We start from the raw sequence: 72,089 nt of genomic DNA, 5'->3' as shown, positions 1-72,089 counted from the left end.
TGGTGACTCGGACGGTGCCTGCTCCGCCGCGATCCTCGTTCGGTGCAGCTGCACCGAACGCAGACTAGCAGTCTGCACGGTTTGCCCGCCGCGCCAGGGTTGCGGTGCCGTCGTGCATGAACCAGTGCCATATCATCGCGTTCGCAGAGGGCGGGGGGTATGGGAACTCGGAATTACATATTATCGACTTTCTTCTATAGACATTCAATACACCAGGAGTAGAGAAAAAAATAGAAACCTTGTCGACTATTGTCCATAATATAGAGAGTCAACAGACAAAGTATGGACAAAAATAAATAGAAACTGTATCGGCTTTCGTCTACAGGTAGCCCATATAGAGGGGAAGTAGGCAAAGAAGAAACAAACTCCCTATCGAATTTTTTCTATAGACCGTCTATAGACTGCGAGTAGACAAAAAGAAATAGAAATCTTATCGACTTTCGTCTACAGAAAGTCTATATACAAAGTATATGGACAAAAATAAATAAACACTGTATCGACGTTCGTCTAAAAGTAGTCCATAGAGGGGAAATAGACAAAAAGAAACAAACACCTTATCGACTTTTTCTATAGACCGTCTATAGACAGCGAGTAGACAAAAAGAAATAGAAACCTTATCGACTTTCGTCTATAGAAAGTCTATAGACAAAGTATGGACAAAAATAGATAGAGACTGTATCCACTTTCGTCTATAGGTAGTCCATAAAGGGGAAGTAGGCAAAAAAGACACAAACACCTTATCGACTTTTTTCTATAGACCGTCTATAGACTGAGAGTAGACAAAAAGAAATAGAAACCCTATCGACTTTCGTCTATAGAAAGTCTATAGACAAAGTATGGACAAAAATAGATAGAGACTGTATCCACTTTCGTCTGTAGGTATTCTATAGAGGGGAAGCAGATAAAAAGTAAACAAACACCTTATCGACTTTTTTCTACAGACCGTCTATAGACTGCGAATAGACAAAAATAAATAGAAACCCTATCGACTTTCGTCTATAGAAAGTCTATAGACAAAGTATGGACAAAGATAGATAGAGACTGTGTCTACTTTCGTCTGTAGGTATTCTATAGAGGGGAAGCAGACAAAAAGGAAACAAACACCTTATCGACTTTTTTCTATAGACCGTCTATAGACTGCGAATAGACAAAAAGAAATAGACACCCTATCGACTTTCGTCTATAGAAAGTCTAAAGACAAAGTATGGACAAAAATAGATAGAGACTGTGTCGACTTTCGTCTGTAGGTATTCTATAGAGGGGAAGCAGACAAAAAGGAAACAAACACCTTATCGACTTTTTTCTATAGACCGTCTATAGACTGCGAATAGACAAAAAGAAATAGAAACCCTATCGACTTTCGTCTATAGAAAGTCTAAAGACAAAGTATGGACAAAAATAGATAGAGACTGTGTCGACTTCCGTCTGTAGGCATTCTATAGAGGGGAAGCAGACAAAAAGGAAACAAACACCTTATCGACTTTTTTCTATAGACCGTCTATAGACTGCGAATAGACAAAAAGAAATAGAAACTTTATCGACTTTCATCTATAGACAGTCTATAGACTTTATATCAACAAAAGTCCAAATCTATAGAAAGGAAAGGTCGTCTATGAAAAGTCTATAGACTTTCTATAGACAGTCTAAAGTCATTTTTGTAAGGGAAGCACGACGTCGCGGGATGAAATCGCGGCCGCGGTGGCTGGATTTCGAAGGGGGCCAAAAACGAACGCGTGTCCCCTATATATGGGGCACGTTAAAGGTCCCCTGTGGTCGAAATCAATCCGGAGTCCCTCACTATGACGTGTCTCAGGATGAAATCATGGCAGCGGCACGTAAAACCATTGAACTCAATTTTTGCAGAGAGTCGAGAGCGCCACTTCCGACACAAACGCAACATAAGGCGCTGAATCCAGGCCCAGAGGCGATCTCCACTGAAGCAGAGATCGGAGGTCAGTCTACTGACCGCAGCAAATCGAGCTCTGTCCACTAGCCAGCTCAGGGAAGGATCTCAGCTCGAGTTCCTTCGCAGCAACTCAAGCGCCATAGCGTGCGTCAGTCCAAATATCCATGAGACCGTCTTTGCCTGTACTCAACTTTGACTTTTCGACTATATCTCAGTGAGCAGAACACTGCTCACCTTCCAGTACTTCGAAAGAAATTATCGATAAACATGGACTTCCCTAAGATCGTTTTTTCAGGTGTCCCAACGCCTTCCTTACATGTTCAGTATGTTCAACGTAACCACGCCTGATGTTTTAGTTAGACAGCGTTAGGTTTACAAATGTACGTGTGGCAAACACTAATACAGTCTTCCGCGCAACATACGTGAGCGGTAATTGCATCTGTGCGTATATCTTTTACTGCGCTGTTCACGCATTTGTACTGCCAACAAAAGTGCTACGCGAAATGCGTGCGGTATTGTGCATGTCCGAAGCGTACACTAGGTCGAGTTTTCGTGTTTCTTTAGCGTTGTGCGGCAGCTTGTTAAAGCACGGTATAGGAAATGCACGAACGAGGATTTTTTTCAGCCTGCCTTGACCAAATTATTCAACGAACCTTTTCACCGATGCAAAGGCCCTGGGAGCCCGGCCTGAGTGTTCATCCGCCCAGAAAGCCACTCGAGCGCTTCTACAATACTTCCAGGCAACAGACTTGAGTGCCCCACTCTATAAATGCTCGACGTCGTCCCATACACGAACATAATTTTATCTCCAACCTTCTTTCACTTTCACTTCCGATTCCCTCATCACATGCAAGCTAGAAACTCCCTCTTTTTTCATCTTTCTTTCTCTCTTGCGAAGGAAAAAAGGCAATGATAGGTGTATGCAGAGAAACGTACGACACACATACAGCTGCGTTTTAGGATTAGGTACTGTTTCTGCAACAATGGCGCATGCGCTATCTGGAGGATTGACCATGTATGAGCAGACACCAAATTGGCACTGACCGTATTGCTAAATTAAAAGAAATCAAGTGCATCGAATGCTCCGTTCATTACAGTGCGATGTTCCATTTAGAGGTATGTGTACTTTAAGGATGCTTAGGTGCCAAAAGTGTGTTGAGGTCTCACGTAGAACTTTTTTGTTTCCCAGAAGAGAGGCGCGCTTACTGTTCACAATGTTTTACAATGTTTATAGCATAGGCTGTTTCTGATACTAGTATTTAGCTCACGTATAATTTTCGAATGCGCGTACGCATATATATCCACCTACGAAACCGACTTATCCTGTAACAGGCAGCAGCAAACACCAGCAGCCGCAGGTTAGCCAAAAACGGGAGGGCATATAGGCAAAGCAAATCTTGCCTCAAAACGGCAGAAGGGAAGAAAGGAGGATACCACCACCCAGCGGGATATGAAAAAAAAAATCAGTGGCCAGTTTCGGCAGAAGGGCGAAGCGTTGAAATCGATAGGAAGATTTAGCCTTGGTGTTCTAACAATACACAGGGGAGACATGTTGGCGCGACGCAACACGTGAACCAAACGCTGTTTCACAGCAGTAAGAGAAGCCCATGCAGCTGCACTGTAACTTTGCGTCTCAGAACGCTGGCTTTATGAGGAGCGCCGCCCGCGGCGTTGGCGTAGTTACGTCTCTCTCCTCGAAACTCCCCTCTCGGGTTCCTAGAAACACACGGCGCCATCTAGCGGCGCCGCCGGGAAGCCTGCATGTGGCCTCGCAATTGCATGGACTGCCTTTGCGTGCGAACGTTGAGAAACACGTCACGCGGAGCCAGCCGCCGCCTGCGCGCTTCCTCTGGACACGCTGCGCCATCTAGTGGTGCTGCCCAGAACCGTGGTGCACCAGTGCGTGCGTGAAGGTGCATGGAGACGAGAAGCGTGGTGCGTTGTGGTGTCCGACCGCTGATAACCGTTCCTTCATTTGCTGCACACTCAGTGGCACATAATCAATGTGCCCAAGTTGGCGAGAGGTTCGTTGAAGAGCGCGATATACCCAGTGCATTCATGGCGAAGCGCGCTGAAGTGCTGACATGAAAGACGTTCATTAGAAAAGGGATCGTATTCGGCGCATTTGTGGCGCAGCCCGGTAAAGCGTTTTGCTCCTGTCTTTCAGAAACCCGTGCGAGGTGAATTCGAATCTGCAAAACTAAATAGGAGATCTCATAGCGTTTATAATGGTTCATACGGCTTGTCGAAATCGCCCATCGTGAAATCGGCTCGTCGAAATGCAACACGATCTTTCTCCCATTGCACAGGTGCTACAGTACACTGCTCCCCACTGCACACGCAGTGTCGTCTATCCGCGCCGCTGTAACAGCCGCGGTCGACGCGGGTAGGATTCCGCCAATCATTTGAAAATTAAAAAGCATTTTTTTGTCTTTATAAAGTGGCCCATTCCAAGTGGAAATTACACAATTACCGAAGTCGACGTCAAATACATTAACTGAACAGCGGCCTACACCTGCTGGCACATACCCAGTGACTCGAGTTAGTATCAAAGAGGCTCAGTGAAAGAGCAATACAGATCGAATGGTTCAAGTCAGCGTGAAAGAGATTTATTAAAGACGGATACATCCCCATAGCACGTACCCAGTCCCGCATGTCGGCGAATGTCCCGCATGTCACGTACCGAACTTGGCCCGTGGTTTTTTCGAACCCCGTTTCTGGAGAACAGGAGCCCGACGAGCTATTCATTCAACTGTGGACTACGCAGAGACACAGGCCTGAGGGAAAACGGTTAGAGTCATAGATGTATAAAAGAAAAAACAAAAATTCTCTCTCTCTCTCTCTCTCTCTCTATATATATATATATATATATATATATATATATATATATTAGCCCCCGAAAAGACCGCTATATTCCCAACGAATGCTTATCGCTAAACAATCAGAGCCACAAGTGGACAGAGCAGGATTATCATAGGAGTAGAGGAAGGATTTCGCAGAATTGATCGGAGGCAGAAGCCAGCGGTTACTGACACCCGCTGAGCTGATAATAATGTTACGGTGACTGCGTGCTTAATCGGTCCCACAAATCTCAACGTTTCCATTGCAGGTGCTGGTCATTCTGGGAATCTCTGCCTGGTGTGCACGCAGACACTTGCGATAGTCGGAGCCGTATACATAGTAGGCTTATTGAAGTCAGTGTGACTATGTTGACCATGTTGATGTGATGTTGACGAAAAAAAAAAAGACCACGATTCTATTGTAGATTTCACCAAGGTTTACGTCGCAGCCACTGCCGTGTTTTTCTAAACGCGACGCAATCTTCTACAAGTGCAGCCACTTTTTCGCGGGTATAAGGCAGTGTAGCTCACCAATTAGACAGAGCGATCTCGGTGTATACTGAAAATCTAGAAGGTACAGCGCCTTAGAAACCGCGGTTGAACGCAATTGGCGGCAACGCCATCGGGGACGCCACGCCGTGAGGATCTTTTCTTTGCGTGGTGCCCATGATAGGTTACGTTAGATTACCATACGTTAACCTAGGTTAGCATAAAATGCGTTAGAGTGGTGCGGTCTACTCTCAAAGCGGTTGCAAGGGCGTCGAGTGTCGCCGAAGGCGTTTCAGCCAATCGTCTTCAACCGTGGTCGCTAAGGCGTTGTGCCTTCTAGATTTTCAATATATGCTTCCCGGTAAAGATTAGTGTTGCGCAAGCGGCCGCTGCAACAGCAGCTTGTGAAGTGCGAAGTAACGTCTCTAGCCTTTCGTATATATAAAAAAAAACTCAGCCTAGCAACTAATCTCATTGTTGTTGAAGCATCGCTATGGATACGCAAAGCATAGTTAGGACTCCCGATGAGCAGCGTGAATACAAGCAGCTGCAAAGCGAAAAGGAAACGACAATACGACCAGCGGCTGCGTGCTGCCGAAATTACCATTGCTCCTATTGCTAGCATTACTCTAAATTACCATTACTACTAATATTCTAAAGCAACGAACCATTGTATATCCCGCCGCCCCCCCCCCCCCCCCCCAGCAGTTGTCGAGGTAGTTTTGAACAGCTTCGCTTGACATCCACTTTCGCAGGGCGGGGATGCCGAGTCAATTTTGTTTTATTTCGCGACGGTAAAACTAGGACTATAAAGCGGTTTGACGAAGGCGCAAGAACGACAACTGCTGTCTTCGTCGCGTAATAGTTAGATGGGCTGACCTTTTATGCCAATCCAGCGCACGCGTTGGGATCTATGCGAAGCGAAACTTAAATGGAATGGTTATAAATGCTTTACAGCTAACCTCAATGCGTACAATTGTGTTTGCAGCGTGTAGCATGTAGCGTGTAAATGCAGCGTGCAATCTCACGCAAAGTTTGTTTTTCCCTACCGCATAGGTCACATCCTTATTATCCTGCTGGAGTCATGGGTCGTGTTTAGAAGCTATGCCCAAACGCAAACACCAAATCAGGCAAACGTGCACTGTGAAACATCAACGCAGGAATGTGACGAGGACGAAGACGATGTATGATGCGTGTCAAAGAGCTCTCCGCCATGCCTTGAGAAGACTTGATGATGGCGTATAGAACATTCACTCGTCTTTTTTATGACATACATATTCAGAGACCAGCGCTGGTGAGTAAAACAACTACAGTCACGTAAGACAAACTATTTCTGCAGATAACTAGCGCAATACTACTTCTAAAGAATATCACTTTCAATCTACCTGGTAAGTGCATGTCTCACTTCGCGCCAGTGCAGACGTTGTAATGTCCACTTGCGTACAAGTCCAGTATACTGTGCCGAGAGAGAGAGAGAGAGAGAGAGAGAGAGAGAGAGAGAGAGAGAGCGAGTAAGAAACGCAAATGAAACACAGGGAGGTTAACCAGAGATTATCTCCGGTGAGCTACCCTGTGCTGGGGGACGGGCAAAGGGATACGATAGGTGAGAGAGAGAAAATGATAAAACGTAGTGAAAAAATATAATGAAACATACACACACACAAACTGTTTCTGTGGGCACTGTCACAAAGCCTGCAAAGGTGCTCCTAGTGTTACGCAGTGTCACCACACAATGCTACGTCACATCAACATCCGCAGTACATATTAACAATAACAATAACAGCAACAATACAAATTAGGACTGCACCGTCCTAGTTTGTCAGAAAGTCCCGTGTCTTCTAAACACCGCCGCAGTGCCTTCATAGCGGATCGCGGTGATGTTCGCGTAGGCCAGTTTCCAAGGATGTTGTTTGGTGTCATTGGGCGCGTGTGCAGTTTGTCTAGGGTGGCTGAGAGGACTGCTCTTTGCGGGTTGCAACGAGAGCACTGACAAAAGTCACAAAGACACCCGCAGAAGTCACAAAGTGGGCTCTTAGCTATTCCGCTAAGAAACGAGTACGCATATGAAAATGCGACTCCAAGCCATAGATGGACTAGAAGGGTGCAGTTACGTCGTGGAAGGTCGAGCGGAATAGGCAGTTGTAAATTAGGGTCCAGGGTACGAAGGCATGCACTTGTGAACTCGGATGAATTCCATTGAGCTAATGTCATGTTACGCGAAAGTGCGGAAAGTATTTCGCTGCGTCGGCTCTCGAAGAAGGAATGGCAATGAAGTTGACGCCGTCATGGGCAGATCGGGCAGCTGCGTTTGCTCAATCATTGCCATGTATGCCACAGTGACTGGGCAACCAATGAGATATTATATCATGTCCTTCGTCAACTATGCGAGGGTGCACTTCTCTGATCTCTGCCATGAGCTGCTCACGTGATCAACGGCGCATTGCTGAGAGTACACTCTGTAAGGCTGCCTTGGAATCACAGATGATTGATCATGCATGGAGTGGTTCCTCCTGAATGAAATGAAGAGCTGCACGCAGGGCTACCAGTTCAGCAGCTGTCGTTGATGATACATGTGACGTTTTTAGCTGTATTTTTACTGATCTTGTTGGTATCACCACAGCAGCAGCTGAACTTGAAGATGTGACTGAGCCATCGATGTAAATGTGTACGCGGCCACTGTGCACCTCATCTAATACTCCTAATGTGGGCTGCTTCAGGGAAAATGACGCCATGTTAGCTTTCTTCGTGATTTCTGGGATGTTGAGGCGTGTTTCAGGTTTGCGCAGGCCCCATAAAGGTGAGGATTGTCTTGCTGCAGGCATGTAGTTCGATGGCAACGAGATACGATTGGAAACAATTAATGGGGGCGAGGAGTTACGGAGTCAACATGTGTCGGAAGCGCCTCCTTTGCGTAGTAAGAGGGATCACGCGGCGCGCTCCTCATAGGTTTCGCATTACGGCGCTCAATAAATGCAACACGCGGCAGCACTCCTGGATATTTATGTAGGTTCTCTCAAAACGAGGGAAGTTTTTGACTGTCCATATAATAATCTTTGGCAAACTGAAAACACAGAATCGTTTACAGACGCTATCTCTTTACAGAATACGTACAGTGAATGCCACTGGGCGCGGTCGCCGCGATGCAGTCTCCCGAACTGGCTTCTTGCGTGAAAGGCAGGCAAACGCTGAGAGTAAACTATGTGAAATGAAATATGTTCTTATAGTGGGCTGTCTGTACAATCAAATTGGGCATAACAGAATGAAGCCTCAATGCAGCGATCGCACGGGTTCGCCGCGACCGACTGTGCGTCCGCATGCATGTCCGCGCACAATGTTTTGCTCTCGTTGTGAGCGCGTTTTTGCCCCTTGCCGTCAGCTTTAGGCCACAGCACATCTGCATTTGACAGTACACTAGCAACCATTTTTGCGTAGAGGCTATCACAACTATTCAAAAATAATTTCGTTATAGAGACTTCAACGCCTACGGCGACTGTGATGTGCCATCACGACGATTCAATGTTTTTCTGTCTTCTAAATTCTTGGACATTTCAATATTATTTCTCAAGTTGCGTCGCACTATATGTTTATCGGTCTTGTCAGCGTGCGATTTCCCGGTGCTTCATTTTCGGGATCCAGTGCACTAATTCATAACACAAAAATGACCATATGCCAAGCTCTTTTTTTTAATCTGCTTCTTACCGCTCCCTTTCCACTCCAGTGAACTTGCCAGTATCTATAGCATCGACAAGTTCATAGACCAAACCGTCATGACATTAATCGAGCAGCGGACTCGGGCGAGCGTCTCAGTGCGCGTTTCCCGAACATCACAGACCCGGCGCCGTAGCAGGAATCTTCCTCGCGTCTGTGCTTGCTGCATACCCGAGTTGCAGCCGATGGCTCTCTGCCGGTTCTAAGTTTCGCCAGCTATGCTTCACGCAGCTACTTGTCTTGCGGCTGCGTGTGAATAAGGCTGACACCGGGCTCCGTTGCGTACGTCCAGCACTACGGCACCGAGCAGTAGCCTACCATGCTGCACGCCTCCAAAGGCAGCCACTACCTATTATAGTACTTTCAAATGTTGCTAAGCAGGCACCCAAGGTGGTAAAGCCTGACCACTTAATCACAACCGCGGCGCAGGTGGGAATTTAAACTTTCGTTTTCAGCTGGCTTCGGCGCTTCCGAGGCAGTCGGCGGGGCCGCTGTATACCCGTGACCCCTCATGTCACATCACGCCGACGGTGGCGCCAGCTTTTCCAGTGGTGGAGCTCGCCTCCAATAAGACTGAGAGATGTGTGTGGCCTTTATGCGGGTAATGCGGCAAGATGGTGAGAAGCTAGTCGGGCAACGCGCCGAATATGCGCACTGAGAGCGTCGGTTGCCAAGTATGTTGATATTGGGTGATCTCGAGCTATGACAATCGTTTCCGCTGTAGACGGAAACGATTGTTTCCGTCTACAGGAAGACCGAGACAGACCTCGGAAGACCGAGACACGTCCTTAGCGCTTGAGCTTGTCGTCCTTGGAGTACACGCAAGCTTGTTTTGCAGGTGTGTTACCAAGCACAGGGAGGCTGTATCTTGCGAAACTGAAGAACAAGGCGTTATAAAGCTGCAGCACTGACCGCACGGATGTGCCCCATGACTTTCCGCCAAGAAATTTGAGCAGATGTATTATTCTCACTAACCTCTTCTTTGGCAATGAAACGTACGGGCTCCATGATAGGTCGTGGTCGATAATTACCCGTAAAAATCGGCGTTTCTGTGCGTTTTCAATTGTTTGCCCATTGGCACTTACACAGGAACGCTTTATTGCCTTCCGAGTGAATGTAAGGAGGCAGCATTTCCCTGAAGACAGCTCTAAGTTCTGTTTTCGCAAGTACAGTTATGTTAACGTAGCTGCTTTTTGTAGCCTTGCTCGTAACTGCAGTCGTGTTACAGCAGACGCCCAAATGGAGATGTCATCGGCATAGATTGATACTTGTACTGTGTTGGGCAAGCATCTGATAAGGCTAACGAGCACTAGGTTGAATAGCATCGGGCTCCAACACTCCGCCTTGCGGCTCTTCACGCAATCTTTGGTGCTGAGTCGTGGCGCCATCTTTGTTCATCACGAAGAAATGCCTTTCGGTCAAATAACTGCACAGCCACTGAAAAGTGCGGCCACCGATTCCGGCTTTAGTCAGAGCCTCTATAATGGCATAATGTGCTATATTATCTTAGGCGCCTTTTATGTCAAAGAATAATGCCATAGTGAGTCGTTTCAGACGTCCTGATGTTGAACAAGCGCCGCCAAAATGATGACATTATCTATGGATGAGCGCCCATTCACTTGTCCTACGTTCGGGCTAAGTTCTCAATGAGATTCTTTTCGTTATATTCACGTACACCATGCGTAATGAATGTTGTTATCACCTATGAAGAACGGGAGGGCCATCCTCACTCTATCACGTCAGCACTGTGCGAGTGAAAGGCAGCAGTTCTGTGGTCTCAATTTGCTTTGAGTATTGTCCGCGTCGTGAACATATTGACTCTGGTATACGGAGTTCGTCCGTCCGGATATTCCCTGATTCCATCCGCAAATTGTTTTCTGTGCTTCGCGCAACGATTCCTCTACTAGCGGGCTTGAGGCTCCATCTTTGGGTTTCCGTCATCTACTGAGCAAACACCATAGGATAACAAGAGCCGTTTCCGTTCTCGTTTCCATCAGTTTCTTTCTCGTCGAGAGTGCACAAGGGACTCGGACGAAAAATAAAACATTATCTTCCCCCTTTTCTTCGCTCTGAGAGCGTTGATTTCACATCTCACGCAAAGGCATATTTGGTCTTCTGCACTTCAGCTGCGGAGCCCAAGAAAGGCTGGTCATCTAGTTCTTTGTCGTCCATCCTAAGAAGAAATCGACACTCTCAGCAATGCCTAATTCGGAGGCGTGTTCGTTTTCCCCGCGCTCATATACCTTACTTTCAAACGCAGATTGGTAAAATGACGAATTGCCTTTTCTTTATTCTTTATTCAAGAATTACCCCGCATTGGCCCGAAGGCGTTATAGCAGGGGGTTTACAGAAGGGAAAAGAAAACAATTTCTGAACTGATATCCATTTGTCGGCATGTCATCATCGCTATCCCACCTTCTTCGTTCTATCGACGTAATTGCTATTTAAAGCGACGCTTTCTTTGAATTTTACTTCAAGTTTACCGCCGCCGCCGCCGCCGCCGCTGCCACCGCTGCCGCCGGCGCTGCTGCTGCCTCTGCTGCTGCTGCTGCCGCTGCCGCCCCTGCCGCTGCCACTGCTGCTGCTGCGACCGCTGCAGCTGCCGCCGCCGCCACGTATGTATGTCGCGTCGCCACAAGGCGCTCTGCAGTGCCTAGGGCGTTGCCACGTTGCCTTTCCATATGCTGTTTTATCCATGGCACCATTGCAAAAACGTTGCAGAGCCTGCAGTGCTTAACTAACTCGCAACAGTCTATTGGGGAAGTAGGTATTACGGTGGAAAGGAGGAAGGGAGCGCAGGCACAGAATGGAAAGAACCGACGCAGTCATCAACCGAGTGAATGACAGCCTTGAACCTGTTCCCTCGCATACATGAAGGAAGCACGGTAGCAACAAAAAGTGACCTATGAAGGCTCTCAAATGTTAGTACTTGACACGGGAGCCATTGCGGACGAACTGGATAAACTTAAATTCAATATAAGCTAAGGTATGTTTCTACTACTTTGTAAAAGTAGATACCGTGAAAATTTGTCAAGCGGACAACTAACCTAGGGCAAACACAGGGAATAAACATAAATATGTGTTTGATTACGTTATTTCTGCGTATTAGCGCCCGTATTGCATACTAGCGCCCGTATAATTGCGGCTGCGTTCCTAATACAGCCCGCGCTATCCTTGTTGAAAAAAATATTCTAAGAAATGCGTATTTGCTCTGTTGACGGCATATTCAATGGCCTATATGCTTCATATTTGCCCAGTAGCTCTTCTGGAAATAAACGTTCCATCGTAAAATATGAATCGTATATTAGTGGCTTTAGCAACATATAGGAATATGTATTCAGGAGTCACTTCCGACAGTTCGAGAGTTCTGTAAAAGTTAAGCATGGGGGACAACGTGCAATAGAACATTTGTCCACAGACTATAGCAAGTGAGTAAACTGGGAAGAATACTTCGACTTGTTCGTACTTGTGCGAACTAACGCTAAGATGCTGCGGAAGTACGAAAGCTCTGAGCAGCTTTGTGATTGGAAAGTTGCATGCGCTGAAGCTACGCGTTCGCCATTGCAATCAGGGCCAATGCCGTCGAAAGTTGACGCTGGCGAGAACGGATAATTGAGACTACGGGCCATAGATCGTGAGCTAAGTCATTAGAAAAGCGACAGTGTATGACAAAACGAAGGCGATGACGCAGTGCCTGCTTATTGTTGTTCCCGTGCGTTCAGTGGCACTCTTGAGCATTGGCTCCTTCGGCTGTGCCACATTACGAAGTGAGCACATCAAGTGTAGCGTGTGACCTATGATTTACAGAACGTACGACTATTGGTGGTCTAGCAAATGCAAGTCATCCATCTATCTTCCTGCCTAGTATTCCTTTTTCTGTCCGTAATCCTGGGCTGCAATCTTCACTAATTATCCCATCAACTAGCTGTGGTCACACTATGATTAACGAGCGCAGCCATCTTCCCAAGTTCCATTAAGGAAACATTTACAGTCGGTGCCAAAAGTTTCCGGACCACTGAGTCAGACTTGGGCCGAGTGTATTGTCCTGAACTGTACAGACGTCGGGCTATGTACGAGGTGCCTTACTTACGATGAGTGAGTATAAAGCTCCGTAAAAACTCATAGGACTGGCAGAAATGAGCGCTATGCAGAAGTTCCAGCTAGCACCACGAGCCCTCCGCATGGGGTCTCAGCACCTCATCCAACATTTTTTTTCGCTTCTATGTTACATAAAATGCAATAGTTAAGGCTTTTCAATTGTTAAGACTTTCGCGCTGTTTATGACAATAATAGGACCATGAAACCTGCCGCGTTCAGCAGTCTTTTGTAATTCAGCTTATGTGGGCTGCCTCTCGAAAGTGGTGCTGTTTAAGGGCCTTCGCCAGAACTTGTTCCTAGTAAAGTTCCAGTTTTTTTCTTTTTCATAAATACTCCAGCGTCATGCGCGCGTGACGACTTTCGCAGCTTGTTAATAGTGTGCTAAATTTCTGCATTTGAGTAATTTTCTTTATGAACACACCAACAGAGCGCGAGAAAACATGATGCATTGACTATTTCCCTGAAAGATTCTATCCAAACGTCAGATAATGACGCTCCGGTTTTCACGGATCGACGCCCTCAAGAACAGTGCGCCGGCATTTAGGGAATTTGGGGCGGGAAGAGAGAGAGGATTTGTTAGAGGAAAGGAAAAGAGGTCCTGCTGAGCTGATATGCTCTCTTGCTACAGAGCATAGGGATAAGAGCATAAAAGATTAAATCGATACCAGGAGCTGTAGCCTTGAAACGAAACGAAAGGACAAAGAAAAAGAACCTCTTCCTGTCCGCGGCTGGACAAAAGGGACGAAACAAAAAGCCACCAGCTTGTCCACAAAGAGGACGCCTACGCTATCTCTCAATAAAAGGACTTCTAATTTCAGGAGTGAATGTGGCGCAAAAGAAAGGAACACGGCCGGATGAACATATACAGGCGCTGCCGGTAAATTGGGTCGTCATCTCTCTAGAATATTCAGCTAAGTTCAGTTTTATTTCACCATGGACCCCTGTGGGAATGGTAGTACGTAAGCGCTGGGATTACATGTTTTTCGTAATGGTAATGGAAAACTTTATTGGTTTTACTATAACATGAACGGGCAAGTGATGGTTGCAACTTGGTTGCGAAGGCCGTTACGGTCTGATGCTGGCAGGAAGAACAATTTTCGCACAGAAATAGGCAGAACTCAGCAGGTCCCTTTTGGACCTGCACGGCACGTTCTGTACGGTAAATCTTTTCACTGCCTTTCTGAAATTCCAGTTCACTGTAAGCGCCTAAAGTATGGCTATGTCTTCAAGCGATGTGGCGGCGGCCCGTCTGTCTCGATCTTCTTTCGGCGAAGCAAACAGAGCTGTGATGCGATATGGATGAGTCTGGTGGCTTGCTTGCTCTGAGCGACGTTCGTACTCACACAAGAGATGAGCACGATGTGATTCAACAGGGACGGCTGTCCTGCGTACCTGAAAAGTGCAGAAATTCACTTGACCATTCTGTCTTTCCGGTCAAATTTTGTGGCACCTGTGTGTAGTGATGTATGGCTGTCCAATTTTCCGAGAGGGCGTTGTCTCTTTCACAGTGCATTCGCCTTTTCAAATGGCCTTCAGCGTCATTGCACTTCTTTTGTGTACCATGTAGAGTCGAGCAGCTGTCGTACTGGCTGCTTCCGAATTTCGAATGGACAATCCAAATATACGACTGTTGTTTTTTTACCGTAAGCTAAATCACACAAAGCAGTTTTCGCAGATATACTCCAATCTGAACATCTGCTACGCCAAAGACAGTAAACGTGTACAAGTGAGTTCCAATTACTAAGTGTCCATTTACTGATGTTCTGAGTGAGGATTCATCACCCACGGCCCAGTCATACTGATACTGCACTCTTAGGCAAAGTTACACCCTTTGGCTTGCCCCTTCTGCCACACAACAATAATCGTTATCTGCCTTGATGCGTTTCCTTTCTTTAACGCTACGAGCCCGGGACTTTCCAGTAACGAACGGCAAGCGCGTTATCAGTGGGGTCACTCCAAAGGGTGTAAACTGTTCTATGCTGATAACGCGCGTGCCGTTCGTTACTGGAATGTACCGGGCTCGCAGCGTTAAAGAAAGGAAACGCATCAAGGCCGATAACGATTATTGTTGTGTGGCAGAAGGGGCAAGCCAAAGGGTGTAACTTTGCCTGAGAGTGTGGGCTTCCACACAGGGTTGCCGTCGTCATTTTCCGTCACCGTCAACCGTCGCCGTCATCGTCATTTTGCACCACCGCAATTGTACAAAGTAATAGATGACCTCCAACGTCGAGTTGCTAAAGCGCAATGCGAAAAACAAAACTCCGAGATTACTGGCTAAAAGAAAAGCCCCGTAAAGAAGTTGTACACTCCAGTAAGGTGTACTCAAGGTAACATTTATTTTAAATCATTGATCATGACGTTTACCTTCATGCAGGCTGGGTTGCTGGCTGCTACGAACCACGAATCCTCACGTGGCCTTTTATTACGCGAAAATGGTGGCCAAACTCCCCTTAACAGCTTAGTTGTTATATTAAATTGGTACTAATTTTTCATTCTGCTGGGGTGTCTGACTGTCCCATGCCCCCGAATTCCCAATAGGTGGGTGTCCTTCCAAGCGCATCGAATTCCCTTAATGGAAAGGCACCAATCCGGAAGCGCGCTTTTACCTGTTTTACCAATAGGTACCGGGCGGCAGTACTCGACCGCCTGCCACTGCAGTGGTGGATGCTCGACTATTTCACCAAACTTATGGTTTAGGAAGGAGCGCCCAGAGACCATCACAAATCTTTATAGGGCCCCCTTTCGAGATGACAACCCATATCAACAACCGAGCGTCGGATCGTGGTACGTATCTACCCATTAGAAAAACCGGCGAGTATCCAGCAGCACCAAAATTCGAACCCGACGTCTCCCGCGTTCGACGTGGACGCTCTACCATTTCACAACTTTGCGGAAGCAACAAAACTCAACCAGTCATGCCGAATTACAGACACCGTCGTATTCCCTGGACGCTCCAGTGGCAATCGTCCGATGGCCCGCCATAGTGCGCCTTCTTGTCGAGCCCGACACAAGTTCGTTGGTGATCTCGCACGGTTCACCTTGCCGGGTTCTCTGGACGGGTCACCTAGGTGTTAACTCGGGCCGTGCATGTGGTCTTTTGACGTGCGGAGTTTGCCTTTCTGGAGAGGACACGCGAGGAGAAAAAGCTGGCTTTCGAACCCCGATCATCAAGCACCGCAAGACACTCCGAGCTTCACTTTCACGAATGACGATTTATGACGCATGTGCCTGAGCTTTTCACCCCCGGGCGCCGCTTTCTCGCATTTACGCTCAGAGCTATAATCGTGATGCAGTTACATGGCGTTGTGATGCGTTAGCATTAGAAATGTGAAAGTGGAAAAAAAAGTATAGATGAAGTGTGGGAAACCAGTCACATGCTACAAGCATATATACAGTGCTACTTACGGTGGGTGGTCTGCTCCGGGCCACCGACAGTTACACTTGGATCCTCGGAGAGGAAGGACCAGTCTTCAGTGAGTACCTGAACCAACTAACCATTTGTTCACAACCAACTAGCCCCCCTGCCCACGCTTAGCGAATCAGCCATCCTTCTTTGAATTTGACGTAGTTGTGGAAACCTTCCTTCAACATTACACAAGCGGTTTACAACAATGGGCAACATGAACGGCGCATTAATAAGCTATAGACTTAACGCATTACCGCAGTTTACATGTACCTGAAGCGATGCAGTTTACCATCGTCGTATTCTTGGCAACGTGGCTACTAACGTTCACTCAACGCCGGCACGTGTTCAATATATATTTTGACATAAGCCAGTTTTCGCTTTAGTGTTTGGCGGAAATGAGGCATATGCGACATTTACGTATGCATAATATTAAAGATGTGATATTTGTTGACCACTCCTTCGCAAAATGGGGCAGCGTTCATTAGTTTTGTAAAACCTGCATTTATTATTATTCATGACGAAAGGAACAACTTCGGGGTGATACCCGAGAACGAGGGACCCTATATATAAGTAGTGTATACGTATCCAGAAGTACGCCCAACGACAGCATGACGGTTCGCGCCAAAACGCGTGGAAGTTGACAACCGCATTTTATTTACTATTTAAAGTCCTGTAACTGATCGACCACTTTAATATACATTGGGCCACCAAATAACGCACTGAAAACAACCAACCGTCGACGCCAACAGAGGATAACGCGATAAAAGCACTGGGGAAATTGTTGTATTCTCTAATTGAAGTGTAGAAATAGCGAGGGAACGAGAAATGAAAATGAAAAAATAAGAAAACTTCAGGCCGAATCTGCAATGCGCGTGCAATGCTGTACAAATTGATCTATGGTGGTGGTAGCCAGAATCTCCACTCTTTAAGGTTTTGTTTATGGGAGTGAAAGCAAGCGCTATATACTCAAAACCATAACGGTTGCATATGGAACACCTCTGCAACTGCAAGTGCAACAGTAGGTGGGCTTGGTTTCCACTGGCCGTAAGTTGTGTTTTCATTAACTACATTCATTTCTCTTCCTCCTAATTATTCTACAATTCGATTGAATAAATTAATCTTCCCTATGATTTTCTTGGTCTAATCGTATATAGTTTATCATGTGAAGGTTACTGAATAGAAACAAAAAATTCTGCACGTTAATTCCCCCCGTTGTTAATTCTCGTAAACTCTACCTGATATTATTCTCATATTTCTCGTACAGTTGATGAAGAAAAAAAAGAGTAGTTTTTAAGCTGCAAGATTCCCAGGATGCTTCCAAGACATACAAGCGCTTACGCAATATAAAGCCGCAAGCAACTCTTCCATGACCCCAATCACAGACGTTAGTGCTTTGATTACAGTACGTGGAGCACGTGGTTTCATCGTGAGCATTATAGTCATTTGAGCACTAAACCATTCTACCTTTCTGGCACACGCTTGAGGGGTCAAAATCTACAATTCGGCTATGAATGACATTTGCTTGTGGAGCTAATGAGCAACAATTGAAAAGAACGTTCCAGATTGTCACGACAGCTCCGTCATCAATCACTAAGCTTGTAGAAATGATTTTTACACATCATGTAGCCTTCAAGTTTCTCTTACACAGAGCGCACAAAATTGTTTCTTTATGAAAAATAGGGCCTTCGCAGGCATTTAATTTCAGAAAATTTCCCTGATTTCTCTGCAAGCATTATAAGTTCTGAGCACATTATCCAAAGTGGTACTGGTATTTCTGTAGTCCTTATTCACAAAAATCAAGGAGCTGCGTCAGAAGCAAGCTATATTGTTATCGAGATTGCCTTTCAATTGTTATATTATTTTCATTTCGGCGGGAAAATATTCGCCCACGATATATAAATGTCCCACTTTCTTTCCTGAAGGTACACGCAGTAAGAATACACATATCGAAACATTTTTGTTGAGATAGTGCCAAACCATGTTCCTTAAGAAGGAAAAACGAATGGAAGATGGCCGTCAATAAAAAAAAGAAGACTGAACTTCTCGCCTTATCGCTGCACCAGCCGTCGAGAAAGCAGTTCTGCACTCGGGCGGGGAGATATGGCCTAGTAATGTATTTTAGGCAAACATTCGGGCTGGCAAGATACATGTGGCTATTCACCCATTCCAGGCCTTTCTCAAGCTAGAGAAAGCATTCTTTTTTTTTTCTCGGTTGGAGTTGCCTGATCGATCGCACAGGGCGGGGGATGATTTATGTTTTCGCTACGCAGTCATATCTCAAACACGTACCCGAGCCATCGACTCTGCAACGTCAATATAGGACGGAAAAGATGCGCAAATATAGGTAGCGGGAAGAGTACTTACAGGTCGCGCCAGGAATCCTGGCACACTATGTGAATTTATCACGGGAGAGGTTCACTGACGCGCTAGGTTGAAACAAGGTAACTGCTTAGGGAATCTGAAACATGATGTAGCTATCGCTTGCGTAACGTAACCTGCAAGTTTGTATAGTTATATAGAGATTCCCGAAGATATGAACAGGAAATCTCGCGCATTTACATGCACGACTAAGGGGAGAAAATTGTAAAAATATACCCTCGCCTATAACTTATGGTATAATAGTGACAGTGTAAGAGAGATGCAATGGGACACTACATATTGAAACTGGAATAACGCAATCTGTACCACTGGTTACACTATAATGGAAAAATAGATCACTATGGGAGAAGACTCCGAACGAGAAGGTAGCGCAGCTTCTTGTGTCTCCACGTTCTTTGTCGTGTGTTTGGCGTTGTTAGACCCATCCTTTCGCCCTAATTCCTCCTCTCCACTCAAAAAAAAAAAACGTCGAGCTGAAGACAAGGTAATGTTCTTGTTGCTTTCTTCTTTTTCTTCTTATAAGCACCTTCCATTCATGCAACTTCATAGAAGAGGAAGATGAAGACAAATACTCTCTTAACAGCGTAATTTTTATCATATACACGTAAAGGAAAGCCCATAGATGTTTACTTAATATCTCATCGAGTACAGTGCCCTGTGAGCTGGGCACCCTTATCCCTGGTCACTTTTCGTTACGCCTCGACATGACATCTATAATGAGAGCGGTGCACTCACAAACACGAAAACACGAACCTCTGAGATCTCTGTTCAGCACTGATGAAGCGAGTGGAGCAGCGTGAAAAGCACCATTACAACGATGTAGGTAGTGGTACCACTGCTACAAAAATGGGATTATGTAGTGCATTAGGATATATGGAATTCGCTTAGAGCTGGAAAGCTATAGTCTCCTACTGAGTGGACCCACACTCATACAATTGCGCTGGATGGTCTCTTCAAATTCAAGGCAATGTAATTCGTGCCTACAATTTCGCCTGCAGGATTTCATCGCGCCATGAACACGCTTGTAGCACGCTTGCAATGGCAAACCTGTTTCGCCTATACTTAAACGTCACAGTGATTGCTGGAAACTTTGACGACCTTCTCAGGTGGCTTGGGCCAGTAATCCAGGCAATCAAGTCATCCGGCCTAACCCGCAAAGCTAGAAAATTGTCCTTTTGGAACGTGTCACGTCCCGACAAAGTTAGGCGGAAGTGTTTCAGCGTGAAATACTTGCTGTCTGGTTTATTGCACGATTCACTGTTTTGTTAGTGGTTATCTGGCGTTTTCGTGGTACATATATTCTGCGCGCGGTTTTTCACCATAAACACTGTGGCAAGTCAGCGCCATGTGTCTCCTTCTGTGCGTCGCGTCTACCTTAGTCTGTGCCTATAGTCATGCATAGCTAAATGTAGCAGTGACCACCGTGCTTTCTAAGAGGGTAAACAAATGCTGACGCATTACTGTCGCATCATCCCTTTGATCACCCTCTTGTCTTTTTATCTGCGTGGAAGTGCTTGTCAAGGGCACACATCGACTCTGTCAATGTATTTTCGTAGCTGATTGTCTTGTAGGTTGTTCAAGATGACGACACTCAACAAAATTCTCAAGCTGATAGTTAAGCGTTCAGGCACGCTTTTCGTGCGGTGCAGCAGAGCTACTCCCTTCCATGTCCGTAATGAATTCCGGGTGGAACTTATTTACCGTATTTATTATTTAAGTGAAATTGAGAGGTTTATTAAAACGTTTCCATTAATATTCGGGGCAAAGAAAAAATTATGCAGGGCGGATGGCAATGGCACTTCCTTGAAAATGTTGGTTTGTGAGCCTCTATAGTAAGTACTAACATACTGCCTCTATTAAGCAGTGCACAAAATCCTATTTATCGGTATATAGAGCGATCGGTGAGGTGGCGACACAAGAATTCCGCCATTTCAGGGCCACTCGGAGCCTCATTCAAATGGAGATAATGCAGCTGGTTGAAACGTCGATTCTAAAACGTGAACGCAGTTGGCTGACATCAAAATTGCCGACGCCTGACGTTGTTGGCGGATCAATTTCACCGCGTGGTAAATATTCCTGTAGGCTAGCAAATAGAATTCTTCGGCGATGCCAAAGAGCTGAAGTTTTGTATGGACAATTTCTCTTTCCTTACGACAAGGCGCTGAGTACGACAAAGCAGAAAGGTACCTCTGTATGACAAATCCAGAACATAGAACAAAGCGATATTTTCTAAATGTCTATCCCCAAAAAAGATTGCGCCAGGAAATATAACCCTTCAGTTCCTCTCCACACGGTATTTCGGAGAGATGCCACTGCGGTCTTTAGCACAAAGAGGCGCTTTTTGGTGGAAGTACTCAAAATGAAGTGTACTTGAACAAGTTTTTCATTCATTTTAATCTATAATATAACCCTAGAAAAACGGTGTGCTGCTGGCTTTCCCAAGAACGAGCAAAAACACCATTCTTGAACCATACATTAACCATAACTGGCAAGTCAGCAATCTTGTTGATCTACTGCATCTCGATTAGCTTTTGGAGAAACGTTTGTATATTTCATTCCTTATGTATTGTTCCATCATAGAGAAGAAATGAAGGAACAGAAGACCTTTAGCTCAAGTCTTTTGAATCTTGCCAGTTAAAAGGTTAATAAATAAACAACAAACAGTTCGAAAAATGTCTGGAAACACCGAGGGTGCATTGTATGTTTGTGGTGCATGCATGACAACAATGACTTGGTACGCAAATTGAAGTACAGCTCGTGATCTTCGTATTACAAATGCACGTGCGGTCTTGCCACCAAGAATAGCTGCATATGGTGTGGGCCAAGAGCTTGCTCGTGTTCCTTGTTGATGAGCCACGAAAGTGAGTTCTTTTTTTCTCTGTCTTATGGTCCACCTTTGTTGCTGTGAAACACATTGAGCGTCTAAAATGTTGTTTCCCATTGGAACTGACTTAAGTTTATTACTATGCAACTATGTCTTGGTCGCGTTATATCAGCATTTTGATTCAGACTTAGGAGTTAACTTCAGTTCAGAGGCTGAGCTAGCCTATGTCTGACTGACTTTGATTTTCGCACCAAATAATTTCGCTTGCAAGCGTTCTCTGGACGATTAGTTTATCGAATGGCTCTATAAAGGCCAAACTTAATCATTATGTGCAATACACAGTACGCAAAAATTAGAGCCAAAAATCTGTTTAATGAGGTAGCGTTAGCCTATTTTCGCTATTTAGAGAATTACACAAACCGTTCATTGAAAAGAACAAACGCGACATAACCCTATTCACCATGGGCCTTTTCTCGAACTGGTCAGATAAATAAAGCCAATATGCTTGCGCACGTAAACATCTGCGCCTTGTGCCCCTTGTTAGCGAGCTCAAAATGTTCACTGTGCAAGTGGTCATGCCGTTCGTAGATTGCGGGATTTCAATAATACCAAGAGGCCGTGATAAAGGGGTCACGCCGTTTAGTCAGCGCAATCCATGCCAGGAAGGAAGTTCAATTTATCTCTTCCCTGCTTGCACACGGTCCTTACGAATGCACGAAGTGCGCTTTTCCGGTCTAATTACGCTCCATTGTTTCAAAGCCAGATCTGCGCCATTCACTAAAGCAGCGCTGGTTTGAATCATGCATTAGGTAAGTTATGCAGTGTATTCCACGAAACGCTTGATGAGGAGCTTCGAAATCTCGCACCAAACTCATTCGGAGAACGAGGTGGCAGGTCTTTGGCGTTCGATCCAGGCAAAGCTTGAGCCAACGCAATTAATCAAACGAGCCCTGCGTGCCTCTTAACACTCGCCGTAGCAAATGTATCTCGTTAAATGCGTGACAAATGAGAATGGTGCCATCGTGCCGAGCGGGTGACGCTGTGAAAGGTCCAGAAGCCGACACGTGCAGATGTAAGCAAAGACCGTTATCAAGTACTTATGATACAGCATGCTCTTGCCCCAAGTGCCGCAGTTGCTATTTTCCTTCTTTCTTAAATTAAAGAGCCAGAAACGGCATGAACGCATTTTCTTTTAGAATTTTTGCTAGTTCTCGTGATTTCTTGACTTAAACGAAGCTAAATTGTCAAATAGGGCACTTATTGTTTACAGAAAGCCGGCTTTTACAGTGGAATGTGCAGCTGCGAGAAACGACGCTCTTTTTAACGGAGTGTCCAGCGAAGCTGAAGAAGGTATATGCGGTGCCGTTCTCCTTTTCAGTGAAAGCGTGTAAATGTCAAGAAAAAACTATGGGCACAACGACATTTCATCGCGCTACATGCCCAAGCATGTTTTTGTAAAACACTTATAATTTCCACATTGACGGCGCAAATGCTCTGTAACTAATTTTACGTCTTCTAACCCCGAAGGAAAGCACCTTTAGAGGAAAAGGAACGCTATTCCTTTTATAAAAAGATTCAGGCAATAAGAGGTCGAAACTCTCACCCTTTTTCGACGTATTGCCTTCTCATTCTTGTACTGTTGCATATTCCCTGAAAATTATGTGGCATAAGGATTTACTTTTTGTCGTTATAGCATGCAAAAAGAACACGAAATGAAAAGAATAAGCTGGAAAAACACAGAGGCTCAACTACCAAGCTGTTTTATTCCAGAAAAGGGGAAACAATGCACTGTCAAAAATATGAGATCTGCAAGTGCGTGGGCGGTTGAAACTCTCTGCCATAGTAACATCGCATGGTCACGGCCTTCAATTCATAAGAGGCCTTTGACTTGATAATAAGAGAAGATGATAAATAAGGGTTCATTTTAAATATTTATATATAGAGAGAGAGGATTTCGATGCTTCGTGCCTCAATACGATGATTCACGCGAACAAGCATCAACCACGGTACAAGATAGGGCCCGTGCGGAAGGTCATCATAAAGCGAAGCTTCCTTTGCGCACCATCCCAGACTTTCGTAACCCTGTCTGGGTGCCGCTGTCTTGCCGAAAAGCTCACACACTCGAAAAGAAAAGAAGCCAATTATGTGCCGCCCGACGGTGTGATTTAGCATCGGGACCCCAGCACAGTAGGCCGATTCTCTAACTACTATAGGTCATAATCGCACGTACAATTTTATGATGCCAACGAAAACTAGCGCTTTGACTTGTTCACCGCGCGTATCGCATCGCTTAGCACGGGTGTGCAGGAGCACAGGCATGCGCGCCAGCTTCCTTTGCGCCAAAGAAGCAGGAATGAAAGGGCCATACACAGCATTTAATTAGGTGCTACGGGAAAGCTTCAAGTAGATTCCGAGATGCGTGATGGATCCGCATAATTTCTTTTACTTTCTTTGAGCAGTCTTAAGTGTCCCTGCCGAAATTTTTTTTAACATACATACCTACCCAGTTTAACATCTACAGGGATCCATGTCGGCGTGAAAGAAGTTTGTTAAAGAACGGCGCATCCGCACATATTGCCACATACTTAGCGACGCCTACATACTTTTATTTTCAGCCAATGATCACTCTTACCGACATGTCGTAGTAGTCATGCTCCTGCCCACCCGCAAGAAAAGCTGACTGCGTTCGTGATCGTTATAGTCACTTCGATAACCAGATGAGTTGATAGGTTTTACAAGCACGCTGCACATTTGGAATCAGACATATGCTGGCGGGGTGCCTCGCGACTCTCCCCAACCTCGTTGACGAATGGACACAGTGGGAGAAAAGGATTCAAAGTCCATTGTTTCAGGACCAACTAAGGGCCGTCCAGAGGGCCCATGATGTCGCTGAGAGGCTTGGCCTGACAGTGCCAACGTGGGAGCGGCCCGCCTTGACTTAAGAAGTCGAGCCTCCGGACCTCATTCCAATAAATGTTTTCACACACACACACACGCTGCACATCTTAAACCCACGTGAGAACCACTCACCACCAAGTGCTTTTGACGGCACCACAGTGAATAATCCCTATAAATATTTGTGGCACGGTCTTGATCGGTACAATATCGTTTGATCACAGCTAGCGTGCCCTGCTTGTTGTCATCATTGTTATATGAGCATTATTTTGCTTTCTGGGAGCAGATTTAGCAAATGCAATTCTTTGATTCACTTTTTTACTTTCGAAATTTTATGCCTGTGGACTGTAACGAGCGTCTGACAATATTGACACTTAAATGAAGTGGCTTCCGTGCAATTTCCGATTTCTCACATTTAGAAGGTGCCTTTCCTTGATAAAGGCTATTATGTATTCATTGCTTACCTCGCAAGCTTAGCCTGGCCCCATGTCGGAAACCGCAGAAGTCTTCGTTACGCATGCAGAATCTAATGAACATATTTTTTTGCTGGAATTCATGTCTAGTTCGGTAGTGATCTCGCTAAAAATGCGAAAGACTGTGGTGACAGAGAAGACTCGTGATGTTACTCCCAGTTGCATAATTTCGCAAGTCATACTGCTCAGTTCCATCAAGCAGAACAATTTTTGCTTACATTAGCTCTGAAAGAAAGCATAAAATTATAGCGGCTTATTTATGCGCATAGAACCAGCGTGCAAAAGTTCACCAATGATAACGATACTCCCTAATGCGAAATATACGTGTTTTCGTTTCGCCATATTTTGGCTGGCGCGGACAATCTGTTTAGTAGGGCACTTTGCAAATGGAGCGAAGTGTGCCGAGAATGCCTCGCTATTCTGCATATGGCGAGAGGCTGCGCGTGGGTGACGCGTGGACGCGATTCACATCGGCCGCCGCAGACAGACCTGCACTCATGCAGTGCTCTGTTTCCATGCAGACGAGGTGCGCTACTCCGGCGCCATAGTCTCCGTACTACGCTTTTCTTCTCATGCTTTCGCCATACCCTCCTCTTCCGCTTTTCTCCTCGAGTCTTTCATCCCCCGCAGCGTTCCGCATTCACTCTTTCATCCTTCGCTGTGCTTGTTCGCTTGGCTACGCCGACGCAGACGCTCGCCGCAGGAACGGCTGCCTAAGAGCTGTGCTCTAAATGTACGCGCAGGTGCGAAAAAGTATAGCGCATAGAGCGCTTGCGCGATTTCTCGATTTTTTCCGGCAATGGATACAACGTGCAGCACATTTATGTAAGCGCCTAGCGAGCGCCAGCTTACACATAGAAAAAATGTTTCTCGCTCGCATCTATCGAGCAGCAACCGTTTCCAATGAAGAGCAGTTCATGGCGTTTTGTTGATTAGGTATACCACCGCTGAATAAATTTCCCAAATGCAAATTGCAAAATAACAATTTTTCGAAGATTCGGGAAGACATATTTTACTATTCATACTTTTTTTCCTAGTTCAGAGCTAGTATTATGGCCCTCTTTGCGATTGCAAGAAGAAACAGTTGTATTGTCTAGTTACCGGTACAAGGTCACGTTATTCACATGTAGTCTCTCTTCTTTAAATGTGTTTGTAGGGCAGCTTACCATCATGGGTGATACCCGCTACTCCTTCTCTTTTAGGGAAACAGTATGCAAAAAAAATAGGCATGCTCAAGGCATGCAAGCCTGCTTTTCAGGAAGATTGAGCTTGTGCACAGCACGACGGCAATTAAATCTCGCTAGCTGTAGGCACTGAAACGGTACCCTCGCATACGAAACTTTGAAAGTACGCACTGTCATTAGCGGAAATCGCTTGTCCGAATGAACAGTTATGTGAATTAAATTTGCAATAACTGTGCATAAAAGGAACACTAAAGGCAAATAGTAATAATAATAATAATAATATTTGGGGTTTTACGTGCCAAAACCACTTTCTGATTATGAGGCACGCCGTAGTGGAGGACTCCGGAAATTTTGACCACCTGGGGTTCTTTAACGTGCACCTAAATCTAAGCACACGGGTGTTTTCGCATTTCGCCCCCATCGAAATGCGGCCGCCGTGGCCGGGATTCGATCCCGCGATCTCGTGCTCAGCAGCCCAACACCATAGCCACTGAGCAACCACGGCGGGTGGCAAATAGTAAGACAAGCTAAATTGACAGATTGGTGCTCGAGAATATCTAAGGCGTCAATATTATTGCGAACAGAGCCATAGTAATCAAGAAATTGAGGTAAATGCAGGACACGATTAGAGCCTCCACCGGGACACTGAAGTATTTTCCTGATGACGAAGCCTCACCTCATCTAAATTGTGTCACTAGCACCAACAGCTCCTTATAAAAAAAAAAGATCACTGTTCTGCATTATAAGACAAAAGAAAATGCTACTTGCTCAGTTTTATTTCATTTTTGAAAAAAAAAACGAACTCATTGCCATTACTCTTGACAACAAGAAAGGGCGGTCGATAGTTTTCGTTTTCGCTCGACTCTTCTCCGCCCGTGCTCTCGCATTTCAGTAGTTTCGTTGCCGCTTAATGCTGCGCTCGTTTTGCTGGCTCCCGAAAGTCGCACAAACTGCAAGCAGCTGAGAATTCCACTTCCATATGATGTCGCGGGATGACTGAACGGTCCACGCCACTTGACCAAAAGCAGTTGCAGAGGTGAATCAATTACTGTCTTGCTCGGTTTCTCCATGGCTGCGCGTTTGTGTTTTCCGCAAAAAAAAAAAAATACTACCGCCTGTAGGGCGTTGTTTTAGCCACGAAGGCAGCAAAAGGTGGCGATGGCGCAGGCAACGTCACTCCTCTCCCGGTAGGGTAGCGGCAGACTTTAATTGCGATAAAGTTGTTCAGACCCTTCAGAAGCAGTTTTGTCCTAAATAAGCCATTTTTTAGCACCAAACAACCGTCGGGACGTTACTCGAAGGATATTTAAGCAGTGCACGTTGACTTTGTATTTGTCGTTAGTGGCCCTTTAAATATAAACGTGTTTATTTTGACCCGCGGTAATTATTCTTTGTGCCAAATTATTCATCAATCAATCGTCACTGTCTCGCTAGCCAATAGAATATCCACTCATCCAGTTTGGTTTCCGTAGAAGAGTCTCTTTTTAGACGCCATATATTTTTGCTTCTTGCTTTTACATAAATCGATAATATTTGAAAGAAAACCTTTTCTTTTACTAATTATTACGCTCGACCTCATCTCTTAACTAATTCTATATAGCTTACTCAAGAATGTGGAGCGATTCAGTAAGCAATCAATTCAACTTAAGTTCATTATAACATGCAAGCCATGTACAATTCGTATAAGTCGCTCGAGGTCGTTCGACCTATTACAACTGCAGTGGCACTATATTAGAGCATAAAAAGGTTGACACTAAAAGGGCGATGTTACTGCAGTATTACCAATCTCAAATTAATGATTTATCACTTCACGAAGTTTCATTACCATAAAATAGGAGGCAAGTTCAATTGTTACATGCCTCTGTGGTGAAACAAGCTCCAAATGTGAGGTATACATACACAGAATACTATAACGGAACCATATAATCTATTTTGCGGACCTAATTTAGGTTACGCTCTGGTGAAATATATTCGCCCACCAGTTATGTAAATATGTAAAGGGCACTTGTTTCCTGTCACAATCCGGATTTATGCCATAGCGGGAATGCAGCCTGTTCCCTGCATCAACAGTAAAAAACATAAATGAATGCAACGAATCGACACGCGGTTATCTGGTCGTATCACAAACAAGACCATGAGCGAAATAGTTCAGTAGTCTAAAGCTTTCTATAAATTACATATTGATGCGTAATCGTGGTGAAATGTTAGATGTCTGAGCAGCGAGAAATTTAGTTCAAAATCTGTGCTGAAACATGAGTGCTTCGCTAAATACTTGATTGATCTTATAGCTATCGGCAGGCCATGTGACTAACACATGGCTTCTGAGCAGCTTAGGCCAACCATTGACTCGGGACCGGGGTAGGAGTGATGTGTGTTCATTTTTAAATCAATTTTTGATGGGATTCCATGTTGGTGTAAAAAATACCTTTGGGATTTTACTAGTAATTACTGACATAGTACGAATATTTCAGCTTTCCTGCTTTGAAATAATTACCTACAAAGGGCGGCTTCAAAAGCTTTTCTCCACAATATACAAAGCAGCGCGAATGATTCACGTTAAAAATCTTGAACGCCATGTGTTTCCATAACGTTTCATGTGCTGCGATATGCCACTGTTCATTTTACAGAATATTGATTTGCTCTTTAAACAGCGAGCTTTCCATAGACCACCGTCGCTGCTGAATATTCATCAAAATGAGAGCGCCCTCTTCTAAGATTATTCTTATATTGATCCCGAGCAGAACTTAGGACGCTGGTCCGTGGTTGCTTACTGATTAGAAGCCCAAGGGGTGACTCTCCATGCCACGTTTGCTGATAACTCGTTTATAAACAGGAAGCGGGGTCCTTGTTTAAATGTTTCAGTGCGCCGAATCTGATATTCCCGGCATAATTAGCAGAGAGTAAGTAGCCGAAGGCTGATAACATCCCTAAAAGAACGCGTATGCATACGTACTTATTGGAGATAGAACGTAAAAACGTGCTCCGCAGAAAGAACTGCAAATAAACAAAAATTGACTGGCGATCCAGGCTCAGCGAAATTGGATGTCCGGGAAAGCTGCTGAAAACCACAGCTACAGCTTCTGAGGGGGTATGCAATGCTGTATTGCTTTAGAGTAATGGGAGCAATGGTAATTTGGAGGAACGGTAGTAATTGGAGTAATGGTAATTTTGACAGCACGCGACCGCCAATAGCGGTGCTGCAACAACATTGAAATCTGTTGCTAGGCTAGTTCTTTTATACACGAAAGGCTAGGCACGTCACTCCCCACGTCGCAAGCTGCCGTCTGCGGGGCTTGCGCCACGGTATTTAGCTTCCGCTACGGTATTCTTTACTGGGAAGCGCATGCGGGGAGCGCTACGTGCTTCACATTGTTAATGAGAGAGCCTTATCATCAATTATGTGGTGCGTACAAGTGTTTTGAGCTTGTTCTTTATTGAAACCTATGCAGTTCTGTATGTTGTATGCGTGATTATAAAGAGTGCATGGAGTGTTTGCTTCACTTTGCTAACTGCTTGAAGCCTCTGCCTGAGGAAGTACCAGCCACTGCTCCTGGCCCTGCACAGCCGTTGGATTGGCCCACATTATTGCTGTCGGAGGTGGAGACGAAAAATGCCTCCCAACTACAGGCTAACAGCTTCGCTGTAAAATTAAGAAATACAGTAACAGTGAGCACAGATCTTTGTCAGGTACTATCTAAGTCTTAGGCAACAATGAAAGAGGTCGTAGTCATTCATATATCTGCGAAAACAACTGGAGATTATGCGGACATCGCCATAGTACGCTGCATCAAGTCCGTCTACGAATCAAGGGCGGCGAGACACATACAGAAAAAGATCCAGCGTCGGATCAACTAACTGCAATCTCTAATACGAAGACTTTCTGCGATTCCCTCGACCCACATAAACCCCTGTCACATATATGGAGAACGGTGCGTGGTCTTCGAACATCACCGCAACAACGCCACCCCTTCAAATGCCTGGCAACCTACCAAGGCCGCACAGAGATCAACGTAGCGGAGGACTTCTATTTCAAGGTTGCTGGTCTACCGCCATCGTTCACTACACGTGTTCCCCGTGATGTCCCAATCTCGCGGGATTCCCGTATGGACAATCTGGTTTCCATCGAGGAGTTCTAAGCGGCTTTGGCAGCGTGCAGACGTTCCTCATCGCCTGGGCCTTACGGGATGACAGACGCAGCTCTTGGTAACCTCGGTCAAAAAGACCGGCATGCTCTTCTAGACGTGTACAACAATTCATAGCCAGAAGGAATGGTTCCTCCTGCATGGAAGTCCAGCCAAGTTGCGCTTCTGCTCATAACAGGCAAATCACCCCTAGACGTGGCGTCTAATCGTCCCATTGCTCTGGCCAGTTGTCTAGGAACGGTGATGAAGAGGATGGTGCTGACACGCCTAGAGTGGTATCTAGAACATTACGAGATATACTGTGTCACAGGATTCCGACGCAGACGCTCTTCTATACACAACGTCATAGATCCGGCCTCCTCTGTTCAGCACGTAAAAAGCCTAAGACTGTCTGCAGCGATGTTCCTGGTTCTGAAAGGAACTTATGACAACGTAGCTCATCCAGCCATCCTGGACACTTTGGGCAATGTCAGCCTAGGTGGCGTTGCCTTTTGATGGACTTTCAGCTACAAAGAAACACAGATCTTTCTTTGTTCAGACAGACGACGGCGTTCACCAAAACACAACACCTACCATGGCGTACCACAAGATGAAGTCTTCAGCCCACTCTATTTAACCTGGTGCTCATACACCTGGTTTGTTTCCTTCCGCAATCCATTCATGTTTCGACCTATGCAGACGATACATTCATTGGTTCATCAAGAGGAACGCGTCCCCAGGTTACTAAAGTGCTCTATGGTCGCTTTCACGGGCAAAGCAATGAGACCGTACGTTGCAAGAATTATTGGACAGCCTATCATTGACGAGAAGACGTGCCGCTGTCTAGGAGTGATAATAGATGGGGGCCTCTCCTGTAGTCATCATGTCTCCTACTTGAAAGAGAAGCTGGCATGATAACCCATGTCCTCAGATTTCTTGCGAGATAGTCATGAAGAGTGTCTGTGAGGGCGATGCTCTAACTCCATAAAGAAGTGTTGCTGGGTTTCCTACTTTATAGCTTACATGGGCTGAATGGGGCCGGTAAGACCAACCTCCGTCCCCTCCAATCTGTGCAAGCTCAAGCTCTGCAAATATGTCTTAGTCTTTTCAGGTGTGCGTCCATGACAGCAACAATAGCCATCGCGCATGATCACCCCATAAATATGTACGTTCAAGTGAACGCTTTAATGATGTAAAATCAGGTACTTCAGAATATTTCCATTGTAGCATCTCGCCTTCCTTCCTGCCGTTCAACCTTTCAGAGTTTAGCGGGTTTATCGCCGCCAACAATACAACTTTAGCGATGAACTTCACGCCTGAAGCATGACCACCTCTACCGCTGTGGTGCCTGCATCCACTCCAAACCCTTCTCGTCGTTCCCTGCCTCAAAGAAAACGGAGATGCCATCTGTCGCCCTAAAACACACCGTGCCTTGACTCTCAGAGAACACATCCACGTTTACACGGATGGTTCTGTCTCGTCCAAAAGTTCAACTGGAGCAGTGGTAATTCCGGCTAAATCTGTCACCATCCAATTCAAGACGCCTCACACTGCATCATCCACGGCTGCAGAGCTCGCAGCTATGCGTGCTGCACTGGCGTTGATTGGTCACAAATCATCACAGTCATGTTCCATATTTTGTGACTCGAATGCAGCTCTTCTGTGTCTGCAGTCCCCTTTCAGTCACGGACCGAACGTGCAATTAGTAACCGCCATGCGACTATTTCACCATCACACAATCGACAAGGGGAACCGCATCATCTACCAATGGATACCGAGTCACTGGGGAATTTCGGGAAATCACAGTGTGTATGATGCTGCCCGATCAGTCGGCGATGGTGCACATGTTATACCAATACCACTATAGATAACAGACACCGCCCCAAGGCTTCGGTCTATCGGATGCGAGCTTACGCAGGCTCTGTGGAACACCAGTGAATTCATAAACGCACGTCTTCCCAGATTGGATCCACGTCTGCAACTCCGTCTTCCGCCAGTCTTACCACGAGCTAAGCAACACTTCTGTACCGCCTCTGGCTCGAGGTGGCACTCAAAAGCGCCTATTTTTTCCGCACTGGAATGGCCGAAAGCACTGCTTGTGACAACTGTGGCTGAGAGGACACGATCAATCACCTCCTTGGTGACTGTACCCGCTACAGTGTGACAAGTGCTCGCGACCACGCTCGAAAAACTGACCGATAACCCTTTGACAGAGGAAAAAGTTCTAGGACATTGGTCCAGATGTATTCGGCACTCAAGGCCTTAAAGGCTACGCTCAAGTTCTTAAGGGCTTGTGAATTGTGTGAGACTTTCAAAGTAGTAGCGCGTAGCATTGCGTTATTCTGTGCAAATTTCTCACTTTATTTCTTTTTCATTTCTTTCTTCTTTCACCATTTACTCCCTTTACGCCTTTCCTCAGCACAGAGTAGCCAGCAGATACTTAAAGTAGCTAAGCTGCCTGTCTTTCCTTCCCCTTTGTCTCTCTCTCTTATGTAGTGTAGCAAAACTGCGGATAGAAGTTTAATTTAGCAAGTTCTCGAGTGCCGATTGTACAACTATGCAAGTTAGATTACACTAATTTTTATTAAAAAATATGTATTATTCTTACTGTTTCGTTCTTGTTCTGGCTTTTGTGAGAGACCTACACGCAGTCGTCCGGGCCTATGCAAGGCCGACACAGTGGAACATACAGCATGGGAAGATGCATACAAATTTACAACACGATGCATAGACGCATACGCGTATACAACTCCATGGTTTAAATAAATCAAAGTCCATGCAATCCAGAGATATCAGTCACACTTTTCATAACACTTCTAATGAGCGCAGGTTGCCAAAAGAAGAAAAGAAGAACCCTTCAGGCTACAGATGATATATTTTAAAGCTGGAGACGAATTTAAGTTCATGACCACATGCAGTAAGTATTTTCTGCTAGTGGTGTACCATGCAAAAGACACAAATATTTGTTTCACTCCATTTGTTTATTTTTTTTTGCCGCATTTCACAGAATACGTTACCTGAAGAAATTTGTGTGTATATCTCCATTATATTTCCGTTTTCCAGCGACCTAATTTTTTGCAGCCGAGGGTGACCGTCATTTGAACAGGAAACTAATATTTTGGAAGTTGCAGCACAATGCTTTATTTAGCGGCAAGAACTGACTTTCCTTCAGCTGTGCTTCAATAAACGCTAAACCAAAGGCTTCGTATGGCAGACCTTCCCTAAGGACTTTCATTCCAATGTCACGTTCTTTTTTTTTTTTTATTGAAGTGTTGTGCCCCTATTTTTCATTTCTCAAGTGGACCCCGCGCTTTCAGAAGAGGGCCTTAGGGCAACCGAATACTTGTAAGAAAAGAAAAAGAATCCGAGAACTTTCCTGCCTTCTTGACGTCTTACGGCAAAAGCACGTAAGCGCCTGATCGAAGGCGACATATATTGCTCATTTCATTTTATAACGCGAAAGCAACTTTTGCAGTTGACACATCGAAATAATTACAAAGTTACGCTTCACTTCGTATATTTTTCACCGGGCTTTGCGCAAGCACCGTCACCTTTCATTAGATTCGCTGCACCGATGCCTTCATGCGATCAATATGCTACCCTGTAGCACGTTCTCAATCGTCAATTGTGCTTAGTTGTACTTTACCATCCTTTATTTTTCTCGAACTTTTCTGCATTAATTTTTTTACATCCCAGCGTTATATTTGCGCAACTTCTCTTCTCAGCGCTCCCACCAGCCAGGTCTAGCCAGCGGAAGCGCTTTTCTTTTGGCCCTTCAATCCGCTTCTTCCTACGAAACTAACGCTTTCGCGGCATTATTATTTGCATAGTTCCTTCATTACAGGAGCGAATAACCAGGTTAACGCGTCGCCACACAAATTAAATGGGTGGTTGGTAATAGCGACTAGCTACCCGGAAACCATAAACCGTGTGCCTAAATTTGCCCATTGTGGAGAGGCGCCTCAAATCCGAGGATTTATCTAAGCGTGGGAAACATTGGTTCTGTTTGAATAAGAAAGTGGGACAACAATATATTGCAAGAGAATCAAGAAAAGAATACTCAAAACAAATAGCAACTCCAATTCTGGATTTTCCAAAATCCAGAATTGGATTTTGGAAAATTCATCTGGCGTTCGCAAAAGAAAGCATATTCCTCCTGTTTGACAAACTTTATGCAGGCGAAATTATCGACCTTTACTTAGATATATCCACTATCGCACTGCACAGCAATCATACTATACAACTTTGGCATCACCTTCACCCAGGAAGATCACGTACTCGTGGCACCTGCGGTAGAAAGTTTGTTCCACATCCGCCACCATGGTTTGTGAGTGGTGGCGCTGGCTAACACTCCCAGGGTTATTTTTGTAGTAACACATAAATATCCCAGAAAATCAATGGAAAGACGGCGCCGGCGGTAACTCAATTGATAGAGCATCGCACGCGTAATGCGAAGACCCGGGATTGTTCCCCATCAGGCGCAAGATTTTTCATTCACTTTTAATTCCATTAATTTATAATTTCTTTATTTATTTTAGTAAGTACACGTAATTTCCGCGGTGTTTTCACTTGTATACGGGGTTTTCACCTATATACGGGCGAAGTACCTGCAGCGTCATCGAAGATGCAGCGTTCCGCCATAATCTAGTTGAAATTTTGTTCTCTTGCGAGGAACCATGAATCTAGAGAGCATCTTCATCGTATTTAAGGCGCTACCAACGCTCCTACGGCAACATATGGTTCGACATTGCTTCAAGCGTTTTCATAGCTTCTGTAGAATGGTGCGTTCAGCAACACTCATATCACTCCTTTTTAACTCCTGAGATTTTAAAATCAGCAGTGACTTTAGCGTGATTTCACTCACAACTGAATCATTTCTGCGAGGAGGCGTTCTTCCCATCGTACACCAGGCAACCGAATTTTTTGAAAATAAAGAAGGAGTGGATATGTTCCAATACTACTCGAAACGCACGTGTGGCTGCCCTATAAACGTAATCTATGAAACACAAGCCACGAGAATAAACGCGCGAATACACAAAAAGAAGACAGTAGGAGGATCCTCGAAATAACGAAACAGATAGCAAGGGTGTCCTTTTGTCTTTGCTCTCTCCTCTTAGCACTATTTATGCTACACAGTTGCATTAACCAATTCGACCGGCTGCTTCTGCGTTTATGCTTATTCATTAAAAGGGAGGTTTAACTGAGGAACGGCTGCTAATTAGATAAGAAGAAAGCATTCTTTTTTCGGCAATCACCCCACCAGTTTAATGCGGTTTATTGCATTTAAAAATAAAGGGCGAAATCTCTGACATAAGCGAATGAATATTGAATTTGTGCGACCAAACTTTCAAAAACGCTTTTGATTATTGCGACATTAAGAAAAAAATCAGGTACCAAGTTTTCACTCCTCTAAATCAGCAGTAAAAACCGATATCCGGTTCTTTAACCTGCTCCTAATATTACATGTGCAAGGGATAGAAGTAATTCATTGCACATCATTCTAAAACATGCTACTGATTTCGCGTAAGTTATAAATTCAAGTACTAAAATTTATCGTCTGAGATACTATAATAGATTAAATTAATAGGGCTGCGATATTTATTTTTGTGCAGACTCATGGAATTGTAAACTTCATTGCAGGTTTTTTTAACCGAACAATTTTCTCAGAACATCTTAAAAAATTTCGACGTTCTAAATCTAAATTATCCTTCCCTGCTTTTTCCAAAATTTAGTTTTCGGTCACATTTCTAACACATTTCACTGAAAATATTTGCTGCCCCTGTCTGATAAAAGCATTTCTGTGTTCTACATTGGCTTGAATTGGCAGCTCAGAGGCTGCCAGAAGAGAAGGCTTCCTTTTAAGTTTCACTTATGTTGGGATGGTGATAACTGCGGCAGCTTTTACTCAGTTTACGCATTTCAGTATATCGTGGGCACAGGCTGGCCCTGGAAGTTTTGGTCTCAAAACTTTGCAGGAACATGTGGGCACGGCAGAATGCCGCAGTGACAGTCTTTTTCTTTGTTTCTTCGTGACAGAATAATCAATGGCCTTCAGCGGATCGATGAAGAGAGGCAATTACGGAGGACGCCACTTCTGCCCTGCCGCCAAGGCTGGCATCGACGACCAAGGTGAAGGCGTCGGGAGACGTTGCGCGGTCGATGAGAGGACGCACGGCGAAAGAAGCGGAAGAGTGGCCAACAAGGCACAGAAGGCGAGCCGGCAAATTAATATGGCGCTATCGATCCAGACGGGGTACGCGATAAAATTGGCACAAACAATACGGGCTTCCAGGCGGCTCGGAGACGATAACTGTTGTGCACACAGCGACGACAGGGAGCAGAGGTCACAAGCACAAAGGAGACTTCCTTCTTTTGTTTGGTCAACGGGGAACGACAGTTCCCGCAGGAGCGCAATAGCGAGAAAGCACGAAAGAAATAGGGAAGTATTCTAGCCGTACAGGAAAAAGAAAGCAGGAAAGCACTTCTGTTCAAACAACAGCGCAAATACCGACCCCGCTGAGATCATTACGAAGATTTTGTTTTTCTCTCTTTACCCTCTAGCTTTATTTGAGTTTACGTGAGCCTAAAATTATTTTCTCGTTCGTTCGTTCGAGTATTCGAGGACTGCAGCTTGCAAAAGCGAGAATACGTAAGTAAAGAAAACTGTAAACGAGCGCCACTAAGAAAGATCACGCTGAAAACAGGGGTGGGGTCGAGACGGCGATGTCACCGACAGTTGCCCCCGTGTCATCGATCTTGCTTATAGGGAAGCACTGTGTTAGCGACAACGGCCGACCGACGCACGCCGACTTCTATTGCGTTTTCATGCGTACCGCAAGGAATGTTTTATGCATGAATGAACTTATGGCTTAGGTTGTTTATACATACATCCCACTTGTTCTTTTCTTTTTACCGTTCCCGTAACGCCTCCATTGTCTCCTGCTTTAGATAGCAATGGCACACGCAAAAGTGCCCATAGACACCTTTCCGTTGTGATCATGTTTAATCGTGACATTCGGCTTTCTATTGCAATGAGGTCAAGATGTTGAAAACGTAGTACTTTATGACACGAATGTAATATACTTTTCAAACTAGGCAGGCGTTTACAGCAAGATAGAGCCTTGAAGTGATTAAGAGAGATTGCATGCATTCCGACAAATGAACTAGTCTTCGCAAGGTCAGGTATGAGAGACGTTCCTTCTACAACAGTTAGAAAATGTCAACTATTCTTGTATTTTCTCCGTGTACATCAATGGAGACTGGGGCAGCCCATTCTCAAAGCGTCTTCTTTTTCCCTGTACAGCCGGGAAAGTTTATTTCTCTGCGTCCTCAGCTTCGCTAGTACGTTTTTCTTATTGTTGGGAGTTTCTCGGCAAGTGCTGTGCTGGGATGTAAGCGGGTGAAGAAAAAGGCCACACGCAGGGACGCCGCACATGAAACAAAAATTTAAGAAGACACTTTTTTTTTCTTTTTGAGCAAAGCGCTAATCTTAAATTTCTGTATCTAAAACTTCAAGCACGCCGCATTGTATGTTCCCTCACCGGAACCCTCACGTGGTAGCTGTCATTGCTGCGCACATATTTTTCTTCCCTTTTTTTTATCAATGGCTTGAGAAAGGCCCTTCTTGTACGCCGTTGCAAACACTCGCCTTACTGTAGTGCTTCCCAGCATTTCGTCAGCGCCCCTCGAGTGATGGCAGAGAAGAGGCTTCAAACCAATTTCTGTGCTTACTTAGCGCTGTTTGCATCTTTGCCGGTTCTCGGCGTGGAAACAAAGTTTGTGTTACCGGTAGAAACGAGCAGCCGGCGCTATGTTTGCGCCTGATTGCCTTTCCCAGAGAGAATCGATCGCTGGCGCCCCACTCAACTTCGATCGTAGACTCGGCGCTAGGACTCGTCCGTCGCGTACTTCGAAGAAAAGAAGTGAGAAGACAGCGCTAAGTTTGCTGCCGTTGCTACTGCTTTCACAAAAGAAAGAAACCCAGGTCACGTGTAGGAAATAGTGAACACCGATGTAAAAAAAAAAAAAATGGAGCGACGCCAACGGTTCCTATCGCCATTCCAGCGCGTAGTGCCACAGGGTTTTTCTTGCTAACTTCATCTGGCGTATGAGGTTAGGTGTCACCTGACCCTAGTGTTGTCTTCGGGGACGGTCTAGCGGCTCTTAGGAATTTCTCGATGCTTTCTTTATGCTTCTAAATGCAAGCTGATACTGTTGTCGCTGGTTATGATTCTTTATTGTTGATCTTCTAGCTCTTCAAGGCGCAGACATATCAGAGAGGCAAAGAGGCAAACGCAGGAAGGTTAGACGAGGACGTGCTCGATTGGCTGACTGTACCTGGAGCAGGACAAAGGAATGGATAAATTACATTAAAAAATAGCAATGAGGTATTCTGTGTGAACACACTCGCAGAGAAATTATCGCTAATAGGGACATGAATGAGTTCGTAGGGTCCGGTCGCTTTCAACATGCGCAATAGGGCATTTGTGGCCTTGTGCACGTAAGAGTGCCTGGGTCAAGGTCCCGGGATCATTTATTCTGGGAGAGGTCTGTAATTCAAGTGACTGAGAAAAGTATGCAGAAAACATCGATCGTTGACGGGGCATGGAAGACACCCTGTTGTCCCGTCCCCTACGAATTCGCGACTGAACGCTGGCATGAAGGCGCTGATCAAGCATCACGTTCTGTAGCATTAGGGCTGTAGCAGTAGGTCCAGTTCCTGTTACTCTGTTTTCCGAAGAAGGTATTCATTATTCGGAGCCTATTGCTGTACGCGAATTCTACCAAGGTCATAATGTGGCATAATGGGCAATGAACATGCCGACGCAACAGCACGATCTGCATATGAGGAGGGCTTGAAAGGCTCCATGCCATTCTCAAGAACAGACGTTGCAATGAAAATTCGTGTGCTTTTAAATGAAGCCATCAAAACTTCATGGAACACACCAAGCTTGAAGCATACACGTCTACACCGACTGGACCCATCCCTTTGACTTTGACGCCCATCTGGACTCTCTCGACTCGAAACAGCAGCACTTTGCCGACTGTGGCTTGGTGTCGTCTACACAAGATGTTTCGCCTTCCGAGTCGGTATGGACGATAGCGGGGCTTGCAGTCACTGTGGTGGCGAGGAGACTATCGAACACGTACTTTTTCACTGTCCTCGATACATCGCGCACCGACTGTCACTAGCGACCGCGTTGGCACGCCTTGACGACAAGCCACTTTCAGAACAGTCAGTTTTGGAATGCCGACATCAACTGTCGTCGCAGCGAAAGTAGGTCAAGGCTTTGTTTACCTTTTTACTTGACAGTGGCCTATTAGAAAGACTATAATTACCCCATTCCGTCCTTTTTCATATTTTTTGTCACGCGTTTATTTTTATTACGCTCTTCCTTCCGTCTTTATTTCCCTTTCCCTTCCCCTAGTGCAGGGTAGCCAACCTAAGGTTTTAACTCTGGTTAACCTCCCTGCCTTTCTCTCATTTGCATCTCTCTCTGCCTCTCTCTCTCTCTACCAAGGTCACGCCTATAGTGTTCTTAGAATCGACGCCGTAGTTGTCAATCGCTTGTTCACCAGCCTGCTTTTTCCACACTTTTTCACTGAAGTCGGCCGTGAATACAGTATACTGATTTTGCACCTATCTCATTGCTAATTCAATATCTTCATAAAAATGTTGTATTTGTTCATCATCATGACTCGAGGTTGGAGCCTAGGCTTGTCGTTTGGAGCCTAGACCTTTAATATATAACTCTTATTCAGGTTTATTACAACGACTGCTACCCGCTCATTAGTGCTGGAGATTTCATAAATGCTGCCAGCTACGTCCTTATGGATTAGAGGTCCTCCCCCAATATTGTCTCATATCTATAATACCTTTGCAGCAGAGGTCGTGGTGATTAGTCAGCACTGTAGACTGCTTACTAGCTCTTCTAAACTCACTAAGGCCGATATTATCCCAGGCATTGTCTGCTAATCTCATACAATGCCCTGCTAACTTAGCCTCGCTCAAGAGGGTTGGCGTGTTAAACGTTGCTAGGTTCAGTTTCCAGTGGCGGCCTGTTCGCATCCATAGATTCTTAGCGCCATCTGCCACATCGCAGGTCTGACCACCGCCATGGCCAGGTGCTTCGTAGCCACTGGGGACTGGGGGCCATGAGTTAATTGCAGGAGTCATGAGGGAGGTGACAGCCCAACCAGGGGTGCCAATTCCTGTTCTACTGTGGGAGTGCCTTCGTTGAAGCTTAGCGGGCCTTCATAATTTAGTTGTGCCTGGATTAGTAGAGCCCCACTGGCTCTTCGCAATTTTTTTTTTTGCCGGTGTCAGGCGCCACTCTAAGCCCGAAGGACTAATGGACTGGAGGAGGATTCGAACTTACGACCTTCAAATTGCAGGCGTGGTGTTCTACGTCTGCTCTACGCCACCTCTGTCTTCAACTGCTCTGTCGTCCTGCGTACCCGCTAGCGATATACGTCACGTTATTCGAAGCTGTCCAGCTTTAGCAGACGTGGGGCAGGCCAGTGAAATTTCGTAGCCTAGAGCACGGTGTGGATTGCGGCTCCAGTTAGCGTACACGCGGAACGGATGGGCCCATAAACACACAGAAAAATACTTTATGCATACAGAACAGCACGAATGCACGCAGACTCTACAATGAATGGAGCAACAAAAAAGCATGATAGCGTTACTATGTAAAACCAACTCAAAAGAAACTCGGCGTTTTCTTTCCACGCCGAAGACATAGAGGAGAGAACAAAGGCGATGCAAGCATGAGAAGCCCACCATGTTTCTGGTTTTCACGGGGCTGTTATTGGAGCACATCACTTGAAGGAACTTCCCGTTTCTCGCCGGTCACAGTTGCCGGATATTTATTTTCTGAAGTCATGGCAAAAGGTTACTATTCTGAATTTTGCAACGATCGGGAACGGGTATGCTTCCTAAGCCATACTACATAGGATGTAATTATAATAGTGTTATGGTGTTATTTTACTGCAGCAACCGGTGAAAGATCAAAACTGCGGTTTCTTTGTCTGTTCATCTCTTCCATTCTGCCAGCGAGGACTGCGGTGGTCATCGCCATCGTGACGTCGTTATCATGTCGCTGTTGCGCTACCTCCTCAATCTATGTTTCACCCTCGACGTAGCTCGAATCATAAAAAGAAGCCTGCTTGTCATAGACACCGCATCGCTCGCGCTGCAGAGAATATAATCGCCAGCATACAGGCTTACTATAGCGCGCGCTTTGGAGCCATAAAATGTTGCCAGTGAGGGCATTTTTATTCTACACAATAAAGCAATAAATAACGGCATAATGCTACTAAACATATAAAGCTACCTTACTGGTATCTCTGAGGTACAGAGATTTGATAATACAAGGGGGCATGATAGCTTATGTTTTCAGATTTCAACAAAGTAGGTCCTGGATATGCATGTCGGCAAAAACTGCGGAGGGTAGCCAAATACACACTTGCACATTTAAACATTTGAGCCACAAGTGAGATTGGAATTATATCGCTGCGTTCATGGGCAATTTTAAGTCCGACGCCTTAACAAGTGCACTAGTGTGTAAGATTCGCCCTTCGTATTTTCAGGGAGATAAAGCGTTCCACGCAGACTGAGTCAGTGCACATATTTCGGAGGCTGAAACAGTCAATAGTGAAACGGACACGGACGGCGTTGCGTGCATCACCAAGAAGTGATTTTTGTGACGTTAGCGGTGTCTGCTGTGACAATCTCACAGCAAAGCTGTATATGACTGGGATCCCGGGATTTTTTCGTCTCCGTCGACAGAACAGTCGACAGGAAGCTGCTTCACGAATTAAAGCGAACAGTGGAATTACACTTGCAAAACACAAATGAGTATTCGTTTCAATAAATAAATGCTCAAAACAAGCCTCAAAACTATTTATTACATAATAAGGCGCGTTCAAACAACGCGAAGCAGCTGGCGTTCGCCACATGCATTTCCCGGTAAAGATTACGATCGCATAAGCTGCAGTTGCCGGGAAGCGGCCACTGTAGCATACGAAGCAGGGAGTGACGTCACTCTGCTTTCATATGCAATAGAAGAATCCACCTATAAACTGATTTCATTTGTGTTGCGATAGCGCTATGGGAAGGTTACGTATACCTAGGACACCCGAACTGCAACCTGAACAGTATGAGCGGCGATAGGAACAGCAACGTCCGTATGCAGAACGGCGTCATGCTCAGGCTAGTCAGGAGGCAGTTCCTGCCCGAAGAAAGCCACGCAGAGTAAGGATGCCTGAAGAGCAGCGCGAATCGCGCAGCCACTGTTACTATCTATCGAAGACACTAAACACGTGTTCCAGCATGTGAACTTCAATCAGACCGACTAGACTGTGGTGACGTAGGTGGTCTAAAGACTAGAGGTGGAATCTCAATCTTCAGTCTACATTTTCCCCCGACACATCTAAAGCCAACATGGAGTACTTCATGCGTACTCACTTCTCTGGGATGAAATTTGATCACATCACGCCGGTGATCATTGTCGGAGACTGCAATGTGGACGTTTCTAAAGCAGAGAAGAAATGATTTATCGAGTTCGGAATGAAAGAGTGTGGTCTCAATAAAGTAAGCCAACCACTGTGTACAGGTGGTGTATCAATTTAAATTGACCTATACAATCGTTCTAAACTACCAACGTCAAACTTCAGTGCTCACCATAGCCATCACGAAGAAGTTATCAATATCGCTTATAAGATATAAAGTTTTCGTACATGGATTTAAGTGTCTTGCTGTCACTCATTTCACGTAGTTCATTGCTTAATGGTTCAAGGCTACGTCACACTGGTCTATCGGATCAGGTGATACCACAGCTTCGCTGGCCGACCATCTTCACAGCGTGGATTGGAGCCCTCTTTTGGCCGTCGAAGTGATTGACTTAAACGAGAGATAATTGCTCAATTCTGGAAACAGTGTTTCCTAATGTCCTGGAGCGAGTACAAAGTTACATGCATGACTGCAACAGTTTTTACTGCAGTTTAACTTTATAATATTGGACGAGGGTATGTGACTAATTGTCCGTAACGGACATATCAAACATGCAGCCTCACGCTCACGTAAGATAACTCATAACAAACTGAACATTTGATGTAACGAACTAAGGCATGTACGCCGTGACCGCAGTGTACAGGGACGTTATGTTTTTTTTATGTGTGCTTAGGCCTCAATGGCGAAAATGACTACCTACTAAACGTAGTTTTGTTCCAATTAATGAATTCCTTTCTTTCTTTTGCAGCTTAGCTGCACTCCAGTTAGAAGATCCGCAATACCAAACAAATCACAAAAGTACACCCCTGGTTGTTATAGGCGAGTTTGCGTATTTCAAGTTACCTGACGTTTCAAAGACTGTTTAGCACTCAACTAGTTCGTTATAACCAGATCGAGCAACGCCTAATACTTCTATGGCTCCGAATGTGGTTAAACCATGCTTAGGCTTGACGCAAGGAAAGAATGGCCCCCTGCGTCGTTCTTTTTTTGTCCACGCTGGCGAAGAACTCTATCTCGGGGCCCAGAAGTGTCGACGCCACGCATACATTGGCACCGGCGGGACACAACTCCATATGTGCGTAAATCGCGTCTATGTGGATGATGGCCGCGAGCCGCGGCGAACCTTCATGAATAATTCGGTTTCGGGCACCGGCCGAGCGTTCGGAACTGTTTACGAAGCAAGCGAAATTCAGAAGTCTGTATTATGCAGTCCGGTCCCATTAAAGAGCGGGCGGTAAATGGGAAAAATATAGAGAACTCCGGGCCACACAGGACGCGCATGTTTTGAGAACCGTTTTCCTTCGGGAGAGTCATCGCAAATGATTCGGCAACTTTTTATCTATCGCGGGAACGCGGCGCTCTGAGAGAATAAAATACGACGTTGAATAACGAAAGTTGTGAGCAATACTACGTCCACAGCATGTTATAAAGTTGACCATTCTGTTGCTTATTGGCAGCTTCTGGGGTATATATATATATATATATATATATATATATATATATATATATATATATATATATATATATATATATATATATATATATATATATATTATTTCGTTTTTTTTGAAGGAGTGCGCAGAGCTATATCGATGACCTACGCACGGACCGGCTTGGTGCTGGTTGTCATTCTTCCTCCCTCTTGTTGACAATCTGATTTCACTTGTTACTTTGTTATCCCAGCGAAACTTATTTGTGTTTCAGCTACGAGTTCCTAGTATAACGGTTGGTTTGCCGAAAGGTTATCAAGAAATGGCTAAGGTTTTTTTTCTTCTTCTTTGTCTTGACAGTCCATAGAACACCAAAAAGTTGACCTGAAGAATGAAAACCTTTCTTTGCTTGAGAGAGCGTACACAGATAAATCACGATTAAGTGAGTACGGCGCGTTCAAACAAAAATAAAGGTAAAATTTTGCTTGAGCCGTACGTATTACGTGTATGTGTGTTTTAGAAGCAATGCATAACAAAGACAGTTCTTTGTAGCCCAAAGCCAATGGATGAAGTAAGTGAGAAGCCTTTATACACAATAATCTTCCTTCCTCTAGAAATATTTGTGTATTTTAATTACACCTATATCAAAAATTCTGATTCTCTGTGTGTCAAAGTTGCGCGAATACGGACTTTGGCTTACGCGAAAATTTTATTCTGCTGGAAGGGGCAACAAGTTAGAGTGGGCACCAAAGATAATTATGTTCCGGGGCCTTATTTGTCACTAATAAAAGAAAGTAAAGTGTTCACAGCTTTCAGGAAAGAAATATCTGAACTCACGCGACCACCGCGTTTGCAGCAATACCACCGTCCGGAACGGCCGCCTATGTAGGAAGAGACATCTTGTTCGTCTCCTAATACCATAGACATAGTATGCGGTTTCGTGGATGTAGCTGGCTGTTTTTGTTCGAACAACTTCTGGATTTGCTGGATTGTGCCTAGAACCCTCTGTATTTTGAGAGAAGTTCATTACAAAGAAAAGCTGAGTACAGCGACTTCCACTAATTTCGGGCACGCCAGAACGCCATCCCCTATGTGGTGCTTGAAGAAGCCTCCAGTGTACCTTGCTGTTCCCGGAATAGTGAAGAAAGCTAGCCTGACCACCGCGGCTCTCAAGCAGATCACATTGGAACTTCTGCATTGTTCATACGCTAACCGGATTCATGTTTACACGGATGGTTCCGTCTCGGAAAATTCTACAGGCGCCATTGTTCTACCATCTCAATCGGTCGTCATCAAGTTTAAGACTTCACATGTAACGACATCTACAGGTTCTGAACTGGCCGCCCTTCGCGCTGCTGTCGAATACATTGAAAAAGCACCGCCCAACAAATGGGCAATATTTTGTGACTCGAAAGCAGCCCTCCAGAGCTTGCGAAGTTTACGACGTGGCAATTATGAACAGCTGGTGTCACAAATCAACGAAACCTGCCATTGTGCATCTGAAAGAGGACATGATCTCATATTTCAGTGGCTGCCGGGACATTGTGGCATCGTTGGTAATCACCTCGCCGATGACGCTGCGCGACGTGCCCAGGCTGGCTCACCGACACTCCTTATACCTTTATCCAGAGTCGACGCTGCAAGAGAGCTTCGCAGTCTCGCTCGTACAATCACGTTAGGTTGCTGGCATACACCACAGAACTCTAAGTGTCGTTTACACAGCCTCGACCCATCACTGAACCTTACATTACCAGCGAACCTTCCACGACGTGACGCAACACTGCTGTGTCGGCTGTGGGTAGGAGTAAAATTCACCAACTCCTACAGCTATCGTATTGGAATGGCGGATTCACCAATGTGCATTAAGTGCAAGTGTGAAGAGACCATCAGTCACCTTCTGTGCCACTGTTCTCGCTTCGATAATCGACGTGCGACTCTCCAGTGTGCCTTGAATAGACTGGATGACAGGCCATTTACGGAAGCGAAGATCTTGGGAGCCTGGCCTCACAGCTCATTGGCCCAGAAAGCAGTTCGAGCGCTTTGTCGCTACCTGAGGGCAACAGACTTGAGTGCCCGACTATAGACATCCTACACCTAAGTTCTCTCTCTCTCCCTCTTTCACTCCCCATTCCCCTCCCCACGTGTAGGGTAGCAAACTGGACTCAGTCTGGTTATTCTCCCTGCCTTTCCGTCTTCCCTTCTCTCTCTCTCTCTCTCGGGCACGCCATGCATAAACTCACGTTCGATATAAGAAATTTAAATTCAGAAAACACTAGCGAAAACTATTCTCTCTTCGAAGAGGCTGATAAACGGTTAAAAATGCCTGAGAGAGTATTAGGCATATTTTTCTACCAACCTATCTCCATTGATTGTACATAAGAGAGACATCACATGCAACTGAATAAATCTAATCACAGCCATTATATATACAGCAGACTGTGTATATATGCACATATATACAACTTTCTATTGCAAATAACGAGCGTACCGAGTAACATAGTATTATGAGAAGCCGCAGATGTCACAGAGGAAGTCAGCTGTTATGTTCATTCGAAATATCAAAATATTCTGGTAAAGGAGAGTGTAAGCGGTCGAAAAGAAAGCCGGGGGAGGAGGATAGAAACCACATTCCTTAATTACGCGTGCGGCGCTACCATGTCTGGATAAATGGTTATATTCCTTAGAACAACGGATAAAAAAAATCATAGTTATTTCCGAGTTGCTAACAAAATTGGAGTCATCCTTTTACGGAAGTCTTTTAAACATCAACACTTTTCAAATATCATAGCACAGTGAGGAATCAAAAAGACTGCTAACATGCAGGAATGGTTCTGCATTCGATAGCGTGTTTCTGTGACACGGCATCGAAATATTTCTTCGTGAAATATCCAGAATCGTTCGAAAATACTTTCACAACGCGTTTTAGTGTAATTTAATTTCCTAGTATATCGTTATTTCCACTGTCTAAATTACAACATTATAGCATTACCAAGTTGTTTGCTTTTAAGGCGGGGGAGAGGGACCTTGACAGCAAGCCTTATTTTACACGCAGAATGCGTGTTCATGAAACATAATTAAGGGCGTTTGAGATTGTGGATTTTTCATCACTATGCAAGTATACAGAAATATAGGTGAGAATGAATTAGCTTGAAATAAAGCACGTTTTCGTCGACAAAGCAAATGCTGCACTGGTTTGATAGCATTGCTGAATGAGCACGAAATACTGCAATAAGATATTGTCAGCCTGGCGAAACGGAATCATTTTTGAGAACAGAAAGTGAGAGGAAAACCGCGTAATATAACATGTTCGATGGCTTTAAAATCAATATTTAGATACTTGTCATTCTCGGAAGAATTTCTTAGCAGACCGATTTATATTACGAATCATGTATTTATTGATTTAATGTTTGGTTCGGCAATATTTACAGGTGAACATATTATTAATTCGGGACTATGTCACCTATGTAAACACCAGTAATAGGTACAAAACTTAAAATTATTTCGGAAAGCTTCGAATTTCATCCATCTGTGCTATTCGAGATATCACGAACGGTTGAAAAATGACCAAAGAACACGCGGCGACAATTTTCCTACGTTTTGATGGCCTCCTCCTTCTTCTGGTACAACGGCAGCCGCTGTTGACTTCTTTCTTATTTGATACTTCTGCTTTTAAAACTGCGAACGCTTCTAATATAGCATTGCTATCGAAGAAAGAACTGCGCTCCATCCCTTTTGGCCACATGTTCACGCTGTGCTCTAGTGGGTTTCGCACTCTTAAAGAAGACGTACGGGAATGTGCCTATAAACTCTCCTATGCCGAATGCGGCCAATAATCTCTTTTACGGGCTCTCGCTAAAAGAATAATCAAGAAAGGCTATCTCATAAGGGGGAGAAAATTTCCCAAATGATGTGAGGAAGTTAAGCCACAAGGTGTATACACGTCACAAGAATAAGCTTCAAGAGCACAAAACATTAAGAACACCGTCGAAAATTAACAATTAAGCACAATACATTTTCTGTTCCACGCTTCTTTTCAATTGTTCTTTTTTTTATCTTGGTCTAAGTCTAGTGCAACGTGTATATCTTACGTGTATAGTGTAAAAAATTTAGAACGTGAATTGGGGAAGTGAGTGCTGCCGCTTAAAAAAATGGCCCTTCGACAAAAGTTTTAACTGCCTCTCTTGCGCTATTTATCCTTCTGACAGCTATAATTGAGAAACAATTTTTTAGTTCAGCGTAGAACTCACAGAACTGACTAGAACGGCACTGCACTTTTTCACCAGTAATGAAAGAAAGAACGTTGGATGGAGCACAGTTCTTTCTTCGATAGCAATGCTATATTAGAAGCGTTCGCAGTTTTAAAAGCAGAAGTATCAAATAAGAAAGAAGTCAACAGCGGCTGCCGTTGTACCAGAAGAAGGAGGAGGCCATCAAAACGTAGGAAAATTGTCGTCGCGTGTTCATTGGTCATTTTTCAACCGTTCGTGATATCTCGAATATTCGCAGCAGAATTCAGCACAATGAGAGTTCCATCAGCTTCCTGACTACCTTCTGCTTTCTGCGTCCGCTTTATAGCCCCAGGGCTACGACAAATGAAGTTTATAACTTCAGCGCTTCTTTTTTTTTTTGGAGGGTGGGAGGAAGAGGGGGCCTAATAGCCTTGCTTTGATGAAATGTAAGAAACTAGTTCAGAATTGAAATCATAAGAGAGGCCCCCTCTTTTGGGGAAACAAAAAAATATAAGCCGCTTCCGGGAAGTGATTCTGGCGAACATCGATAGAAATCTGGGTGTCTGAATGGAGATTTGTCGCACAACTCGCAGCCGTAAAAAAGAAAGACAGTGTGCGAAGTAGAGGAGGAAACGATTTCGTGGCGCATTGACTGAAAAACCAACGTTTGAGTCTTCGATAATATTCTCTCAGGCAGCTTAGCGCATGCCTATTGATGACTGCGAATCACAAATACTTGCCAGCATTCAGGGGGCCTCGCCGGTGTAAAGCAAATCACCTAGTAACAAAGCCTGTTGCAAAAGGGCAGTGAAAACATTGCTGCGATTTTCAAACAATTCGTATTTTCATTGTGTGCATGTTACTTCGCTCATGTTAGAGAGCCTCTAAAATTTTCAAATCGAATGCTTTGCATCGCGTTTAGGTGCACACTTTTTCTTCTTCCCCCACGCCTTTTTTTATTATCTTGATCTTCCATCCATCACGTTTCGGACTTATTATTTGTTTTCCAGGATACTTAGGCTGGCTAACTTCCTAGTATTTACGTCCATTTTTATCCTCTTTAAGATCACAGAATGAAGATTGTGAGAACTTTATCCCACTAAGAACAACAGTACGCCAAATGGGTTCTTTCTCATTTGTATTTCAGTATGCAGAGGTGTTTGCGTTATCAGTAGATTTAAGAAATATTACTCTGATTACGCAAATCTTTGACCTACCATCGCACATAGCAGACGATTCAACAATGGAATGCGAAAGAGGGGAGTACGACGCGGACTTCGGTCCCTTGTCCTAAAGTCAAATCTCCGGCCTTTTAGTTGACACAACCATTTACCAACACGAGAAAACCCACTCTTTGCCCATCGTAAAAGCGTTTGGTCTTTGTGAAGAAATCGCACTGAGATTTCATGGAGGCTGCTGCAACGAGACCCTACAGACTGCCAGGTATCTGACGAGGGCCGGTTGATATAGGAACTGGGTGGAGGGTGGCAGTCGCCGGCAGATTGTAAATAGTAGAACTCACATTGAACCTAAAAAAAGAAAGTCTGCGTCCACCGGACTGTACCGCATGAAGATACAAAATAAACGCATACGAGTTCCTTAAAAAGAAACCTTCGCAATTCGAAAAGAAAAAGAATGCCCTGCTCCCGCGATGAAATTGTGGAGCGATATCCTTTACAGGGAATTATTCTGTAAACACATTTTCTGAGAAATTCGTATGGGTTACCTTTGTAGCTACGTACTACACTAAGGCAAATGGCGATTTTCCCTGTCGTGATCCTTCTTTGAACTTGCGTGCTTCCGCGGAACATTTTTGTCACATTGCACTTGCAACCTCTTCATTCACGGTGTGTACATTTGTGTGCGCAAGTCGTTTTTGTCAAGTTTTATCTAATGGTTCAATGGAAAGGACCTGTGATGTGGATCTGCGGGTAAATTAAAACCACTGTACACACAACGAAGCTATGTTTCAGTTCAGCTGAAACGTCCATATACAGCCAATTCGAGTCACTTAGTATGGTGGTAAATTTACTTTCTTGAACGCATCGCTTTTGCCTTTTCTCTACGCGTAGATCTCTTCCCGGTCTGTTTATCTCGCTTTTAATTTTTGCCGCGAACCTGTTTTTACAGTAGGTATACACTCTAATAAAAATAAAACCGTCACTTTAATTTGGCTTCGGTCCGTGGCAAGTTTCTAGCGCGATCAATATATCTGCGCGCGCACCCTTTCGATGCGGTGCGAGCAGAGCCGGGGTTTTGAAACATTCCATGCCTATTCCATTGTTTTTCGCGTTTCGTGCGTGCACATGGTCAGAATGGCGCTTCGGCTGCGTTATCAAGGGGCTTCTGTTATCAATGTGATCAGGCTATCTTGAGAGACAGTAAGTGGGACGTAAAAATGAGAGGAAGGAATAACTGCGAAATCTAGAAACCTGCTGTTGGTGCTCCTTCCGTACCATAATCAAGGTGATGCGCTGCGTCTTGGGGTTTGCCACAGGCAAAGTAGTTGCTTTCAATCAGCTTATTTGACGGCGCTGCTTTATAATACGGGTGGGAGTGCAGTCATGTGGTATTTCTCATTTTTCGTGGGGTTTGTTGACCAGTAAGGAACAAATTGTACGCAATTAGTATTCCGCTGAAAACACCGAAGCCAGATGTCCTTTGGGGGTGCCTACAAATGCCTCATTGACACTTTGATCATTGCGAAAGTACTTCTCGACTTAGTTAACTAATTATATTTCCCTAAATAAATCTCAGTAACGAAAAAATTACTAGGGGCTACTGCATTGTACTGGAAGCAATATGCAATAAGTTTTCTTCGAGTAACGCAATTGCTCTTTGTTTAAGTCTTGGTGTTGTGATAGTTGGGACACCCTGTATAATGCACTCAGCTACCGAAATGAGACCAAGCAGGATTCACTCGAAATAAGAATCAACAGCAGTCATGACCAGCAGCGCTTATACATAGAAAAGAGAAAGGGACGCCGGAGTGTTTCCGGAAAGGCATAGCAGGATTAGTGATAGTGAGTACGAAACAATTTCACGAAGGAAGATTACACGACAGAGAGACGCCAGATTCTCGGTTCTGTGAGAGGACTGAGGCTCTGAAATGAAACTCTCTTCCACTATGAAGTTTGTAACTACTCATATAAGGCTGTCCCTCCAAGGAACAATTCTTCGAGGTCAAACAAAGTTTCTTCTAGTGCAACTGTTAATAGCGGTTATATATATAATATATATATATATATATATATATATATATATATATATATATATATATATATATGGGGTTCGGAAGTTCTTAGTTAAAACTTTCCGCGTATGCTTTCAACTCAAATGGCTTGAAATATTCATATTTCCCTCAAAACATAAGAGATGGGCACCAACTTCTTCCGTATGTTAGTAACGCTTCATTTTTAAATACGTTCTCAACTATGGTGGAAATGGATGTACAAGCTGATCAGTTTCTAGAAACTTCTTGTTTTACCTGCATCCGTGTTTTGTGTTTCAATAACCTGACTGCATCAGCGCGCGCCCAGCCATTGCAATTGTCAAAATTTATAGACTCGTCGTAAGTTGTCGCATTGCTATTACTGATCTTCATGTATTGATTAATTCAGCGTTTTACATTTTATGAATGATTTGATTGTACTGTTTTAAATTTATATGTATGCCCTCCCTGCTACGATCTGCTGTGAGGTCGACAGTATTGCTAAATAACAATAACTATTAGCGGGCGTATCTCAAGCTCACTTACAGAGAAATAACTTTTTAAGGGACGTATTCGTGATTAATGGCGTGTGTAAATATGCTTTTTTGCACTGCAGAATCAAATGATGAACTAATCAAATAAGCCAATTTGTGAACTAATCTTAGCTAAATAAGCAAAGTGGCTCTTGCAAATTCTGTCTCTTCCTTCACCGGTATTTATTTGTATTAAGAGACTACGGCTATATATAAGGCACCTGTATAAAGAGTGAACACGAGCCGTTATAGCGTTCAGAAATTGAGACAGCTTTCCCACTAGGCCTCACTGCGTGTCAGCGCAATCACTGCCTCTGAGGAGCCAACAGCCTTCTTGCGACCCTCCCCCCAGATGCCGCTGATTGCTCTTGCATTTGACCCTCGTTCCTACCTGCAGCTCAGATGTCCACAGAAGTGTCTTACTTATGGTATACGTGCGCGGTAGTGCCAAATTACCTGTAACGGTACGACGGCCCTAAGGAAGGTTGCGCCAATCAGACGAGAGCGACATCAACGTAATGGGCATGGTTGAGCGAGGCGTAGGACTACGTCTTGTGGTAGGCTTTGCCCTACTTTAATCTTTGATCGACCATTCCCCGGCCTCGTTAACGTTAATTGCCAAATGAAGCGCCCCCCTCCCACCCTCCATTCACACATACACAAATAAACGGCAACGTTGGAAATCTTTCCAAAATCGTTACCATGGCGTCTTGCTTCAGCGCACACTGGTACCTAATTAAGCCATTCGTCACGTAAAAAATGGTTCTCGTATATGCTGGCATGTTTGGCTGAATGTGACGTAATGTTCAACTAAAATTATCACTGCATGATTGACTTACTTTTATACTAACAGGCATTGCAACTTCGTATGAGTAAAACAAAAAGAACAAGGCATGCTCAGTGTCCCGTGAATGGTCGCACAGCGCCACGCACTCAGAGGTAACTTGACTGAAAGACCGCGAACTTGTTCATGTCAGGTCGATCTTGTTTTGCATCAAATATCTCCTGGTATAAAATATCCCTTACTGCCTTTGAAAAGATGGTAACGAATGCACTAACTAGAGATTTAGTAGGTGAAATTGGATCTATAATAGCCGTCGTTGCTCTAAATGGGGCCCATTTAGCAGGGATTAATCGCATGCCCGTATGCACGCAAGAACTAGGGCCGATTTAGCAGGGATTAATCGCATGCACGTATGCACTCAAGCACTAGTCACAATTTTAATTGCATGGAAAAAACACTATACTATGCTAGATATTGCATACAAAGTGCTTCATTGCCATATTGTAACCCAACATAGAAAAGTACATCGTGTATTTAATATACCCTCTCTTCAATTGCAGCATTTTCAAATCTCTCTTGTTTTTTTTGCCATGCTGATTGTTTGATTAGACTTGAACCATATGCTGATGGAACTTCGGCCATCAGCATTTCCGGATGACAATATGCAAAATTAAGGTGTATTTTTTATTGTCACATTGTCTTACGCTATGTTCTTCAGCTATTACGCGTTGTATACAGTTCCTTCCCACTTTAAATGTTTGTAAAATAGTGAAACACTGCTTTCAAGTAAGCAGCGCAATTAAACATGCCAGTAAGGTAAGCTTCTTTCATATATCCACTGTGTCTCAGGCAGATTAACAGAAGAGTCTGAAGCACAAAGGGTACTAAGCATAAAGGCTCGTAAGAACCCCAATTACTATTCAAAAGATATTATATTTTGCATAATGTACGCAGCATCAAAGACTTGGAAATGACGAGTTCACAGAACGCGTTGCAGAAGGCTGCCATTTAGTGAACAACCACACAAAATTAGATGATCTCGTTGTAGCGACAAAACATCGCAATAGTTCCAGACGCTATTTGAAAACGAATCATTTGCTCGGAAGGGAGACCCAAACTAGTACGGCAGCCTATTGGCTTACATTGTCACGTTGTAGTGCCGGTCAAGAACACAGTAGTAAAACTGTGAAGGACGGAACTAACTCTTTGTTGGGCAAACTTTTGCCTCTAAAAGCAAGTGACATTCAAAGCACAACGATAGCGGCGAACATCGTCGGCGATCGTCCAAAATATGATCTGCCGGTCAGGCACGTCCGCTTTTAAACATGACTCGTCGGAGGCTCAAACGTAATCGCTGGTGCCCGCGTGCCTTCGTGAAAATGCCACACAATTCTTATGCAGCACGCAATAAGATTGTAGAAGGTTCAGCGACAACATACAGCACACATATAATCAACGATAACATCCGACTAAGTTCTAAATATTGCCGACGCATCTTGCGCTGAGCGATAACATTAGGTTGCAGTCCCCGCGAAAAGGATAAATAAGTACACGTGTAAATTCCCCGCTCTAAGAAAGCATCGTCCAGATGCTACAAGCAAGAGAGCGAAAATTAAAGCAGATCTAGTAAAGAACAAATAATAACAAAGAAACAAAGTCCGAGTGTTCATTATCGTTAGTAAAAGGGCTCAAAAGGCGGACAACATGGATTACTTCGAATCGCGAGCGGCGCTGCTGTGATTGCGCTGTTCCGTCTGGCACCACCTCATAGTGCAATGCGCCGATACGTCGGATGATCCGACATAGCGTCGTAAGCGTTTCTCAGTAAGCCCTCACCGGCGTATCGGAGTCCAAACCCAAACACGGTCGCCGGGCTGGAATGATCCACGTAGCGTTGTCGAAGATAATGCTGGGTGTCCGTCCTTCGCTGGTTCTTGATGCGCAAGCGAGCAAGTTGTGGGGCCTACTCGGTGAGCTGGAGATAGGTGGCGACGCCGAAGTTGTCTACGTCGGTGAGGTTGCAGCAGGGTGGCGACCAGCGTTGTCGCCGGGTTTTTTCTGTAAACCAGCTTAAAAAATTAAATTATGGGGTTTTACGTGCCAAAACCACTTTCTGATTATGAGGCACGCCGTAGTGGAGGACTCCGGAAATTTCGACCACCTGGGGTTCTTTAACGTGCGCCTAAATCTAAGCACACGGGTGTTTTCGCATTTCGCCCCCATCGAAATGCGGCCGCCGTGGCTGGGATTCGATTCCGCGACCTCGTGCTCAGCAGCCCAACACCATAGCCACTGAGCAACCACGGCGGGTTGTAAACCAGCTTGAGCGGTGCCATCTCGGTTGTCTTTTGCTCTGCCGTGCTGTAAAAAACAAACGTCACGCACGTAAAGACAGAATCCCACGTCTTATGTTCGACGACGACGGGCATTGGCGACAAGTCGGCGAGCACCTTGTTCAGGCGTTAGACCATTCGTCTGCGGGTGGTACGCTGTTGTCCTCCGTGTCTAGTCCCGCTGTATTGCAGGATAGCCTGAGTTAGCCTTGCTGTGAAAGCCGTTCCTCTGTCGGTGATCTGTACTTGTGGCGCACCATGTCGTAGCCGGTTGTTCTCGACGAAGAATTTCGCTCCTTCCGCCGCACTATACCTTTGTACAAGGCCTTCGTTTCGGCTTAGCCGGTGAGGTAGTCGTTGGCTCCAACAGTGCACTTGTTTCCGAATGTTGACGTCGGAAAGGGCCCGAACAAGTCCATCCTGATCTGCTGAAACAGTCGGCGAGCAGGCTCGATCGGCTGTAGCAATCCCGCTAGCCTAGTCAGTGGTGTCTGGCGTCGCTGGCATTCTTGGCACGTCTTGACGTAATGGGCGACGTCGCCGTTCAGGTGTGGCCAGTGATACTTCTCCTGAATACTCGCGAGCGTACGGGAGAACATGGGTTGGCCTGCCACTGCGTAACCATGAAGGGTGTGTGAAAGCCCTGACCAGACAGACCACTGAAGGTACAATCAAAAGATAGTTGACGCAGACAGGCGAGAAGCTTTTCTTTACGAGGATGTCGCTTTGCAACGAAAACGAACACAATGCGCAAATAAATATCCTTGGGACAAAATTGGCCTTCCGCTTTAAAATCTCGACAAGGCTTCTAGCTCTGAGTCGGCTCGCTGCTGTTTTGGGAAGTCGGCGGCGCTTATTATCCCTAGGGAAGAGTCGTCGTGTAGTCTTACGGCGACGGGTCAATGGGAGCGCCGGAGATTCAGTCGCCATCATGGTTTCTTCAACCGGAATTCTATGTCACGGTGATGTCGAATTCTTGCAGTTGCAGGCTCCATCATGGTAAGCGTCCCGAAGGGTCGTTTGAAATGGCTAGCCAAGACAGTGTGTGCCCATCGCTCAGACCTCGTCGTAGCCCAAATGAGAGCAAGGCATTCCTTTTCTGTCATTGAATAATTTGCTTCCGCTTTCGACAGCGACCAGCTAGCATAAAATATGACCATTTTAAAGGAAAGCTGAAAGGTTCTCCAGAAAAAACGAGTGAACATCTGTACATAATGGTTTTCAACCCTCCGGATTCGAATATCGTATCGAAATTGAGCGAAAAAAACCGCAAATATATTTTATTTCGACGAAAAGTGCAGCAGCGGACACGCCCAACTCGCGCGTCTCGTTTCCGCCTGTGATTGGTCGGGCGCCTCGTGACGTCAACACTAATGTTCGTCCGAACCGACCGCTGCCGCTACACATGAAGCGCGGTGCCAGGTAGTTTGGTGCTGTTTTTCTGAGTCGTTAATGGAAAACTTAGAGAGACTGCGTTTTTCTGAGGAGTTCGGCGTTACTCCCTACATGTACGAGCCGATTGCGAAGAGCCGGCCTCTCGAAGAAGCAAACGATGCTGGTGCGAGCAGTGCTTTCGACGCGAACGAAAGCGAAGTCTTGGGATCTCCTCGTGTTGGAAATGCTCTTTGGTGAGTATGTTTTTTGCAAAGCGATCTAGTGATCTCGCCGATCTTTCGCCGATCTAGTGAGCTCGTTTCCGGTCAAACAACTGTAGCGTTGTGTTCCTGCATGCCTCCTCGGGGAACGTAAGCGGGGATGCGATCGTCGGCATTTGTGCGCTGTCCAAAGCTGTCGGCAATCTACAAAGACGGTTTAAACGCGTGAAAAGCTTCCCGGTTCATGCAGTACGTGTAGTGACCTTCATCTGTGCGCCTTCCGCACACTACTCGTAACCGAAGTCGTAAAGGCGGCGAATTCCGTCGGCTACGTAAGACGGTCGGTTTCTCGATGTGCGCGAGAGAAGGGGGGAGCATAGCGTCCTGGCGTGCGCCAGCTTTTTAGCACATGCAAACTCTCCATTTGCACTGCGTTATGGTAGCTGCATGCAGGCTGTTTTACAACACACGTGCAAATAGAAAATTCGCGGCGCTTTGCGATGAAAGCTGCGTCAAGGGCGGGAGATAAACATGCACCTTCCGTTCAGCGTGCTAAGACGAAGGAGCTCGCAGTACATCAAAATCCAGGTTTGGGCGAGTTCGTGTATTCATAAGGCCTTCCAACACCAGTTATCATCAGTCAGTCCGCACTCGTGCCGTCTTTGTTTTCGTTGCTCCGATCTTTTCGCGCTGCGTTTAGAAAGCCTGCTAGTGGCAAGTAGTCCTCTCTCATTCTGTGGCCATATACAGCAACTACGCAGGCCGAATTGCAGGGATGGCCGCATACTACCACTCTACATACACGCAGACGCACCAACAAAGGAATGCAGGGTCGATCGAAGCAGATTACGATGGCACGCACGCAGAAACAAGCACGGTCAGGCACGGTCGCGGAGGCTGCGAAGGAACGGAACATGTGCCTGCAGCCTGCGGCAGAAGTTGCTGGTAGGCCACTGACTTGTAAGGCGGCGAAGTGGTGTTCAGCCGGCGTGATGCACTCCTCCACTGCTGCTGCTACGTTATGGTCTGGAAAAATCCAACTCGGGTGGTGCTGGACTCCCGACTGTCTCGCGGAGCGTCCACGACGATAACTGCCACGGCAATGACGACAACACACGAGCGAGTGGGACGGTCGAGGTGTGCTTAGCCGCCTTAGGAATTAGACATTCTAGGTTATTATCATTGTCATTGTTCTATTGTTTGTCGAGCGTGTAAATTGTCGTGTCTGTGAAGTATTGTCTGTGTTGTGCGTGCAGAACACCTGATTGCCATGTGAATTCTTGATGATGCTGAGCCCTCATTATCTATAATATCATAAATGATTATGATGGGCAAATTTGTGGGAGAAAAACACCGTATTAAACGCGGGTTTGCTGTACGTCAGGGACCAGATGAATACCAGATGTTTCGAATACAAATCAAATATTGCACATTAATTATTTGTGTTAGTATTCAGAAACGAACTATTCGGTATTCTCAAATATCGAAACTAATCAAATATTCCTCAACAGTTGACTGTTAAAGTCCGCTTACTGTTCTCCGTTAGCTAACCAAAGAATTACTGATCATTAAAAGTGAGAGAGCAACAAAATATGCGAAGGTATACATTAACAAAAGAGCTAAACCAAGCTCGGTTATCGGTATCGCGGTGGGCGCTTGCATGACCGCCTGCGATTATTGCTTGTGTATTGACATTAATATGATTCGCTAGTAAACTGTAGCGCGTACACAACAAACGAAACACAAGGCAAGTGCAACACACAAGCGCTCATTCATATCATATTCATATAATTTAGGGTTTTAGTAGTCTAGTCATGAAGCTGCTTTGTGTATTGCGCTACAACCTGCTATGTTATTCTTGTAATGGACACTTCTATGTGTTTATACGTACGACACGCAAATCCTTCAGCAGTTTTCTGTTTCTTTCCTCTTCCTCACCTTCATATCTTTTTTTGGCAATCATATACTTCCCGCTCTCGGAAAGGCAACCATACAGCAAGCATTGCTTCCTGGAAAGCTGGTTTGCAACTTGGGACCTTATTTTATGTTATTTTATTTTATTTATTGAGTACTAGCATTGGGGGGCCTTGGAGGGCATCGCATCAGGGGGCTACATAAATATCTACATCAATTGCCACTCATTTCAACACACAAAGCACGGTAAAAATTTTCACTACATTGTATACCTGCAATATTTGACGGGATAGCATTCCACTCCCTCGTGGTACTATAAAAAATTCATAACGAAAGTTACCGCCCTTAAAAGGAAATTCATAAAATTTCAAGGCATGGTACCTTCTACACGAGATATACGACGGTAAAGTAAGATATTTATTCCTGGCAATGCCTTTTTAGAATGGTAAACACTGTGAAAAAAATTGAGTCTGAGGCTCTTTCTTCTGTCCTTTAGATGCTGCCAATAAAGTCTGCGCTTGCTTTCGGTGATACTGAGGTTTTTGTCGTAATTCCCCAGAACGCATCGAACCTCCCTATAAAGAATTTTTTCAACTAAATTGAATAACTGACACGTATCAGGATCCCACCAGATACATGCGTACTCAAGTACCGAACGTACGTGAGTGAAATACAGCCGTTCTTTCAACTTTCTAGGTAATTGGTCAAACTTTCAACGTAGGAGGCCCAATTTTCGTGCCGCCTTCCTTCTTACCTCCTATACATGCCCTGCTCCACCTTAAATCCGAGGTAAACAAAACTCGTGAGTATTTGCATTCCGTAACCCTGCGTAGAGTAACGCTATTTAATTTGTACTCTTATGCCTTGTATGAATGTTTCCTTGTAAAGGTGTTGTTTGTAACTTGATCTAAATCACTCTGAAGTGCATAATAATCCCAATCAATATTAATACGCAGTCGTCTGCAAACACCCTGAGAGATGACGTAATACCTCTAGTGATATCATTTATACGCATAATATAGCCTATAACATAAAACTATTCCAATAAGTTTCTATTTCAATCTCCTGACGTCAAACTTAGGTAGTGGCCCACATAAGCATCCGCAAGCATTACTGGATACCGATCACTTTGACGTGCTCAGTTCTGACGTCGCGTGACCCACTGGCAAAGCGGGAGCAGCTGAAACACTATCGGTGGTTGTGTACAAAAGAGTGCACATAGGAAATCATTATTTTCCTATCGTTTCTTCTAAACTCGCATAATCAGTGTGTATACGCTGTATCACATCGAGACTTTTAGCGGATTTCACTTCATCGCGTCACCGACTGGTGAACTAGGGCTGGTCCAAAAACATATAAGACCAGTCGGGAGGGGGAAGGAGAAGAGTTTGATTGCAGCAACAGAATAGACAGTTTGACATAGCTTTATGTTATAGCCGCCTCTAGGTTCTATAGTTCTTGAGAAGATATTCGTGCAGTGTTTCGATCTGTAAGTACTGATTTTGTAATTAAAAACGACCCTAACTGTTCCTAATAGTTGCTTGTATTTTGTTCACTGGTCAGTAGAAGAACTGTACTAGATTATCCCGAAAGAAACATTTATGATATGAGTATGTGTGCCTGCGTTTCACTATTCAATATTCCATTCGATATTTCATGCTTACTTTTCGTATTCCGTTCGTTTTCAAAAATTTTAATATTTGCCCACCCTAACTGGCATGCATATTGGAAACCCAAATGTATTGCAGTAAAGTTGTGGGCACATGCTGCAATCTGGAAAGCTAGAGCTGCTACACAAAAACACTTCTTTTTTTGCTAGCAACTTGCGAGATTTAAACGGGTTAGGAAATAAGCGCCATAACCGGAAGAGTGGTGGGCTTTGCTTCATGTGGCGACGCACTTAAGCGTCTAATTAGTTCGCGGACGCAATATAATTATCCACGACCGGAGTTCTCTTCTGTTGTCCGTATGGAGGGCGCTTCCGCACCTAGCTGACGCCTGCGGAATATTTCGGAAGACGCAAAATGACTTACTTCCAGCGGTATGCAACTGCCACTTCGATCCTGCTTCGCTAAGTCTTCATAGCTTTCCCTCACTCTCGATACTTTCAGGATGATTTATTCTTCAACAAGGGTGTTCATTCGTAAGATACTTCTTGTACGACGCCCGCCATTCCCGTCGTGCATGTTTTAAGGCGTGGGCGGTATTTTACGTAAAGAAAAAGCAAGAGAAGGAGAATCATGGATAAAGAGAGTGTGAGCTCTAATTTGCAGCTCTCACCCTTGTAACTTTTATTTAGCTCTATTGAATGTCTTATAAAAGGGAATAAGAACGGCAAGTACGCTGGTAAAAATGCTACGATAATATTTTTCGATTCATTGCTCATATTTATGCTTTGACGATTTTTGTTAATGGAAGATTGTTTTTAAATGTATTATACTGCAATAATTTATTCAGCAATGTTTTGAATTATCGTGTAGTTTAGTGTACAATACAATGTACATAAGCAGTTTGTGTAGACAATACCAACAGTGTGTGGATGAGATATATTGAGGAAGAATAAGTATGCGAACCCTCGTGCGAGAATGTTTTCCGTTTAATTAAAGCTGAATTTCACAAATCTGTTGGTTCGCAAGTGTCCTTTCCCATTGCAGTAGTCACTGGCTTCCGCTAATATGCCCTGCATCATGATTAGCTGGCGTTTCTTCTCATAAACAAGTCAACCATGAAAGTTCTTTATTTGTATGTGAATACGGTGTCCCTTGTCTTTGGCAAACTGGTTGTTCTACTGGAACCTTATTTTCGGTCATTCCTGAATAAAAAAAAATTGGGAAAATATTTGCAAGTAGTCCACAGCTGCGCTGCTCCTCCGCAAGAAAAAGTAGAAAATTACCCGTCAGGAAAGTGGTCAAGCGCGGAGGCACTAGATCTCCGATACTGTTTGCTGCATGCTTAGAAGAAATATTCAAGCTATCAGACTGGGAAGGCTTGGGAGTGAAGGTCAACGGTGAATACATGAGCAACCTACGGCTTGCAGGTGACATTGTCCTGTTCAGCAACATCGAGGACGAATTACAGCAAATGATTGAGGACCCTAACCAAGAAAGTGTAAGAGTGGCATTGACGATTAATATGCCGAAGACAAAGGCAATGTTCAATAGCCTGGCAAAGGAACAACATATCAGGGTAGCCAGTCAGCCTCTGGAGCATGTTCAAGAGTACGTTTATCTAGGTCAATTACTCATAGGGAACCCTGATCATGAAAAGAAAGTTTGGAGAGGAAAAAAAATGGGTTGAATTATATACGGCAGGCATTACCACATCCTGAATTGGTGCTTATCACTGCCGTTAAAAAGAAAAGTGAACAATCATTGCATTGTACAGGTGCTAACATATGGGACAGAAACTTGGAGGCTAACAAAGTAGTTTTAAAACAATTCAGTTAAGTACCGCGCAAAGAGCGATGGAACATAAAATTCTAGGCGTAGCCAGGCACGTAACCAGGATATATTTTTTGAGGGTGGGGCCAACTCAAGGTAACTTTTCAATGCATATGAGGGGGGGAGGGGGGTACCTTTACTAGTCCGAATGTGAATAACGCCCGCCATTCGCCATAAGGACGCGTAAACAGGGAAAAGAAAAATGAAATAAGGTGAATCTCACAGGTACGTCTGTGAGATACACGTCTCCTTTACTTGACAAACAAGGAACCACATCAAATGGACTAGCGCAGAAAGGCAGCGCAGGAAGAACACTGACAAGAACAAGTAAACAAGCGAAAGTGCGAAATAAAGATTTTTATAGTACCATACAATTTACAAAAAGAAAGGACAGCAGTTCGCATCTAACGCATATGGACGGCGTGGTGTTGTGTTACTCCTTCAGCCAATCACAGAAACAAACAAAATCGTCTTGTGGCATTTTAAATATGGCATCATACTTGATACCTCCGAAGCGTCTGCTGTTCTCGAAAAGTGTTTTCATCGACGGAAGCAATGAGGTGTGCAACAGACATATACAAAGTGTAAGAGTCCGAGCACCTTACTCTTCGAAAGTCCACCTGCCGTGGTTGCTTAGTGGCTATGGTGTTCGGCTGCTAAGCACGAGGTAGCGGGATCGAATCCCGGCCACGGCAGCGGCATTTTCGTTGGGGGCGAAATGCGAAATCACCCGTTACTTAGATTTAGGTGCACATTCAAGAACCCCAGTTGGTCCAAGTTTCCGGAGTCCCCCACCATGGCGTACCTTATAATCAGATCGTGGTTTTGACATGTAAAACTACATAATTAATTAACTAAATCTTCAAAAGTCTACGGTACAGTTCATTTCACTGCTGAGCCCGTTTTACCAATAAATTTCACTGACAACGGAAGTGAAACTTGACAATAAATTGTTGCAGTGATACAAGCATTTTATTTCAGTTCAATAAAGAATTACGTTTTCACCATTCCACTATAATAGGCCAGGGAAAACGTACAAACTTACGCGCTAATAATTTTCTTTTTGTGGTTACCGCCTTATTTGGGTAGCAGGAAAAGTTTGAATTACGAATTATTTGCAGCCTCGCAGAAGAACAGTGACTGCCGGTTATGAGGGCGTGGGCGCTGCTTCACTGTAGACTTAAGTTGTATCCCACTATAGTAGCGTTTTTTTTTAATTAGCTGGGGAAGAATTATAGAGAAATATGTATTTGCGGAAAAGTCACAGTTTTTTTTTTTTTGCATCCCTCGTTTACTCTCTACCAAGTGTCAAAACCGGCTCGTATTGTTATTTGGGAAGTTGCGTAACGATGCGGGGCCACCAGTGCCGTACAGCCACGTAGAGCGCAGGACGCTGCAGTTCTAGACGTGCTGCGCCCACCGCGCAAGGTTAGAAAGTCACCTACATAAGCGCAGCAGAAAAGTGGCTACGCCAGGCGGCTCGACTGATAACTGTAGAAGCGTCACTGAAAACACACAAAATCATTCTCCACTTCCGGTGTCGTTTTCTCCACTTCGTTTTTAAGTAAAAAGATGTTGATCCGTGAATATTTTCACAAACAATTGTTAAATTTGTTAATATTTGATTTTCCTTCCTGTTTGGCTTTTGTCTTGGCTATGTCTCAACTGCTTGCGACTCTTGTTTCCAGTTGCCAATTTTGCACGAAAAGTGATGTAAAACTAGGGAAAAACCATACGCGGTTACAGGTTAGTCATATTGCTTATTCGTTTAAGGGTTATTGCAGGATTTGCAGATGGACGCTGTCTCGCGTTACATTATTTTCCACCTTATCTAACCCATATCGTGGGTATATGGTTCCGACAATCTGCCAGCGTCGCGGTGAGCCTTCACTCAAGGAAATAATGAAACAAAATTTAAAGTTAAACTCAATGACGTTTTCTCCAGCCACTACTCATTCCACCAACATACAGACCAGCTGTCTACGAACCGAATTCCTTCGCTGGTCTATGGATCAGCCTAAACAAAGAAGGTTGAACTAACGAAGCGACAGCTAAGCGCGTGACCGTTGAACAGGGGGTGACAACTGAACGCATCTCGAGTTAATAGCGCGGCCATCGAATCGATGAGAAAACTGGCCTTCACACCCCAGAACGTGCCGATAACTACCGCCAACCAAAATAGGTGAAAAATGCAACAAAATGTTGACCACCGAATGGCTGTCAAGTCTCCACATTGATTTAACAGCGCTTTAGAAATAGGTGGGAGGAGTGGTGGCGTGGGCGCGGAGGGAGGGGGGAGGTGGGTGTAGTCCGCTTAATTTCGGGGGGGGGGGGCACGCCCCCCCTCCTGGGTACGTGCCTGGGTGTAACGTTAAGAGACGGGAATAGAGCGGTGTGGATCAGAGAGAAAACGGGGATAGCCGGAATTCTAGCTGACATTGAGCGAAACATGGAGCTGGGCAGGCTATGCAATGCGTAGGGTAGAGAACGAGTGTAACATTGGAGTTACAGAAGCAGTGCCAGTAGGGAAGTGCACTATAGGAAGGTAGAAACTTAGCAAGAGTGATGAAATTAGGAAATTTGTAGGCGCAAGTTGGCATTAGATAGCGCAAGACACGGGTAATTGGAGATCGCAGGGAGAGGCATTCGCAATGCAGCGGACATACAGAAATAGGCTGATGGTCATTATGATAATGATGATGGTGATGGTGTTCTATTGTGTATTGCTCAATCATTTTCATCCCAATTCTCTCTTCTTGTAAGCTGCGCTTCTGAAACTACGCCCTTGTAGAAGGAAGTCCACTGTTAAAAGGAACAAATGAGTTCGGATCACGTTCGAGTTTTTCACTCTCACAAATGTACGCAAGGTGCGGCTTTACAGCAGGCGACATTTGTGGCGTTGGCACCTATTCTACATACATGCGCAGTGCATTGACGCAGCTTTAACAGCAAAGTTGTTAGCCTCTAGCCCGTCCGTGAGCAAAAATTATCATCATCAGCACTGGCTCATACCACCCTAAGCAAGCAAAAATTCAATGGCTCATACCCCTAGTATTGCAGAGGCTACAAGAACTAAGTGAAGCGAACAGTGCATATATTCATTGCAATCACACATACAACGTACAGTAGAGCATACGTTTCAATATAGAAAAAGCTCAAAAGACACGTATGTCTTCATCAGCAATGGCCCATACCACCGTAAGCAAGCTGAAATGCAATGGCTCGAGCCATTGCAAAACCAAGTATGCAGCGTCCAGTAAATATATATATATATATATATATATATATATATATATATATATATATATATATATATATATATATATATATATATATATATATATATATATAATTATATTACCGAGACCGATCAAGTTGTCCAGCGCTGTTTATTCCAAAAAAGGCAACGCCCCAGCTCATGCGCGAAGAAGTAGAACAGGGAAGATGATGATGGCTATGTACAAATGACAACGACAAAGCAAGTTAATAGTGCTTACAATATATATATATATATATATATATATATATATATATATATATATATATATAAAGAAAGCAACAAAGAGTGTTTTAGTGCAATAAAAATGAGAAAAAAGTAACAAAAAAAATGTTTCGACCAGGCATCAATCGTCTGATCTACAGATGACAAGCCTTATACTTTACCACTACGCCACGACAGCTTTTTTCTTTATTGCGTAGAATTATGAGTAGTGTCAATCCAAATTTATTACATTACATTTGAACATACATGAGAAACAAATGCACACATGGCACAGTGTCAAATGAAAGTCCAAATTTCGGGCAAACAAGCGGAAGCGTCCAGACGCGAAATCCATTCAGGTACGGGATCAAAGGTAGCATCCTCACTTGAGACGCCTCTTCTCGGAAGACAGACCTTGTCAAGCGAGGTGGCTCGGCATGTGTGTCGATCACGCGGCTTTTCCATAATGAATGAAGCCCTAATAACACAAACAAATCTTATAGTGCATTACTGGCTGTCTTTTTGAAAGGAAGGAACCGGAAACCATAAAGTGTGAAAGCAGGGTCTTTTTTGATAGTTCTTTGTAAAATGTCACAAAACTGAAATGCGTCCCGACAAAGAATTAAGCAATGTTCTATTGTCTTTAATTGATGGTACAGTCTGCAATTTGCATACCGTATTTGTATACCAATTTGTATACCTCATGCCACGCGCGCCACAGGAGAGGGCACGCATCTTGGCCTGCGTTCCTCGCTCGCGCACGCGATATTGAACCGCGTTCGCCGGCTCACCCTGCCGCTTTCACTGATACGGAACCTCACGCCGACGGCAGAAATGCGCCTGGAGCGTCCATATAATTGCTATCGCAATAACAATGTTTTCTCTGCTGGCGCAATGCATACTCTACGGACACGGCAGAGAACATATTGACCAAATAGAGACAGATACGGCTTCGCGAACGAAAGCGCCTAGAAATGTGTGGATAATTTGTGATGTCAAGATCCCGGCGCAGTTATAGATCTACAGAGACATGTCTCGCACAGACACGGTGGATGCGCTATCGCCCCGAAACTACAACATACGCCTGCACCAGAAAGAAATCAATTGTTGCCCGTATTCAGTAGTATGCTTGGAAGTGACACAACACTGATTTTCTTTTGCGATTGGAATTTTAACTTCGAAGAACGTCCAAAATGAACCACCTGCCCAGGACGCTGTATGGGCTGTTACTGCCGATCTTGATAACCGTTTCTTGTGCTTCGCCCAAGGGATATGCAAGGTTTCCTTATTTCAACGATGCCTTTCAATCGGCAAGTTTGTATAGTCATACATCTTCGTCAGAGAAGCAAAGGCTAGTGTTGGCAGCCTTCGGCGATAGCACGCATATGTATGTTTATAACACGTCACATCTGTGCTTATCGCTTCATGTGCTGACACTGTAGACACGAAAAAATTGCTTATTAAAGAACGCCGATGCGAAAGCTGAAATATAGAGTGATCTATCCTAGTTAGGCTTGTTGATTCATCAGCCCGGAAGGGCCTACAGTGTGTAGACGGGCTAGTCTGATACTCTAGGCCTAAGCTTCCGAAGGAACCAATCTCGGCGCGGGTACCTGGCGAAAGCTAAAATGTGTGTATTCGAGCCTCCGAACGGTTTATGCATTATTTTTATGTACTAGGGAAAGTGGAAGAGCACGGTTCGCCTCAGCTTTGTTATTGGTGCGATAATTTCAATCAGCGGCAGGCTCCAACTCCGGGTCCGTTCGAACGCGTCTGAACGACTTCTGCGTTTCATGTCGACTCCACGACACTGCGACAACGGCGACAATTCGCAGTGATAAGTTACGTACAAACTACTAAAAAACGAGGCGTCCCTTACGTTTGCGTGCTTCGTTGTAAGGCAGAGGCTCCAAGCGCTCAGCAAACAGAAGCGAACAGTGCATACAATGATTGAAATCACCCATACAACACACAGAACAGCGAACGTTTCAATAAAGAACAGGCTCAAAACAAGCATCCGAATCGTAAATTAGGCATTGTATACCCTCTTCAGCAGTTGTATTGGTGGTTTTGCAATAGCTTCGCGAGACATTCATTTTCGCAGGGCCGAGATGGTGAATCAATTTTTTTTTCAACACACATTTATTATGACGGCCGGGACACTTTCGTTTGCAACACCCACATATCTTGCAAAACATGCACGAAGTAAGGTACCGTATTGATTCAGAACGGGTTGAAAATGTTAGTCGTTTTGTAACAATGGATCGAGGACGAAGTTCGTTCACCGTGCGTTTGTTTAACACTTCCGTACGTATAACGACGTCTTATAACCGTTCGTATAACCGCTGCTTTTGTAAACCATGGGCGATTTGGGCACGCGTCTGCGAATTACGAAATGCGGCCGTTATGGAACAACCGCCATTTATATAAACCCGAGTTGCGAAATTCTCTTATGCATTTTTGATGACCTCCCTACTGATATAAAACAAAATAAGCTCACTGGCCAGCTGCGACTGCAGTATCTCTCTTCAGGAGCTAACAATTTGTTGGTGGCAGTCTACACGCGAACGCGCCTGGCGAACTAGCCACAGCGAGTGAATTGAAATCAATTTTCAATTTATGTATATATGGTATGCAAACAGCATAGGCACATTCAGACATGACGTATTCTGCGCATGTTGTGTAGAAGTTATGTGTGTTCTACTTTTTATAGCGCGGAATTAATACTTCTTTCTTTTGCTGGTAGGAAAACTTGGAACTTGAAATTGAAGTGCCAGCATTATAAGGGTTGCGACCACCCTCTCCATAGCAATGCAACGACATCGAGGGGCTATAAAATAGTTTACACTAATTCCAATCATAAAGGTTTACCTTTTTCTTGCACAGAATCCGTAAAATATTCGTAAAATTAAAAACAAGGATTTGAACAACACTTTTGTATCAGACGCGAATTATTAGGCGCCCTGTTCAAAGTCCCTAACTTGCCTGCTGTAACTTGCTTGGCCTAACTTGCCGCATGTCACATCGTGTGTCTCCTCGCGCGCTAGAACGCGTTTATAGGGCTTTTTTTTTTAAGGCGTCTTTTTTCTGTTTTAAGGCGTAAGCCTTTAGTGGCTCATGAGTGTCCGTGCACAGTTTGTGGTGGACGCCGGAAAGCTGTGATCAATCACAGCCGGTGACTGCTGTCACAGCGCTTGATGGATGACCCTAGGTGAGCAGCCATAGATAGGCTTTCGCCTATCGCAGTTTAGCTCAGAAAAGTGCCCGTAGACGCTTTTTTTTTCTCATTCCCAGCAATAGCTGCTACGGGCCCCGGACACCGGTGGCGGCGGCGGCAGCGCCAGTGGGCACCATCGTCAACCGAAACGGCTCTTGGAATGAGACCATAACAGCTTACGCTGTAAAACAAAGGCACAAGCGTTACATTCATACCTACGAGCCACAGAAACATTGTTTTGCACATACGATGAAGAATTCGAGTGTTCAAGAGTGCATTTGTGCATGAGATTTATTTTCTGATATCGTGATTATTCTTCACGCTTGGTACGCGCAGTGCCAAAAGCAAGGGCAATCAAGGGCTTTTGAGTCTTCATGAATTCACACTTGTTCACTAAACGTGGCGTAATATTTAAATCAATGAAACTTTTTTTAGTTTATACAAAACTGAGGGTGTTAAAAGAAAGCACTGTCCTATGACACTGCTTGGCAAGGCTTGGCAACGCCACAATTGTAAAGGCGTTCGAGAGTAGCTTGCCCAAGCTATGTTAGACTATGGGAGCGGCCGACGTTTCCATAGGCAAGCCGCTTGGTTGCCAGCAAAAGTCAGAGAAAATATGGGTTCTCGGTTACTAAGCGGCTTACGTTCCCTATTTCACAGCGGTAAGGATGTTCTGAAGCTCTGAAATATTAATTACTTGAAGGAGAAAAATCAATAAAGAAGTAAGATGTACCAACTCTAAATGATTTCGGTGCGGATACAACCTTCGCTTGCAACACAATAGGAGGAAATTTAGCAAATACACATGCAAGGAACGAAGCCAGACGAATTAGAATATGAAAGAACAAAGGCAGAAGAGATAAAAACACCAAAAGGCCTACTCTCAGATAGCATACGCCCTAAACGTTTTCCAGTCAAAACACATTTCGACTAAAATGTGCTGCAGGGCCATATTTGCTTTTTTATTCAAGCTGAAGAAAAGCGAAAAACTTGGCGCCCGTCGCGTTCTTTAGGTCCTTGTCTTGTTTTGTTCTATTCTTAAGCTTGAACAGTTATTTCGCAGTTTAACAGCCCGTGTGTTTGATATCTTGTCGATCATCTCGACGTGTGTCATTTAGCCTGCTATCAAGAACAACGGAATAGTCCGCGTATGTACTTTATCCCGTTATTTCTGGGCGCAAAGACACATTCAGCCAAGCGTGTGAGAAAATCCCTAAGAAAGAAGGTTGGGTTACAAAACAGAACTACAAATTTCCTTTTATTTTTCGCAAGGCTTGCGGGAAACGATAAACGCTTAATGAATATTTAATGAGTGCACGGCAAAAAATGGGCTGTTTCACTTGCGCGATATAAGTCCATTGCTTGCGACAAGATTCTTTTCCGCACCCGAACATTCTGCATTGCCTAAAGCAAATTGAAAGATACGCTAATAGGCAAACCACGTATCTTCTTAATACACATATAAACAAATTAATGAAAAAGCAATATTAAGCAATTGCCATTAGTGGCCCTTTCTAAAGATTGAACATTTGAGCTTTTACCTTAGGACCCTTTGTCCCTAATATCTCCTTAGTTTTGGAATGTTCTGCCATGCACATTGCAAAGAAATTGAAAAAGTGTTGCAGATGGTAGCATTACGAAAAATAAGCTTTCACGGAGTTTTGACGTGCAGTACAGGCAACAATATCGGAGAACTAGCCAATGCATTGATTGCTGTTTCTTTAGAAAATAATCATGCGCTAATTCGTCGTTAGCGGTGTGACAGAATGCATATTCTGCACTCGTAGGTAATACACAAAATGTGCAGAAAGGACAGTAAGCAAGTCAATAGGAGGTATGTAAGCGACATTTTGATATTTTGAGCGATAGGAATGGGGAAATTACCATCCGATTGAATTTAGCACAAAGCTACAAAGGAAACCCATACGGGTTTCTCAGAAACACTTTCTCCAGTTAACGCGGTTCCGCAGAGCTGGTCTTAATAACCTGAAGATGTGAATTTATTTTGTAAATTACCTGTGGCTTCTAGCGAAACTCATCGATAGTAATGAGATAATATGACAAGGCGTAATTACATTACCTACAAGGAAAGTCACGTAGATCAATTATATTAATGTACAAAGTTATAAGAATATACCGGATTCATAATCATGTGTATGACACATTTGTGACAGCTTACGTAAGCTTGTCGTTCGCTAAAGATCATGGGACTTTGTTCAATATTACCACCCTTGAATTACCATTCAACTAGTATTTCACGCGCTCTGAAATCGTGAAGCTTGCTCTAATGGACCCTCCTCAATTCAGTTGAAGCCAAACTACTCCTGATTATTCAAAAAGGCGTGTCCCTGTTGAGAAGCTTAAGTGTATGGCGTGCATCAGTACGGTTTATGTCGCCGACAGCAAAGCATCACACTCGTGCGCCTATCGCCCGCTTTGGTGGGCGACGCGAGGATTTACAACGTGAGACTCTTGAACCACAACAACACCATCAACGAAGTGGGTTAGCCCGTACAGGGACGTCTTAATTCATGAGAGCAGTCCCACGACGTGGATGCGACGGGCAGTTGCATTCATTATTTGCTACTTGTTGTACCGATGATGTCTGCATGTGAACATAACCCCGATATTGTGGCCGCATCATGCTGTTTCTTTAAGGCGAAAAAGAAAAGAGTTTTGTACAGGATAAAAGAACATATTTTCAAGCAGGAGCAAGAGGTATGCTGATCTATGGTATTGTGCTGCCCCTTTCGCTCCCCCTCCCACGTATTACTCTCACGAATGCACATAAATGTAAGCACATGGAAACACAGATAGTTGTATACAGAATGACACCACGCGCACACTGACAGCACGCATGGACGCATCACTCGTAATGTAGCCGCTATTTCCAAGAAATATAAGCAACTTTCCTCGCTCATTTCACAGGACACCGGGCAAACCTACCACCGCCTGGTATTGCGTACGAAAACCAGGGTGAAAATGAGATTCACTAGTTGTTTTGCAAGGCCGCAGAAAGCATACGGGCTTCAAGCTTTCGGTGCGCATCACGCATAACATTGGCGAAACTTTTTGCAACTCTAAA

The sequence above is a fragment of the Dermacentor variabilis genome, chromosome 4 (genome assembly GCF_050947875.1).
Source record: "Dermacentor variabilis isolate Ectoservices chromosome 4, ASM5094787v1, whole genome shotgun sequence".
NCBI lineage: Eukaryota > Metazoa > Arthropoda > Arachnida > Ixodida > Ixodidae > Dermacentor > Dermacentor variabilis.
The sequence above is the reverse complement of the archived record's forward strand: the minus strand, read 5'-3'. Positions refer to the sequence as shown.